General features: G+C 39.0%; 1 protein-coding gene and 1 long non-coding RNA gene across 12 annotated transcripts; both read left to right on the forward strand.

Annotated features, from left to right (window-relative positions):
- Positions 1-10,751: 10,751 nt before the first annotated feature.
- LOC121854484 (G protein pathway suppressor 2-like) lies at positions 10,752-45,937 on the forward strand. Of its 11 annotated transcripts, XM_042349161.1 has the most exons (12): positions 10,837-10,852; positions 10,904-10,951; positions 17,643-17,806; positions 18,991-19,124; positions 24,667-24,842; positions 26,417-26,642; positions 27,087-27,243; positions 27,815-27,947; positions 33,227-33,454; positions 37,614-37,783; positions 41,866-41,988; positions 45,073-45,937. In XM_042349161.1, exons 4-12 carry the CDS (start codon positions 19,096-19,098, stop codon positions 45,115-45,117), a joined length of 1,287 nt encoding a protein of 428 aa, XP_042205095.1. In that variant the 5' UTR covers positions 10,837-10,852; positions 10,904-10,951; positions 17,643-17,806; positions 18,991-19,095; the 3' UTR covers positions 45,118-45,937. The 11 variants fall into 11 exon arrangements, with proteins under 11 accessions (XP_042205093.1, XP_042205098.1, XP_042205094.1 ...); XM_042349159.1 differs by lacking the exon at positions 10,904-10,951 and having other exon boundaries at positions 10,752-10,852; XM_042349160.1 differs by lacking the exon at positions 10,904-10,951 and having other exon boundaries at positions 10,777-10,903.
- Positions 45,938-50,893: 4,956 nt separating this feature from the next.
- LOC121854456 lies at positions 50,894-55,692 on the forward strand. The gene is made up of 3 exons (XR_006086549.1): positions 50,894-51,284; positions 54,259-54,380; positions 54,831-55,692. It is a non-coding gene; the product is annotated as an uncharacterized LOC121854456 (long non-coding RNA).
- The last annotated feature ends 7,360 nt before the right edge of the window (positions 55,693-63,052 follow it).

Consider the following 63,052-nt stretch of genomic DNA (forward strand, 5'->3'; position numbering starts at 1 on the left):
CCCGCACTGTCTAGGTACATTATATACCCGCACTGTCTAGGTACATTATATACCCGCACTGTCTAGGTACATTATATACCCGCACTGTCTAGGTACATTATATACCCGTACTGTCTAGGTACATTATATACCCGCACTGTCTAGGTACATTATATACCCGTACTGAGTACATTATATACCCGCACTGCTGAGTACACTATGTACCCGCACTGAGTACATTATATACCCGCACTGTCTGAGTACATTATATACCCGCACTGAGTACATTATATACCCGCACTGTCTGAGCACATTATATACTCGCACTGAGTACATTATATACCCGCACTGTCTAAGTACATTATATACCTGCATTGAGTACATTATATACCCGCACTGTCTGGTACATTATATACCCGTACCACATTATATACCCGCACTGTCTTACACTATATACCCGTACTGAGTACATTATATACCCGCACTGTCTGAGTACACTATATACCCGCACTGAGTACATTATATACCCGCACTGTCTGAGTACATTATATACCCGCACTGAGCACATTATATACCCGCACTGTCTGAGTACATTATATACCCGCACTGAGTACATTATATACCCGCACTGTCTAAGTACATTATATACCTGCATTAAGTACATTATATACCCGCACTGAGCACATTATATACCCGCACTGAGCACATTATATACCCGCACTGTCTAAGTACATTATATACCTGCATTGAGTACATTATATACCCGCACTGAGCACATTATATACCCACACTGTTTCTCGTTTATTTTTCTAAGCTTTTAACTTCTGACATTTTAACCTGTAAGAATTATTAAAGTAAAATAAACACAATAATGCTAAAGTATGCCCAGATATCTCGATAATATAAGGAGGATTATCGACTATAAATATTACTTGTGTGGACGAGAATAGAACAAAATGCTTCCTCACCTTGTATGTGTGATTCTTGTGTACGAGTGAGCATGCAGTTTGTAGGTCGTGTTAGCGCTACACAGAAATCTTTCCTGGGTTAACATCCACAGAAAGAGGGAGGAACAGTTGCCATTCTTCACTATTGAATTATTTTACACCTAATTTTCGAATTACCAGGAAAATATTATGCCACCATAAATTTAGATAAATGTTATTGTTTTCATTTCTAGTGTTATAATTTATCCAAGTCGTAAATATTTAATAATAATAATAATAATAATAATAATAATAATAATAATAATAATAATAATAATAATAATAATAATAATTAACGGTTTATTGAAAAAATTCTGCAGCCCGAAGGCTGAAAATATACATTGGGCATAAATGACTTATTACATACATTGGTGGTTTAACAAAAGCCTTCATTATAGAAAGGTAAAGGAACATACAGTGAACATACAGATTAATGTAGGTGTTGAACAGCAAACTCGTAGTGTAGTAACTCCCTCCCAGATGGTGTTAGGAGGAACTCACGTGGTGTAGTAGTTCCCTCCCTGGCGTGGTGTAGTAATTCCCTCGCAGATGGTGTTATGAGGGGCCTCACGTGGTGTAGTAATTACCTCACAGATGGTGTTATGAGGGACCTCACGTGGTGTAGTAATTACCTCACAGATGGTGTTATGAGGGGCCTCACGTGGTGTAGTAATTCCCTCACAGATGGTGTTATGAGGGGCCTGACGTGGTGTAGTAATTCCCTCACATATGGTGTTATGAGGGACATGTGGTGTAGTAATTCCCTCACATATGGTGTTATGAGGGACATGTGGTGTAGTAATTACCTCACAGATGGTGTTATGAGGGACATGTGGTGTAGTAATTCCCTCACATATGGTGTTATGAGGGACATGTGGTGTAGTAATTACCTCACAGATGGTGTTATATGAGTGAGGTTTGGTCTTAGGCCTTCCTATCGTAGACGGATTAACACATCGCTGGTTGTTGTTGGGTCTCACGGGCCGATATCACTGGGTACCTGGGACCTCACTGTGTGAAAGTTAACTTGGGTACGACTGTTACTGTTGAGTTGTTCTCACTGACTTAAGCACTGTTCACCTCTGTTTAACACTGGTTCCGTTCCTTTCCTAAATGAAATTGTAACTTCTGGCGAGAACTTGTTGATATTCCGGTGGGGAGCAGGGTTCAGGGGAGAGGGTTGGTATGGGCCAACTTAACAGTTCACCTGGCTGCTCCGAGAGGAGCGCCAGGTACGTCTTGACCTTTCGGTGGTCAAGGATGTAGATATGTGTGCTTAGAAAATATAATGAGAACAGGATCCATGGCCGCCTATCATGACTGTTTGGTTTATTACTGTATATACATTATGTAAACCAAAGTAGATACGTTGATGACTAGTTTATTATTTACTAACCTAAAATACGCGCTTAAAAGTCCTAGTTGTTGTTGTTGTCGTTGTAGCAGAGTAATGCAAGATAAATTCAAACAGGATTGCAAATACATGTCCTCACTTATTTCCTCCCCCCTCTCTCTCTCTCTCTCTCTCTCTCTCTCTCATCGTCATTTTTTTCCTCATCGCAATAGATATTTAATTTGTATTTAATATTTATAAAGGATGTTACTATTGTTAAGAATATACTGGGTGTGTATGGTGACTAAAGAATATACTATGTGAGCGTATGTGACTTAAGAATATACTGGGTGTGAGCGTATGGTGACTTAAGAATATACTGGGTGTGAGCGTATGGTGACTAAAGAACATACTGGGTGTGAGCGTACTGGTGAGCGTATGGTGAAAGAATATACTGGGTGTGAGGGTGGTGGGTGAGCGTATGGTGACTGAGATGGTTTGCGTGTAGTTATGTACCTGTAGTGTGTCTGTGTATATTGTTTATCGGCAAAAAGTCAGTACCTTATACAGTATATTCGTGTTATTAGTAAAATCCTTTATAAATGATAGATACAAATTAAATATCTATTGCAATGAGAAAAAAATATTTATATAAATTTTGATCTTGTTATATTATAGTTTGTTTATGTCCCGTTAATACAGTACAGTGTTAGGTGAGTGAACAATAAAATTAAACGCGTATTTTAGGTTAGTACATAATAAAATAGTCATCAACATCTCTACTTTGGTTTACTGTATATTACAGTATAAACCAGTCATGATTACACACAAAGCACAGCTATTCGGGCGGGCGGTTAGTTTGTGCTTTGTTATGAACCTTCCCGGGTCAGGAGTCGAACCCATGAGAGATATACAGCACTTTACCACATTAATGTTGATCTTAACACAAACAAGGAAAAACTCACTGGTGAGATGAAGAAAATACACACTATAGAACACCCCAAGGCAATTATGGTGTAACGCGGGAGGTTCGTTCACACTAGGAGAACTTGGGCACTGAACTAGTCTTTATTATCCATTTTCACCACATATCAGCTCACTTAACCTTTTTTTTCTTTTTCTTTTTTACTGGAATTAGCTCACCCGGGCACAGGTCAAACGACCCACAACAGGGCCTGGGGGGCAAAAAAAAAAGAACAGAAAGAAATTGAAAATAGAGAACAAAAAGGTTATATTGTGTTAATCTACACCACGAAGATGCCGGAAAACCAGCTTTTTAAAGTGAGACAGATTGTATAAGTATGGAAACACAGAAGAAGGCAGAGCATTCCACAGTTTGGCTGTGTGAGGAAAGGAGGTACTATAACGGGTTATTCTAGTGTGACCGACATCCACAGAGAAACTGTTGGCACCGCGGGCAAGACGTGTGTTACGAGCCCACGGCCTTGCCGGCGGTACACAGGATGCCAAATCCACCGAACATTGCCCGTTAAAGTACCTCTAAAAGAAAGAGAGTGAAGCAACATTGCGGCGAAGAGAAAGGGAAGAGAGATTTTCGACTAAAGGAGGGGAGTTAATAAGACGAAATGCTTTTGATTCCACCCTATCTAATAGTTGGACAGAAGAAGAGCCACCCCAGATATGAGAGCAGTACTCCAAGTTAGGACGAATACTTGGAGCAACTGCTCAGGAGTGAAGTAGCTACGGCATCTGTACAGCATTCCCAACTTTCGGGAGGTAGTTTTAATAATGTTGTGGATGTGATATTTGTTAATATTCTGAAAATTAGCAAGACTTGGTGGACTGAAGGATATTGGAAATCACCTTTACCAAGAGCCACTTCACTAGTCGTCCTTCATCTAGTAACATGATTTTAACGTATTGAGTAATTTCCAGGGGGGGGGGGGGCGAACCCAGAGAAAAAAATAAGGAATGGCTTTAACAGGTGTGTGTGTGTCCTAACTTGGATTTTCGCTCCCCACAGATACTTCAAAAAGTCGTAAGTGGTAACTACGTCAATCAAAATGTAAAATTTCACTAAAAGTGACTGAATTAAGGTAGTAATAATGTCGGGAACTGTACGTCAAGCTGTTCAGATTCCAACGATGTTCGGATCTACGTATCTTTGTGAGGCTGCATTTTCTGCACTGGTTTGCTGTCAAGACCAAATACAGAAACAAGCTGGACGTTGAAGGGGACTTGCGCTGTGATCTCCCTGGCACGCGGCACGTATTCAGGATCTGGTAGCTCAGAAGCAGTGTAAAAAATCTCACTAAATATAAGAACATAAGAATGGAGGAAACTGCAGCGGGCCTATTGGCCCATACTGGGCAGTCCTATTTACACCCAACCCATATTGCTTATATATCCATCCAACTTATGTTTGAAGCTATCCAGCGTATTCGAGTTAATGATGATATTTGGTAACTTGTTCCACTCATCCACTACTCTATTTCCAAACCAATGTTTACCTATTTCGCGTCTAAATCTAAGTTTGTCTAATTTAAAACCATTTTTATGAGTTCGTTCCTGGTTGGATACTTAAAGTACCTTTGTAATGTCCCCTTTGTTCAGCCCTGACTTCCATTTGTACACCTCTATCATATCGCCCCTCACTCTACGTCTCTCGAGGGAGTGCAAATTAAGATGCTTTAACCTGTCTCTGTACTCAAGGTTCCTAATGCCCGGGATTAGTCTTGTCATTCTCCTCTGAATTGTTTCCAAGGATTCTATATCCATTCTGTACTCCGTTGACTAGAATTGAACTGCGTAATCCAAGTGAGGTCTCACAAGCGCAAAATATAGTTTTAGGATGATCTCCCTAGTCTTGTAACTAACACTCCTTTGTATGAACCCAAGTACTTTATTAGCCTTGTTTCGAGCAAATACACATTGTTTACTTGGCTTAAGGTTCCTACTTATCATTACTCCTAAATCTTTCTCACAGTCGGATTTCTCAATAACATCGTTGTTCATCTGGTATCTGGTTTCCCTGTTTACATCTACTATACTGAGTACTTTACATTTGTTCACATTGAATTTCATCTGCCATTTTTCAGACCATTCGAAATTTGTTTTTAGATCTTCCTGTAGTTTTGCGGAGTCCTCGTCAGATTTAATTACGCGTCCTATTTTAGTGTCATCATCAAATTTACTTATGTTGCTGTCTACGCCGATATCTATGTCGTTTATGTATATAATAAATAATAATGGTCCAAGTACTGAGCCTTGGGAAACTCCACTAGTGACTTTGCTCCAATCGGATTTAGTGCCGTTAATGCTTACTCTGTTTCCTGTCCTGTAACCACGCCCTAATAAATTTTAGAATATCTTCTTTAATGCCATGAGCCTACACTTTTCTTCTTAGTCTATGCCAAAGGCTTTGCTAAAGTCGAGTTATACTACATCACAATTGTGCCCCTCGTCCACTGATTCGAAAACAGCTGAAAAGAATGTTAATAGATTAGTTAGACATGAACGCCCGCTTATGAAGCCATGTTGGGAATCATTGATCAACTTGTGCTTCTCCAGGTGATTTCGAATAGAGTTTGAAATGATTGCTTCCACTAATTTGCCTACAATTGACGTTAGACTGATTGGGCGGTAGTTAGAGAATAGTAATCTATCTCCTTTCTTGAAAATCGGTATTACATTCGCTATCCTCCAGGATTCTGGTACTTCACCCGTTTTTAAGGACATGTTAAACAACTTTGCTAAGGGCATGCTCAGCTCTTCCTTACATTCCTTTAATACTTTGGCAAATATCTCATCAGGACCAGGTGACTTATTAGGCTTTAGTTTGTCTATTTGCTTACTAACATCGTTACTAGTCACTACTATCTCGTTTAATTCATTTTCTTCACTATTTCTGTATAGAGTCGGTGCCTCAAGTATTATGTTTAAATTTTCGGTGGTGAAAACTGTTGACAAATATTTATTCAAATTTAATTATCGTCGTTATCAGTTAGCTCGCTGGTATCTGACTGTATTGGTCCAATCTATTCTCGTGTTTTAGTTGGATACATTTGATAGACTCCCTTCTGGTTTGACTTCTCCTCCCTTGCTACCTTCAGTTCATTATTCCTCTTTGCTTTTGTTATCTCGGTCTTAACCCTACTGGCCAATACCTTATAATAATCTCAGAGGTAAACTTCACCACGATTTATTCTCCGACCTTTTGCCTTACTTTGTCCTATAATATTCTTTAAATAATTGTTTATTCATTTAGGGTCATTGTTGTTTGATCTGAGTTTTCTGTATGGTATTTTCTGCCTTTGTGCATTAAGTAAGTCATTATTTAAATTGTTGTGGAACTCGTCATCCTCAGATCTCTTTATCAGGTCATCCTCAACCGTCAGGTCTCCAGTAAGGTGAGGTCGCCCCCTGTGGGTACATTATGTTAGGTCACTTAATGTCAGGTCATGTAATTCACCCCTAAGCGTGATACCCCTTCTCTCAGCTGCCTCTTCAAACTATCAAAGTTTGCCCTTCTGAAATCTGGGAGTTTAGTGGAATTTTTCTTGCGGCTGCCCTGAAATTCTAACTGGAATCTAATTTGTTTGTGATCGCTGTTAGCAAGTTCGTTCCCTACCTCGACATTACTAATGAGGTTTTCTCTGTTTGACAGAACTAAATCGAGTACAGTATATTATTACCCCGGGTGCAAATAGGTTGTGTATTAACGAGTTGCTTATACAGACTCTTTTGAATAATTAAATTATTACAGTAACGAATGAAAAACCAGTTTTACGATTTAATTCAAGAGGAAATTGTTTTAGAATTTTTAGATTTAGGATTTTATATGAAGGAAGGAGGGGGGCGTGGAGATGAGGAGCAACTGCTATAGGGGGCGCGACCCTACTTTTACTTTTTACTTTTATCCTCTTCGCCACTGATTGGCTTGTTAGCCGCTTGGGCGATCGGTCACGTCTCTGATTACTTTTCCTTTTCATATATCTTCTTCACCAAAAGATCGGTTCGCTAGCCGCCCGGGCGATCGGTCACGTCTCTGTTGATCACTGTTGGTAAGTACTGGGCATGCACCGGCTCCTGAATGTACCTGAACACGCTCCAGTGTTGGCCAAGTCTTGTCTTGAAAGAGCTCACACTCGGTGCCGTCACAACACTCTCTGGTAGATTGTTCCAAGAGTTTACAACCCTCACTCCGAAAAAGTTTGCCCTCACGGTTTTCTGGACTTGGGGCTTCTTCAATCTTGAGCTGTGACCCCTTGTGGCCTAGATAAAGCCTGATGATCCCTTTAAAATATAGATTTTATGGATGTGTAAAAATTTGCTCTTTTATAATGATTAAGTCGAGGGAGTTAATCAGTGCTACTGTCTGTACTTTTAAACTTTTACTTGCTCTAATCCTCAGAAATTAGCGTGAATATTGATTAAACTGTACTGCGATTTATCTTTGTCCAATGTTAACAAATCATAATCAAGTGCACGTTTTGTAGAATATATACGTATATAAATATATACATAAAATGAAAATATTATGAAAAAATTCGAGAATATTACAGACTTTAACACTATTTTGCGCTGAAGTGTTTCATAAAGTTTACATGAATGTGACCAGAGTTGCCAACTTAGCGACTTTGTAGCTAGATCTAGAGCTTTTTGTTTTTTTCTAGCGACATTTTAGAGCGAGATATCCACAGAAATCTAGCGACTTTCTGGATACTTTTGGACTGTCCATGAAAACTCAGTTTTCCTAATTTCGAGCCATAATATATAGCAACGGGGTTACAGGGACAATACATTTGAACGGGTTGAACTCATAAAACAACTTCGTCAACGCTTACCTGACAACATTCGTGTGCTGCAGTCTATTTCTTTTCTGAGTGCCGATGAATGCTTGAAGCCTATTAAATCAGATATACTTGGTTTGGCACACTTATTTACAGAAGATTCCAGCACCCTTACCAAGATTGATTTCCAGTGGAAAAAACTGCATCACACAATCTGGACAGAAACATCTAACACCCTAAAATTGTGGTCAGAAGTGGCAAATTACAGAGATGCGACAGGTGAAAACCCTTACCATTGTAGGGTTTCGTGATATAATGTTGTCTAGCACTCAGGATGGATGGAAACTCTAAGGTGGTGGTTTTCTTATATAATATAAGTTATATGGTAGACAGTCTGGTGCTGGAGGTGCCGTGTGGTGAGGAGCTGCTCAGTAGACACGTTCGGTGAGTAGCGTGTTGAAGGAGGTAGATGTGCAGGAGCTTCGTTAGAGAAGATGTTGCCTGTTGCTGGCCTCCAGGTTGAATGAGAACGGGACAGCGAGGAGCTTGCTTGGAGGAGGTGTTGCGTGTTCAGGAACCGAGAGCAGAATGAGAGAGCTGGTTGGTGAGGACGCTCAGAGAAGGACAGCTGGTGGGTCGCCATGCTCGCCGGCGGGAGCGAGGACCGCCAGGCAGGCGGAGGAGAAGCGAGGGCCGCCAGGCAGCGGCGGAGGAGGAGGTGTTGCGTGTTCAAGAAGAGAGGCCAGAATGAATCTCAATGGAGAGACAGAGCTTATATACACAGCCGCCGGAAGTAGACCGTGGGAAGTCGCCGGTCTTTTGACTCCGTTGCTAGGGAACGGTAGCAGCTGGTGGCTGGTTGCTAGGATACTGTGGCATCTGGTGACGCCCCCCCCCCTGGGCCGCTCGTTTGGTTGCTAGGGAAGACGTAGCAGGTGGAATGCGGCTACGCAGTTGTAGGGGAGACGTCCACTACAATACTCCCCCTTCCCTCCAGGCGGTGTAGGAGACTTGTTGTCTGTAGAGTTGCTTAGCACATGTGAGGCAGAACGGGCGGTGCATGCCTCATGTGAGACAACGGCGATGGCGTGGATGAGCCGGTCGCTGGATACAACTGTCTATATACACACTATCTGTGGGAGGAGAGAGGGAGAAAAAGGGTGTGTGGAGGCGATGAATGTTGTGCTTCCCTCACGGCAGGTACAGAGTCGTCAGATGCGCCTGCTGGGGTGTGTGGGCCTGGGTCAGGAGCAGGGGCTGCGTCAGCAGAAGCGGATGAGGGCTCGTGACAGCAGCTGGGTCCACGACAGCAGCAGGGTGCAGGACATTAGCAGGGAGTACCTGAGGGAGAAAAGAGGGGTGTGTGGGTCCGCACTCAGGAACAGAGGCCGCGTCAGGGGCGGCAGGGGTTACTGCTGGGCCGGGGTCGGCGTCTGAGGCAGGACGGGTGTGCTGGGGTCGGTAGGATGTGGTGCTTGGGGCAGGAAGAGGAGCTGGTGTCTGCTTAGAGTAGCAGTACTGCTTCTGTGTGGAAAAGCCAGTCTTCGACGTTGTGGTTGAAAGTCGGTAGAGAGATCCGTCCGTTCTCCATCCTGTGTGAGTGCGTTTTTCCGGGGGTCACCATTTGTAGGGTTTCGTTATATTATGTTGTCTAGCACTCAGGATGGATGGAAACTCTAAGGCGGTTGTTTTCTTATATAATATAAGTTATATGGTAGACAGTCTGGTGCTGGAGATGCCGTGTGGTGAGGAGCTGCTCAGTAGACACGTTCGGTGAGTAGCGTGTTGAAGGAGGTAGATGTGCAGGAGCTTCGTTAGAGAAGATGTTGCCTGTTGCTGGCCTCCTGGTTGAATGAGAACGGGACAGCGAGGAGCTTGCTTGGAGGAGGTGTTGCGTGTTCAGGAACCGAGAGCAGAATGAGAGAGCTGGTTGGTGAGGACGCTCAGAGAAGGACAGCTGGTGGGTCGCCATGCTCGCCGGCGGGAGCGAGGACCGCCAGGCAGGCGGAGAAGCAGGGCGCCAGGCAGCGGCGGAGGAGGAGGTGTTGCGTGTTCAAGAAGAGAGGCCAGAATGAATCTCAATGGAGAGACAGAGCTTATATACACAGCCGCCGGAAGTAGACCGTGGGAAGTCGCCGGTCTTTTGACTCCGTTGCTAGGGAACGGTAGCAGCTGGTGGCTGGTTGCTAGGATACTGTGGCATCTGGTGACGCCCCCCCCTGGGCCGCTCGTTTGGTTGCTAGGGAAGACATAGCAGGTGGAATGCGGCTACGCAGTTGTAGGGGAGACGTCCACTACACCATGATCTGGCTGAAATTGCACTCGCTGCCTTATCTCTTCCGCATTCAAACGCAGATGTAGAGCGCACATTTAGTAATATGAACTTTGTGAAATCAAAATTGCGCAACAAAATGAAACTATCGACATTAAAGGCAATTCTTACAATAAAGTATGGGTTAAAAAGACAGAACACCTGTTATGAACTTCCTATAGTGATATTTTAAGAAAGATATAGGGACTGTGGAGGCATACAGTTACAAGAGAACCTGAACCAAGCACTTCACATGCTTCCAGCTCTACAGTTGTTCACACTACGGAGAGGACTGGGATGCATCAAATTACTGAAGGGGAGGAATAATAACTAGCGACTTTCCATGGAAGATTTAGCGACATTTGCTACTTTTAGGTCCCAGCCTAGCGACATTGGCAACACTGGAGGGCATCAGTTGTTGTTGTTAAGGTGAGGCAGAACACAACAACTGGCTGTGTTGCTTAAAACTCTTGTTACTCTCCTCACACAGGTATAACAACTGGCTGTGTTACTTAAAACTCTTGTTACTCTCCTCACACAGGTATGGTTATAACACCTGACTAACATATTCATTACCCTAAAATTCGAGGTAAATATTTTTATCTTTTTTGTGCACCTGAGAAAGTTAATGTATTTGAGGTTTTTATTTGCTTTTATAATCGTCATAGAAATTCACATTTGTACATTTGTATATAGACAGTGGAGGCTGACAGAGACCCCACACCCACCTCAGGAATTGGGTAAACCTTTAAGTGCTGCCAGAGATTTGGGCAGCAAAAATATTGTTTCCTGCATGAATTTTGCTGTTTTTTTTTATTGGAGATTGTAAGTTCTTTCTGTTTAATATACCGGGGAAGTTAGGTAAGGTTAGGTAGGTTTGTTTGGTTAGGTTAGGTTAGGTAAGGTAGGTAGGTTAGGTTGGTAATGTCTGTTTTTCGTACCCACAAATGTTAAATAACGTTATTTTTTAAATATAATTTTGTTAACATATTTCCACAAACTACAACAGTATCCACTATAATAAAACTGTGATAATATGGCATTTTATAATTGTTTTCAATCAATTTTGTTCGCGGGTTAGTTTTATATAATTACCAAAACAAAAAACTAATGTTTTCCAATAGTGGTCAAACATTGTTTTTTCAGCTTCTCCGAATAAATCAACATCCTCCAGTAATTAAAACCCCCAAATTTATTCAGGAAAAAATGTTTTTGCTGCTTTTATGTACACAAAAGAAGCACTAACCTGACCCCTCCCCCTTCGAGTGGATAAGTAATGTAGTCAGTATTTAACTTATCCTTATTTAACCTAACCGGTAAATTTTTACCTTAGGACATGAGTCCCTAGGGGTTGACAAATATGTTTTTCCAGTGTATTTTGGTGTGTTTTAAGCGAATCAGACCTTCATTTATGTCTGAAATTGCTTGTCCCCCCCCCCAACAATAATGGGGGAGAGCCTGGGAAATCAGGGTTTTTGGGTGAGGGAGAACAAGAAAACGAGTCATCTGACCTAACCTAAATGTGTCAGTTGTTTAAAACTTTGGGCGCTCTATGTCTGAAAGTACAATACCTTAGTTAGAAGTGGAAAGAATGATCGTCTTTCTCGTAAACCGTAGCAATAAACTTAAAATAATCGTAGGAGCACAAATGACAACCAACCTCCATCACGGCCATTATCAGACTGGTCATTGAAATTCAAATCCATACCCAGGCTGCTTCCTTTGAAAAATTCAAATGTGATTGGTCGAAAAAAATTCGCGTGATGATATTGATACATCATTGGTCATGACTGGAAGACGTCAGTTAATATCGCTCATGCTTGATGCGTAATTAACTCGGTTTCACGCAGATAACATCTCTTCACGCAGACGGAAAAGTATGTAAAATCAATTAAATTCAATTGTATCGCTATTTTCTATTTCCGACGAGTATATATTGGGTTCAAAATGCTCAGAATAGGGAAATCTAAATGTTTCAGTAGTTTATAACTTTGGGGCACGTTATGTCCTAAAGTAAAATACTGTAATGGCACCTAACCTGACTTAACTCCCTAGCGGCAAGGGGGCTTCCCCCTTCGACCCCGAGTTGCTATATAATGTCAGTGTTTAACTTATCCTTAATTAACCTAACCCCCTCGCGGGAGTGGGAGTATGTCGCGCGCGGTAACTTTGAATGTGCATGCAGTATTCCCCCTTCCCCAAAACAGAACACTGTCACTAGCAATTAACAACAAAAATTATGGTGGAAAAGTGGTGTGTTCTTGCTAGAATCATTGGCAGCATTAATCTACACATTAACCAGGAATTGTAACATATATATGTATTTTGTCCGTAGTTACGTACAACAGGAAATCTTAATATGCATGGGGTATTGCTCTGGAACAGTATCCCACATTAACCAGGAAATTTTTCAGTAATTCTGGTGCAGATGGCTAACACCAGAATGCGTAGTTCAATTTCGCTAATTTTTTCACAGATGTTCTTTGGATGATAGTAAGAATTAAAATCGTTACAACAATGGGTAAAACTTCAGTTTCGGACAATATGGATCTCAAGTTGAGCAGTGTGTTTTTCTGATGGTTTAGACAATTTTAAGACACTTTTCTTCAATGATGTTTATGTTGCAAATGACCTAAAATTACCTGAGTTAATCCCCTAACAGGGGGGCTCCTCCCCCTGTATATTTAAGTAAATTACAAGGTAAACGTCATGGAAGAAAAGTGTCTTAAAATTGTCTAAACCACCAGAAAAACACATTGCTCAACTTGAGATCCATATTGTCTGAAGCTGCAGTTATTTCCAACAATGCATAGAACCTAATATAACTTGACGTAACCAAAGAAACCTATCTTACCTTACCTCACCTCACCTCACCTCACCTCACCTCACCCCCACCCCCACCCCCACCCCACCCCACCCCACCCCACCCCACCCCACCCCCACTCCCACCCCACCCCCACCATATTAAACAGAAATTACTTACTTTGATATCCGGTACCAATGAAAGCAACTTTGTTTAAGCGGCATGGTGTAATTTTACATTTTTATGGCTGTGAGAGTATGCTGGGGCCAATCACGTCCATCATTACACCACCAATACCCATTCATTCATAAATAGTGATACTACTACAGCGACATTGCTGTTTGAATACATGGGTTACCACAGGGGTTGTAGGAACACATTTTTGCAACTGTACAAGCAGCAACGAGTCATTGGTGTTATCGTTCGCGGCGTTGTGCTCCATGATGCCGCCCAGCCGAATATTCTCAGAAAACGCTCCTGATTTTCAACCTTGGAAACTGGTTCACAGACCCAGAATGGTACTTGGTATCAGACAACCAAGACAGATTCAGTATTTAAATGAAGTAAAGTTTGTGTCACTTGTGGAACAAATTTGGGGAAGCCAAATTTTAGTTGTATCAGAGTTTATCACATTTACTGAAACCATTAGTTACTGTTAAATGGTAATACTTGTGGTATCAGAAGATATTAGTCATGTGACATTAAGACGTAATAGAAATAGTTGATGTTCATATTTGTTTTATTTTTGAGGGGACAGCAGGTTTCAGTACTTGATGAAAGTCTACATTCATGGTTGGTTCACTCATTTTGAAAAGTGCCACTTCTAATGTTAGATCCTTATTTGGCTTCAGAAATAAGTGTGACACTAATGGAAAGCAGAATTTTACAGTTTTGTACTATGAGATTGTGTAGTGCACAGTATGTTTTCTTAAGACTTTTTTTTTTATAGCAATCTCATAGAAAATAATGGCTTGTAAGTGTAGGAACGATGTTTTGTTGTGTTATCATAGTCACAGACCACCACAGTTGACTAAGTTGTGAGTGTGTTGCATTTACTTCAGTGTGGAGTACAGCAAGTTGTGATGTACATGAACAACCCAACCTTATGGATTCAAACCAAAGGCATAATCTTAAAGTGTAAGGTTTCTTGTGGTGCCCTTGGCGGAATCTACTTCATGTTTGCTATTGTTTGTATAGGGAGTCCCCGGGTTACGAATGAGTTCCGTTCCTGAGGTCGTTCGTAAGTCTGAGCATATGCTATATGCATACCGTAATTATAAAACAATGTTTAAAATCCCACTATATCATAGCCTAAGTCCTTACATACATCTAAAATCACTTAATTTAAGACAAAAGAAGAAATGGAATGACAAAATACAGTAAATGAAAGTAAAAAATAAGTCCTCAGGTAAATAAAATATACTGTAAATTTCAAGTTTAACCTCGTTCGTATTGGCGGGCGTTCATAAGTTGGACGCTCGTAAGTCAGGGACCTGTATACCCGCACTGTCTGTCTACTTTATGAAATAATGTGACTGTATATGACGATTTTTTGGAGTGAATATATCTACAGTATGTATCAGTATCATTTCTATATGTTAGGCAAGTCAGCTTAGTCTGGGTGGTTTGTGTCCTCATGAAACATTCTATTTTCTGTAACACATCTGTTGCAGTATTTTTTATATGTTGAACCTCCTGACAGCAGAAGTTGATACAGTAGTGGCAAAATCTCATGGAGTGAAAGTGTTTTATCATTTTAAAATCACTGTTCAGAAGGTATCTTGGCATCATCTTGCCCCTAATTCTACCCATTTGATTTAGTGGAGTGTATGTGTTGACCTAAGTTTGACTCACATTTATGATTACAGTATCCCACTACTGTACAATAGGGATTATACAGTATGGTATTTTTCAGCAAGAGTTGGCTCAGATTTGGATATTTTATACATCTGCAGTAGCTACCTTACTTTTTAACCCAATCTTATCCCTCTACCTCATAGCCCTGCCTGCTGATTAGTTTGAATTAACATTATAGGATAAAGGAGGATATTTGCTTATTCTAAGATGTGCACAGATTGTTTTGGCACAACAGTACAGTACATGATCTCTGGTCTGAAAATCCAAGAACCTCCAAAGGTGAAATATCTAGCACTAGAATTCCTTTCCAAATGGTGTATGAGTTTCTAAAGATGGCTGCTCTGTTTTTTATGTACTGTCATTACCTTTTTGTCACTTTTTAGCATTTTAAAGTTGAGGCGATCGGCTCTGCTTTTCTCATTATGTATACGGTACAGGTATCTGATTTATACCTTCTTTAGCCCTCATTATGGTGTCCAAGTGATAGAGGAATCATGTAATTCTTACCATAATGGAAAAAGTTTTAATTTTACAGAAACATTAGTGCAAGTTGTGTGTAACCTGACGGAGTCTATTGGTGTTATAATTTGACCATGCACTGTACAGTATTGTACTGTATAAGAAGCAGTTTGAAAAGTTGTCAAATTTTATGCTGAGAGAGAATCAAATGAGGTCACTGTGAAGCATGGAACTATCACAGGGCAGGTGTACCTATTGTATTTCTTTGCTATTTTTTATGATAAGATTAGTACCATATTTGTAATACCCTGTATCAAATTATTTGTACTGTACAGTACTGTAGTTTGAACACTGCCTGGGTCCAAGGAACTTGGACTGGAGATTACAGTATTTACACTACACTGTATTGTACAGCAGGCATGGGCAACCTTTCTTCAATCATGGGCCGCATTACGATTTAGGTACTGTACTGTATTTTTTGTGGGCCAACCCACCAAAATTTATATCCTACCTAACCCAAAAGTAATGTAAATATTGTATTAGCATGGACAGTGAAACAGTTTATCATCAAGTTAAAATGTTTATATTGTTGACTATATACAGTTTACTGTATTTATTTCACTGTTACATTTTCGTAGTTACAGTACTTACTCTTAGGTGATGAAACAGTAATGAATTGTGTGTGTGAAGATTATTCTTTTAATAAATATTGCTTTACTCACCATAAACTGGCTGCATCTACCTAAACCGAGGGCCACATTAAATAGAATTTCTCAATCACCCTGTTGGCCGCACAAAGACGTTGTTTGGGCCGCACGTTGGCCGTGTGTTTCCCATGCCTGTTGTACAGTAAACTGTGGGAAGAACTTTCTGGCTGAGTTTCCTTTCAACAAGTGTTGGTCCTTCTACAACTTGACCCCCAAAAATGTACAGTACAATAATATTACTATAATTAAGGGGAGTCATAACACTTGCTTATTAACCCCTGGGCTTCAGGTAATGGTTGCCCCCCATGTGGGCATATTCAGGAACATTTAAAAAAATGAGAAGCAGTTCTAGTCAAACAGTGTGGTCATGCATGATATAAACAGGAAATAATTATATGTCCTTACCACCGGTTGGCAACAGGGGCTAGGAAGAGTTGAGAATTTTCGTAAAGTGACGTATGTATGACACAATAGTACGAGGTAAACAACACTAATTTGGAGGCAGTATGAAGTACAGGACACTTGTTTTACTATGCTATTACTAATTACATTATAACAATCATTATTACTGCTCCAGTAATTGATCACAATACTAGACTTGTACTTGGGTGTTGGGGGGTAGAAACACACGATGAAGTGAGTCAAGTCCAAGGGCAAGATTCCTAAAATCACAAAAGATGAGAAGAGACTGGGAGGCTCTCATGTGTGAATGAGTGAAAGATAAATATCTACTTGGCAACCTAATCCAGCCAGGACCGCCCTTTTATTCAAACAGGCCCGGGAAAGATCAAAACGTTATGTGACGTGACCTGAAGCTCTACAGACACACGTCACAGGACGTGACCCGAATTCTAGGGGTTAACCAAGTGTTTCTCATAAGTTATTAGTTGATAAATGTATAATCTCCCAATGCATCAAAGTAGCTGTATTTATTTTGTAATATCTGTGCTGTATTATTTTACAAGATGGGCACCATTACACTGGCACCTTTTAGGATGTTACTTGGAGATAATTTGTTTCTTGAATGTACTTTTAGTAAATGGATCCTGTGTCAATGGGAAAAAACAACTTTGAATTTATCTCAGAAATGACAATTTGGCCATGGCTTCTGCACCTTTGGCACAGAGGTGAATTTACAAAGAACATCTCCAGAGTATAATTTTAGCAAGAATTAATCACAGAGTACTGTACTGTAGAGTACTGTAATATTTACTGTAGGAACATCAGGAAATAGCTGTGACTCGACCTTAACTTCTGTACAGGTATACACTAAAAATTATTCAGCAACTTCTCAGGAGGAAAACTAATTTTGTCCTGTGATAAAATGGGTGCACTGTACTGTACTGTATCAGAGCTTTGTTTGTAGCTATGGTACTGTACTTTACTGTACTGTATTTGGACTACAAAATGCTCTAGGGCTGTATATGATTTCTGTGCTTTTATTTTTTTGATAGCATTCCCTATTTCACCACTTTGGCAAGTGTTAGTGTTATTGTGGTGAAAATTGATCAGAGTTACAACAAGACTTCAGCCAAAGGAAACGTGTTTACATTAAGACATTGAGCTACTCCAACTGAAGCCACAGCCGCCGCTCGTTACGTTCGGAGGATACAAACAAGTTAGATCTTAGAGTTTTTGTGTGTTCCTGTTATTATGTTCTAAGTTATGTTATGTCGGTATATTAATTTTTTCCTGTATGTGGATGCAACAGTATTGTACAGTGGTATGTGGATAAAACAGTCATATGGCCTGGATATGTACAGTACTTAAAGTGGCTGTCAATTATTTTATATATTATGGTCCTGGGAAAGCCTCAGAAAATCCAGAAATTTGCTCCATCCAAATCCCCTTCCCCTGCCATTTAAATGAGGGTTTACAGTGCTGTTATTATATTTACTTTATTATCCATTATAAAATATATAAGTTTGTTTACCATCTGTCTGAGGGTGAGAGAATGGTGCCACACAACACATTTACCTACAGGTGGAGTTCATGTATTTGATATTTTCTAGCTTATGCATAACTTAATTGCTTGCTTTTCCTTTTCACCACTGGATATAATTTATGAAATTGTGACCTAAATTATTTTAAATTCAAACAAGCATGATTAAATATTAGTGATAAGTGATTGGTGGAGTCAGTCAAGTCACAATTGATATTGACAGGTGGCTGAGGCAAGAACACTGATGATGAAGAATAATGTACACACACACACACACACATGTACACACTGACACTCACACACGCATTTACACACATATACATGCACATACAATACACTAATTTTCAGGTGTGTGTGTGTGTGTGTGTGTATCTCCATTATACTGTACACTAGTAAAAGAAACATTGATCATGATAAAATATATATTGCATGGCTGGTCTTGTCTTATGTCACACTAAACATAACAACCCAGTAGAGAACTTGCCCCAGTAATGTCTGACTCCAGTGTACTGTAGTGCTGTTATAGTATTATGGCATCACATGAAGATTAGCCCCTTAGATTATTTCTCCTTAAGATTAACCGCCCTAATGCAGACCTAACCTAAAGTAACATCGAGACCAAACCTAACCTAACCTAATGTAAACTAACACATCCTAAACTATCTAACTCAACGTAACCTAACCTTACTTAACCGTCCCCACCCTACCCCTTTTCCCCAAGTAACCATTAGGGTGTTAAATCATCACATAATATAAGTCATGGGGTGGGTGGGTAGGGGTTGCTAATCTTCAGTCGATCCACATTATGTAGTTGTGATATGAGAGACATAAATCATTAAAAGATTATAAATACTGTACAGGATATCACACACGCCAAGTCTTGTATCCAGCGGCGTCTTGACCTTCTCCTTACCATCCTGGCCAGGGTCTAGGTGATAGCTTCTACCAGTCTTCTTTTAGAGGAGATGGTAACTCCACCTCGTCTCCTGTCAATGTGAGTGTTGGCAGAAAATAGTCGCTTTCTATGACTGCTTTTTTATTGTTGTTGTTGTTATTGTCCTGTTTTATCGTTGTTTTATGTGTTTTATTTTTGATGGGGTAATTTTATTATTATTATTACAGTAGGGTCGGGATATATCGCGAGATAGGGTCCAACGATGTTCGCTATACAGTATACTAAATCGTGATATATAATTACTTGTAATGAAGGGGAAAATAGGGTTAAGTTCTGGGTGCCAAAAAAGGTGACTAAACATAACAAGTTCATTTTCTTACTAACTAAAGCACCAATGAACACTTGACTCGGGAACAACAGGCTGTTTCAATATCGGTATCAAGGAACACCAGACTCGGCAGCTGACGCACCATCCTGGGAACACCAGACTCGGCAGCAGATGCCACACTGCCACCCTCACTTGACAATCCCACACCTACAAAAATGAACACCAAAAATATTAGTTACAATATTAAATCTTTTCCCTTAAGCTTTCCATTATCTTCACTTCACTTTTCACATCACTAGCAACCCATTTACACTCGCTTTAGAAATTGGAATCTGCACCAGACTCGACAGCTGACGCGCCATCCTGAGAACAACAGATGACACACTGCCACCCTCACTTAACAATCATAAATGAACAAACCAAAAATATTAATTACAGTAGTAAATCTTTTCCATAAACCTTTCCATTATCTTCACTTCACTTTTCATGTCACTAGCAACACATTTACACCCACCTTATAAGTCTTAATCTGCAGCAGAGTCGGCTGCTTTCTCGTCACTCACTCAGAAAGACTGAGCAGGTGAGTGTGAATGCTTGAGTGAGCAGCCACGGTTGTGCCTCTGGTAAGCAAATAATGCATTTGTTTTCCATGGCGGTACATCTGAAATATTTCCTGCCCGATTTCCCTCGCGAAATGAAAAATTTATCGCTATACAGTACTGTATACAGGAAAATTTCGCCGATTTTGGTAGCCGTGATAAAAAAATCTTTATATAAAGTCGCGATATATCCCAAACCTACTTTATTTTATTATTATTATTATTTATTTATTTAAATTTTTTTATGAGTAATATTTTTTAAAGGTAATTTCACAGTGTGCGGAGTCCGTGTTATATAGAATTATCACCATAGAAATCTGAATTACTTGTATAGGAGGATTTTTGTACTGTAGATAATTACTATACCTGTACTGTACTGTACTGTTTACTATAACGCACATGGAAATAGTCCATTAAAGTACTGTACTGTACTGTACTTGGACCATCCAGCTGCTGCCATTAAATATTTCTCTTGACTATATTTATCCAAGACAATAACTGTAATATAAATCTATGACACTAGGTGTAGGAAGTGCATGTTATCAGAGACTTTGTTTGGCTATAGTGAATATAACATGGATTCAATATTGCAGAATGTATAACTAACATTTCTATGGAGCCCTGGGTATACAACTTTTATAACTGTTTATTTCATTTATATAGTATGTCCTCAAATACCTTTATGAACATACTTGCACATATTTCAGCATTACGTGTTAACAGTTCGGTTGAAGGTGTATGAGTGTTCAGAAATTAGAACCAAATCAAGGGAATATATCTTACCAGGTAAACATTTCTGTCTGGAAGATTAATGGATGACTGTGATGTAGCAATGATTACCTCAAGGGATGAACAGAACCCGAAGAAGTAGTCTTCTTAAAAGAAGAGACTAATTATAGGATTTTCCTGTGTATATTTTTGTCTCTATCTCTTTATGTGGCAAATCCATCATGTGGTCTCCAGTTACTGATGGTGTGGCATTGGGTATAAATCTTAAGAATTACTGTACTGTATTGTAATTATCTGTAGTGTATCAATTTAGTTCAAAACTGGTATAAATTTTGACATATACGGGTATACAGGTATTCCAGTTCACACTAGTGATGGCAAGCTTGGTACAGTCTCTCTCCATAACCTTCCTTACTTCCTGTCATTCACTCCTGGAGAAATATTTGATATTCTTTGTACATTCCAGTGGTCCTCCTGAGGGAAGAGGAACAGTGTGTTTTAGTTTATCTTTCGCTTGAGATCTTGATAAGATTTATAATCTGGGTGAGTGGTTAAGAACATCCTCCTGCCTGAATCAGTTCTTATGGTTTCCTTAAGGGAGAAATTAATTTATCAAGAGATAACATTTTATAGCTGAACCTGTAACTAAGCAACTTAAGACAGTACTGTACAATACAGTCTTTACTAATTTTACAAATTGAAATCAGTTAGATTCTTGATAGTAGTACAGTAGTTTGTTAGGCATGTCTCCTTGTTACAGTCATAGCCATTAAAAGGAGGACTTTACTAAAAGCAACAGTCACCATTAAAGGTTGCTCACCTCACCCGTCAGCTGGGTGGCTATCGTGGAAGTCAGAGTATCAGTCCATTCAGTGCTATTTGAGGATCACTGAGAGGAGAGATGGTATCTAAGTCACTTACTGATGGGCTTGTCTTTTAAACTGGATTTGAAGAGTATTTCATCAATGACTCATCAACAGTACTGTGTGTGAGGCAGTTAGATTAAAGAGAGGATGGTGGCATGGGTAAACACCAGTTACTAGTGCTCACAGTCTGCTCACCTTACTGGGATGTTAACCTCTTATAATACACTGGAGTCAATCTGGCTGATGTAAATAGCTGTTGACACTCATGTGGTCTAAGACTTTGTACATAATTTTTTTTTTTTTATAATAGGAATTAGCCCACCCGGGTACAGGTCACTGACCCACATGGGGGTATATGTAATAATAATTCATAGTAAATAAAATTTTTAATAAAAATTACAAATTTGAAAATAAATTAATAATAGCACTGTAATAATAATAACAATAATTATAATAACAATAATAATAATAATAAAGAAATAAAAAAAAAAGATCAAAAGTGAAAAACAATATATGTATGTTGTGTTGTCAATAGTAAGAGAAAAAAATTGAGACCCTGCAATTGTGTGTAAATGAGGCAGAAAGTCAGATCAGTAACCTGGAACTTGGTCACAATTTTCGTGATGCCATATGGTAGCAGGGTCTACCATTAGACAATACTTTATGCTTCCAATATCTTGCCAGGCGGTAGTACAGTACCTCCCAGTTTGGTAGCTGCCTACTATCTTTGGTGAGTTATCAAAGATATAACATGAAGCTCCACGCTTTGACTCTGTGGATGGCTTAAAGGTTATCCCATCAATAAAAGGACCAATTATGATGGAACACATCTCATTTTAGAGCAGTACCAACTCATCCTTCACAAAGTCCCCATTAGAAGCCAGGAACCTAAGGACTGGATGTAGGACTGGTTACAAAAGCTTCTTACAACATGGTAGTCAAGCACAGTATGACCAGCTAAAAGATTTACAGACAAACTTTACTCATATACAAGCAAGGAGACCTTATGATGAATGGTATAATTCAGCTTGAAGGTTGGACTTGCCTCCCGGAAGGCTTGTACAATATTCTGTAAAGAATCCATCTAGAATCCCACTAAGAACTAGCTATTGGGGCATTTTATGAAGCAGAGAATACACACCTTTAAAATTCTGGCTATACAATATATAATCCAATAGAAAACTACAGTAAACATAAAAGTTTTCCCTCTTCCTCATTTCCTGCCAAAATCAGAAAGAACTTTGAAGAAGTTGATAATAACTCTGAAAGTGTAGAAAGTAGTTCCTGCCACACTATAATAGGGCTATTAATGTCGACCAACTTCTGTGCACTATCATATGTTTTAGAAGCTCTAGGAGGAGCCATAAACACAACACTACATCCACGTGTTCCCTTCTGATATAATGGAAACAACTTGAAATCCTCCTCTGAGTGTGGACAAGCTGCAGCTGATCAAAAATCTCATCTGGCAGAGGTTAGGAATCACACTCTTCATTGTTCTCAGGAGAATTTACCATCACTCTTATCCAGGGGTCGTTTCTAACCACCTTAGGAGCACCTTTTGTTGCCCCATCCCTCTCTAGATGACAAAGTACGGGGTCGTGTTAGAGGACGGATGTTTTCTAATGAGTAAATTCCTTATAAGTGGCAGGAACACATACAGTACTTTCTCCAATTGGTCCTCTTACTGAGAGGATCTCTAGAACCTCACTCTGACCTGAGTAAACTGGGGTTGGTCAACATCCTTGCCAGATACTCTCCCTTCTAGTCTCAAGAGGAGGATCTGAACAAATACTGTATGTCCTTGATAAGGGGAAAAATATCTTAACATTCTTTTTATTGTTATTATTATTATTATTATTATTATTATTATTATTATTATTATTATTATGCTATACTGCGATTATGACTATTTTATCATTACTAATTCCGGCTAACGGAGATATTACTGTATTTTCTTCACTATTTGTTTCCGTATTGTGTCCAAATAACAGTTCTCCTAATTTTATTGTTTTCTGAAAAGTGTGTTGTACAACAGTTATTCCCAGGACGCAGTACAATGTCGTATTTTTTAATGACACTCTGGGAGAGCTAACGCGTCGGCTATTCCGTGCATCTTAAAACGCCTTACAATAAACGCCTTTAATCCTCAGGCAGGCGAAGAATGGGTAAGATGCTTAATTCTGTTGATCAGGTTGTTATAAAACATTTCACTTATGATATATTTAGCATTATAAACTGCCAGGGTAGTTATACCTCTCTCACTTAACATGGTATTTTTTAAACTGGCAGCACCCTGGTCCCTTAGGTGCTGGATATGAAAGAGTTAACTGCACTGTGATTGTTGTTGTTACATAAAGTCCCACATGAAAAGTGTAGCCCCTATAGACAATAGAAAATGGCTTGTGCAGCTCATATAGAATCCTTGGCATTAAGACTTAAATTCAGTTTTCAATTAATATGATAAAAGGAACCCAAGAAGAGAATACGGGGAACCTGAAGAGTGCCAGCCAGGCCAGGGAGAGGTGGGAAGGCTGGGCAACACTCCTGTGGTCACCAGCTAGGTATACTGTACCGGCCTTTTCCAAATAAATTAAGTACTTTGCTGTACACTATACTCACCCCATTTGGCAGAGGACTTGAACATTTATTCCGTCACAAAAGGATCCCTCAAAGATGAAGCACTGTGTGGCCCTTAGACCAACAGAAAATCTGCCTTTCAAAAAAAAATTGAAATAATCTATAAGAAGAAATTGACCTCACAAGTGCTCCTACAACAAAACCCCATCTCTGAACAGTGAGCGGTGTAGCCCCTTACAGTGTTCTAATAGTGTTTTCCACTTATCAGGAATGCTCTCTTAAGAGGATGGGAAGATGAATGTTCGTTGGAATAATTTAGAAGGTTTATCCTCCTCTTCAAGTATTTTGGTATTCCACCTCCTTGAACCTTCCATCCTATAGTAACACCTGTGGAAAGGAGATGGCCAAGAGCTGTAACCCACAGAACAGCCCTGTCTATGCCAATTAACCTGGTGATAAAGACATGTGCCTATTTATTTCAGTATGTAGTAATTTTTAGTGTTGGATTTAAATGACTATACTTCTCATTTGTTTTTCAGGGGCTTGAAAGATAAAATGGTGAAGTTTGCGGAGGCTGAAAAGCGCGGCCGTGGGGGTGAGGGTAGCGACCGGAGGTACACGCCTGTTGTGATGGTCGAGAGAGCGAAGATGAGTCGGGCCATGTGGGAGTCCCTTAAGGCCCACATTATCAGAGACCGCAAGAGAAAAAAGGAAGGTTGGTTCATGAAACACTGTAATTACTTTGTTTGCTTATAGTATTATGTCACTTCCTTCATTTTTCTTGAGCTACGTACTTTCCCCCTCCCTGAAGTTTTTTATTTCTTGTATTATCCCCCACACTAAGTGGATAGATGGATTCATTGAAAAGCAGCTACTTGTATTGTAATTTATCTCTCACTAAACCTAAACATCAGATTTATATGTCAGCCACAGTTGATGTTGGGGTCGAGTTCTTGTATACATTGTGATTTTAAGAGAAACAACTTCAAGTGAATCCATACCTCTTCTGAGGAACCCCAGTTATGTTCCTTAGGACATAATTCAGGAATATTTTTATGATAAAAGACAAAAATAAGTTGATGCATTGTATCTATAATTGTTGAAATCTTGTCTCCATTATCTTAGTCATGGAACGTGAGCCAAGTACCTCCCAATGTCCACTGCTTGTTTCATCAACATTTAAATACTTCAAAACATTTAATTTCACTTCAAGAGAGATCTTATAATCAGAATTGAATAAACTCAGTAGGAGAGATCTTGTGATTAAGTTGCAGCTGAGTATCAATAACCTTGTACAGTAGATCCTAATTATCTCACAATAGTGGGACCAAGAATTACTGTGAAATAGTGATTTGTGATATATTAGTATGTTCTATATTTCTGTGTGGAATATATTAGACAGGATTGGCACCCTTAAATTCCTTTTAAGACATTTCACCTGACCCGACCCGACCCAACCCACCAACCCAACTCACCACACCTCACATTGTTAGCAGACATTGAGACTACCACTTACCTCAGGAACTGAAACAAAAAAAATCACTTGAATATATTCTTCAAATATTTAATGCTATTCCAAGAAATAAAACATTAAAAAACATATTTAATGGTCTTCCTGGTTCCTATACTATACCAATACAAAATTATTATGCAGTTCATAACAGAGAAAAGATTAACTGCCCTAGCAGGTAGCCAGCCAATCACTGGTAAGAGGGTAAATGAGGAGTATTTGTACTCATCACTTAGTTTTAGTTTCTTCTTGAATATTTAATCTAAAAACACTATTTTAAACTCACTTGGAGAAATTGGCATGGTGGAGATGGTGATCTTCTGGTTCTGGACATGGGTCATCTCACCATATCCAGGAGTCATATGTGAGAGTGGTTGTGCTTCCATCTAGTTAAATGTGGAGGAAATTTTTCTTGTTGTGTGTTACCTGACACAGTGCTTGTTGTACCTCTGACTTCTTGGTGGTTGGAGAGGTATAAGAAGCACTTGAAGGATTTTTAGATATTTTGAGGTATTGATGAGAACTGGCTAGCCTTGGGTGAGAAGTTGAACTGCACAATAATGAAAAATGGGAGTAATTCAGGAGATTGCAAAATAAAAAACAAGAAAGTATTGAACCACAGAATAATGAAGATCTACTGTGTGACTACTTGAATGACCACAAAATTGAAAATGCCAGAATGACTGTGACAAAAACCATATACAGTTGTTGTTAGTAGCTGATGATTTTGCCTTCTACTACAAGTCTTGGAGTAAAAAAAGAGAGAGATTTATCACCAGAGCAAGAAGCGGATGCAGAGGAGGAGCGACTACGGAAGGAACGTGAGAACCGGAAGAAGCAACACGCCATGACCCTGGAAGAGACGAGGGAGAAGCTCTCTCAGATGGAGCAGGACCTTAATGATCTGAAGAATCAAAAGCATCAACTCTTTCAAGACTTAAAGGTTGTTCTTAATGAGGACGCCACACGAAAACGTGCCCAGCAGCAAAGTTATCTCAAGGAAAGGTAGGTGTTCTTGTTTTGTTTTTTTATCTGTGCAGTACATTAGTAAAGCTTAATATGATTTGTTAGTCTCTTTAGTCCATTTATAACTTGTGTGAGCGAAAGGAAGAATGAGTTGAAGGAGTGTAAGAATATTTTTATATCATGGCCAAAGGAAGAGAGAATTCTTATTATCATTTTAATATCTCCTGTTCAACAAGTTAGAAGTGGGTTCTGCCAGTTCCTTTCTCCTTGTCTTGACCTTAGTTGTGTGTCCAGAGTGTGTATAAAACTCAGAAATTGTTACAAATATCTACAAAACTCTTTGTATATAATGTACCAGTAACTGATTAATAATTTTTTTTTTGTTAAGTTGGGTGCTTTAGTATGGGAAATAGATGACTGTGTTCTCTTCTGTCATTTACAAAAAGAAACTAATTCCTATCGGTTTGTTATTGACATCCCCAGTGAACTGATGGCTGTCCATTCGTACCCACATGGCACAATCCCACTGGGCAGTCATCCACAGATGCTCTTCCAGTCAAACCTGATTCCGGGCCGAGGGTCTCTACCCATCCATGGGTACAAAGTTCCCCCAGCCCAGCCACAGCCACTTGTCCCTCAGGTAAGTGTATTGCTCAACATGGAAGCAGAAGATGACTACACTTGAGGGAGGTGTCAGCTAACTCAATCTGGTGCTGGCCTCAAAGTTCTGACCTTGGTGTTTTGACCTCAGAAATATAATAGCTTTAGGGCTTGTCATGGGGATGATATAGGACAATTATGAACATTGTAGGTCTTACTGGTCCATTTGTATTGCCAACATAGAGTTAGACTGTTGGCACTGACTGACTACCCTACTCACACAGTCTACTTGGAATGAGTATTAAAAGAGGAGGTGGTGAGGATAAAGGTTTCACGAGAAGAAGCTTATAGAAAAGTGTGTGAGACTACTGTATACAGAAGTGAATAAAAGAAATAAAATGTTGAAGATATGAGAAGAAAGTTTTTATATTTTCATTTAATTTTATGGACTTTTTTCAGATTTCTGAAACAAGCTCATAGTGTATGGAGAAAACTGTTTGGATTGTCACTTTTTTTCTTTTTTTTCCCCAATGCAAATTAATATATGAAAGCTACTGACTCCAAAAGTACCACATAGAATATTGATATTTTTTTCAAAATTCCCCTCCCAGGGTTCTCTGAAGAGGACACGCACACCATCACCACAGCCACCACCTCAGACAGGCTACCAACAGATTCCATACAACTTTAAGAATTTGCAAGGACATCCACCACCCAGCGTACCGGTCACACTTCCCACCACCAGTGAGTCGTGTTCTGGTTATTGTAGACTTGATACAGTACCTGATTCCCCCTTCCACCCACCCCATCCCATGCCTTCCATCCCATGTGCTTTTGTTTTTTATTTGTATTTGTTGAAGCTTTTTTTTTTCTCCATAGCAGCATCTTAGTTATTTATGAAGACAAGGTGAAGGGCAGGGTTCTTTTCCCCTCGCAACGTATATTCATTTATTCACTGGAGGTGTATGTGGTGCTATCCCAGTCTGTCATGTGTGTATGAAATATTTCCCTCATTAATAACTCCAGGAAAGGTTTACTGGGTTAGTGGACAACAATAATAATCAGAATTCTACAAACAGCACAGCACATGTTTCCCACTTATGGCTATACCTCTTTTTGTTTTTTCATTGAATATTTAGCCAGATGGAATATTGCCCCTTCAGTGATTGTCAAGTTATTTATTTATTTATTTATTTTTAATTTGGTTCATTAGTAGAGACTAATGATGTAGTACCTGTCGGGGAGGGGGGCTGGTGCTAATCATCAGGTGACCAATGAGGGTTAAAATGACAGATGGCCTCGTTTGTGGTCGCAGCCTCGGGTTTCGACTATATGACCGGTAGAGTAAAAATTTAGATCCTATTGAGTACAGTATGCCCCCCAAGTTCACGGATTTTTACTTCGCGGTTCTCGGTTATTCGTGAATGACACCCTGGATGTACCCAAGAATGTCTGTGGGTAGTTTTAAAGTTGTCTGCATTTTCGCGGCTGGGACAGGGAGCCATTCGTTCTAGAGACAGTAATTTCCTTTACCTGTATTGTAAATATGTGTGTGTGTGTGTCACACACACAAAACACATACTGTACAAATAAATAATAAATTGGAAAATCCTCTCACAAATAATCAGAAAAAAGTTATTAAAAATGTAACAGTCTACCCTCAAGTCCGTGCTCTATTACGGTACTTTATTAATAGAGAACGGACTTGAGGGTAGACCATCACATTTTGAATAAATTTGTGTCTGATTATTTGTGAGAGGACTTTCCAATTATTATTTAATTTGTATGTGTTTTGTGTGTGTATGAGTCTACACACACACATACACAATACTACAGGTAAAAGAAATAATTGTCCTGAGGGCAAACACATAAAGGGAATATACATTTCTTTGTACACAAGTATAAAAATGTTATTTGGGGATTTGGCGATTCGCGGCCATTTTGAGAACCTAATCCCAGCAAATTTGGGGGGCCCCATGTATAAATAAACCTAAGCCCTCAGTGACAAGGAAGACATTTTGAGAAAGAAGAATAAACAAAACAAAAGTAGGTACAGTATTTGGGTGTGACGGAAGTAATGAGACAGAGGTTGGAATAATTGTCAGTGAGGCAGCAGAGAGGAATGTTAAGCATACAGTATATTAGTAGTGTGAGAAGAAGTCTGAGAATCAATAGAGTTAGTGTCAGTTACATTTCAAGGAATGAACTTAAGATTGTGAGTGCATGTGAGGATGAATGATGGGTGTTGGCTGGGAATAAGGTGACTGAAGCCCAGGGTTATTTTAGGCTCTAAATTGTGTATGTAGAGGATCTTTGAGCATCATGTACTTAAGTAGTTTGCTCAGTTTAAACCAGTCAAGCTACAAATGGACATGTACTTATGGGTGAAAATACAGGATTTCTTGCAATACTTATGGGTGAAAATACAGGATTTCTTGCAATACTTATGGGTGAAAATTAAGGATCTCTTGCAATACTTATGAGTGAATATACAGGATCTCATATATTATGCTAAGAATGGGCTGGGAACAGAATGACAGAATTGTTGATCATATGAAACTGAAACTGTCCAACTCTTTGATGGGTGAAACATTAGCTAAGCCCAGAGGAGGATAGATGGAGGATGGATTGCTTAGAGAGTAAGTGACAAAGTACGAACAAGTGCTTTAGTGGCCACCCTGTACTGTACTGTAGTGGTAAGGGGCTCTTAAGAGTGGGAAAAATAAAATGTGGGGTGGAGTAGGGAAGATCAAGGTAGGGTTGAAGGATGGACTTACAGGAAATAGTGGAGTACAGTATGTGAATAACTGGAGAACAAAGAACATTGCATCAAGAGTGAATGGACTAAGAGAGAGAGCATGTGGTACAGTAGTTCTGGTAAAGTGGCCTGAAACACTGATTGAAAATATAGATTTTTTTTTTTTAATGTGAAATGCGCTAAAGTAAAATTAGATATTACAATTAGAATAAAAAAGCGTATATTGATTTGAGGTTAGAGAATAAAAATTTTGAGAGAGAGATTAAATGAGGGAGAAATGAACACTCACTTAAACTTTTTACTTCCTGTCAGGTTGAAATTCGTGTTCAGAAGATATCACTGTTCAGAAGCTCATGTTAGTGCTCTTTAATCTCTTCACTACAGGGACCTCCTTGTTTAATATTTTATTAGGTTAATGCCAGATGATTTTATTCAGCTCAGAGGGAACCCCATACACAAGGAGCTAGAATCATGACTAATACTCATGTTAGTATTAGAGGTGCATGACTAATTTATTCTGCATTTAATTAATTAATAATCAGAAGCAGGGATTTACACTTTACTTATTTAATATACAATGGATATACAGTATAGACAAAAATGGGAAGTATATGATTCAGAGGGGGATGACAGGAGGGAGAGGGGAAGAAAATTAAATTGGGTGAACCTCTCACTTACTGATATCATGACCGTGTATAAGATGCTGTGCGGCAGGAATATAGGTATCTCTCGCTTAATAAATGTTTGAGGTACGAAAATTTGCTTATATAAATTTTCTAAATGAATGCCTCTTTTTGTCTAACGAAAGCTTCCCCGCTTATATTAATTTGGGTTCCAACAAAAACTCAAATCGCATGCCTCCACAAGTCAGCTGAGGCGGCCTTCTATGAGAGATGGGCAGAGACGTATTTTGCTCAGTGATCATAACAAACTCACTCCCTTCCCTCCCACATATCTCCCCTAGCACTAGTCTTTCATTCCACCATTCTCCAACCCTTGTGGTGAGCCCTGTCATTTGGTTCGTTTATTTGAATTCACAGCTGAGGATGGTGGTGTGCTTATCTAAGTGTTGCACTTAACATCACTTGAGACTTTTTGCCAAGTTAGAATTGTCACTGTAGTCACACCCAAGCCCCCCCCCCACCCTCTTGCTACTAGGCCGAGCTGTAAGCTATGTTATGGTTATTATTCAACTTATAATTTAGGGTAGAAAATCTTAACTTTCTTCATACTGTATTTCTTTTGTTATTCATTTATATGCACACACAATCCTTCATACAGAATGTGTCCCCCAAAAAACATAAAGGGAATAAACATTTCTTCATGTGGCAGTGAGAGTTAGCAGGTTTTGTAGGAAAGCTATGTTATGGTTATTTTTCATCTCTTAATTTTGGGTAGATAAAGTTAACTTTCCTCACTTTTTTTATTTTTATTTATTTATTTTTCATGCACAGCTGCACACACTCAGCTGGGTTGAGATGCTATGACGAGCTTTGAGACCATGCGGCAACGTTTTATGCAAATGGTGATTGTGTTAAACTTTCATTTAGCTTTTCCTTAATGTATTTAGCTGCATATTTTAATCTAGACATTATTTTATTAATTTTTTTAATGTGTTGGGTAGTAAATTACAGTAGACAGGTACTATTTATCATTAGTTAGGTAGTTTTTTTAATGTACATGAATCGATTTGATATTTTTTTGGTACAATATTGGGGTTTTCTTGTCGTTGGGAAGTGAACCCTATTTTTCCATTTGTTCTCGTTAAGCGAGGGATACCTGTACTGTATAGGTATAAAACAAAATTTAATACAACAGAAAATGAAGGAAGGAAGGAAGGAGAAAGGGAGGTATTGTATATTTCATGACCTCATCTTTCAAAACACACACACACACACACTTTCTTCATGGTTTTGGTGGATGCATCATATAAATTTGAAAAGTTTCATGGACTAGCCAGGAAATATTCATCCTGAGATTATATCATTAGGTTATGGAAGCATGTTTGAAGGACTGAAGCTCGTGACTGTACACAGGCTGGCTTCCTAAACAGTTAAGGGAGACTGTAGTGTAAAGAGGAGAATGTGTGGAGTACTGTAAGCTATGTGGATGATGACTGAAGTACTGGAAGCTATGTGGATGATGTCTGAAGTACTGGAAGCTATGTGGATGATGACTGAAGTACTGGAAGCTATGTGGATGATGTCTGGAGTACTGTAAGCTATGTGGATGATGTCTAGAGTACTGGAAGCTATGTGGATGATAATTAACTAATGAAAGCCATATGAACTTGCAATTAACGAAAGAACAAGAAGCAAAATTTTATGCAAATACTGGTATATCTCTTCCTTCTGCCTTAATGCTTTAATTGTTGACATTTAGAATTAATTGTCATGGATCACTTCTGTAGTCAGCATTTAAGGACAGTTAGCTCCCCAAATGTTTCTCTAGTTGGCATTTAAGGATAGTTAGCTCCCCAAATGCTTCTGTAGTTGGCATTTAAGGATCGTTAGCTCCAACCAAATGCTTCTGTAGTTGGCATTTAAGGATCGTTAGCTCCCCAAATGCTTCAGTAGTTGGCATTTAAGGACAGTTAGCTCCCCAAATGTTTCTGTATTTGGCATTTAAGGACAGTTAGCTCCTCAAATGTTTCTGTAGTTGGCATTTAAGGACACCTGGTCTAATACCTTTTAATGTATAGGGCTAAGAATTTTAATGACAACTTCCAAACATAATTTAACAGAAGGACTTGATCTGAAATATTTAGAACCTGAGAGTTTGGCAAAGTAAAGTTAGTTATGGTTTGAGGAGAAAAAATGCAGTGAAGATGTTATTAATTTCATTGTAGGAAGAATTAGGTTTGGTTTATTGGTTTAGGGTTCTGGTTAGGGCAGCTTGACATCAGTATACAGCAATGGGTGAGATGGGGAGGAAAGGATAATTTAGCATCAACAAATTTTTTTTTTTCCTTTTTTTATGATTTGAGATAAATTATAGAAGGGAAAAGTTATTACTATTATTCATTTTATTCCTTCGATCACGAATTTTACAGTTATTTGAAATGTAATTTATTCTGTGTCATTGTTCATTTAGAAGTAAACAGTTGTGTTGGTGCGTCAGTACTGTATGTTGAAGTACTGTGCTGTACTCCCATGTTGTTGTGGAGGTGAGTGTTCCCTTATTTGCTTCAGATGTGCCATATTGTCTCTTCTTATTGTGTGCCTTACTAACACACCCTCTTGTGCAACCCCCTTCACTTGTACAGAGGCCGGGAGTGCGAGCAGTGTGTACGTGGCGGGTCAGGCACCTTACTACCATGGGTCTAACCAGGCTCATGGCAGCTCCAGCCAGTACCAGGCCTCCTCCCAGGCTGTGGCCTACCTCCCGCCTGCAGCACCAACCCACACAAACCCTCCCGCTCCCTCCCAACCCCCACAACCCCCTCCCCGAGATGATAAACACCTACAGCCTGTTTATATGCAGAGCAGTCGAGGTGAGTGTCAGCGGTCGAGGTAAGTGTAAATATGAAAGTGGATCTTGTCTATTTATGTTACTCTTGTGTATTACTAGACACAGGCATACTGCAAGTCTGTCTGTCCTCATCTTCATCCAGTCGTGGAACATAATTGGTACAGGAAACCTCTATTAAACGGACTATATGGAGAGGAAAGTCCATTATATCGAGGCTCCGTTATATGTGGAACCCCCAGCCAACAGATTACTATATAGAAAGAGAAGTCTGTTATATGGAGGTTTCACTGTACTTTTCTCTCATTATTTTTGCATTCTAAATTTGCTTTCTTTGTGTTAGTTTTATAATTGTTAGTTTGATGTCACAGTTTAGTGTCAGGATATGTTTTCTTGTACAGGTAACTCCCGAGATGTGATACTTCACATTAATGATGGTTATAAATTAACACCATCTCTCTATACTGTGTACGATCAAAACAACTCACTTTAATGATATCCATCAAATAACCATTAATATCCATTGGTTGGAAAGTTTTTTCTGCAGTGCAAATTATAGGTTATTTATACTCAAATTAATCGCCTTGTAAGGATTCCAGTTATGCAAATTATATTTTTCTCTGTCATGTCAGTGGCATTTTATAAGGAAACTATTTAACCCAATGCACCACACATCTCACCCTTCACTTGTCAGCCCACCCGTGTGTCGCCACACGGTCAACCCACCCACTACAGCCCTGTGTCGGGTTCATTGTCGAAAGTAAACCCGCCCTCGCATGGCTCCACTATCATCGACCAGCATCGTACATTGTACTTTTCATCAGTGGGTTGTTCTTATATATAGACTGAACTGTGTTATGGTGACTGAGGTGATATTTTCTGTATATTTTAGGAATTGTAAGGTACGTCAACTCTGTTTTGACAGTGTGAGCAGTGTCGACCGCTATCATTGTTTTTGTTATTATTGTCTGCTCTGTTTTAGACAAGTGCTTTTGCACTGTTTTTGTGACTATGAAGCGAGCAGTGTTACTTTGAAAATGTCTGGGAAGGCCAAGGCATCCAAGACAACCATGTCTGAGGTGAAGCTTGACATTGTTAAGCAGCATTAGGCTGTGTGTGGGAGTCAGAGTGACGTCTCCACTCCACCTACAAGAGTCCCTTTTAGACTCGTAGGGACATGCGATGATGAACAGAGTTGTTCAATATGGTGTGGTGAGTGTTATTTATTGTTTTCTACTGGCAGTAGTATTGTAGGAATTTTTTGTCAGTGATACTGGTGTGTTTGGGGACTGGCTGGGAAAGTGTTCCATTGAACCCCAAGTTATAATGCTCCATATTTATGATATTTCACCTAGCGATGGGTTTTTCCAGGAATTTAACCCCATTGTATCTCGGGGGTTACCTGTGAGTTAGTGGCTGTAAGACTTAGTTATTTTTTAGACTAAATGCAGCGCCACACTTACACTTTTTCTGTCATTCTATTACATAAATTTTCTAAAAAAAAAAAAAAAAATCTGAGCGCGCCGTCACACGCTTAGAGAACTCGCGCACCAGTCTTTCCGCGTTCGTCAATTGTAAACAAAGAAGATGGCTTTGTGTGTCTTCCTCTTCATTTTTTACTGTATCTATCATCCCTTGGGTCTCACAGGCAACGATACGATCTAATATTGTCTATCATGTGTTCTTTGGACAGGCGTCTCCACACAGGCCGTGAAGTTGAACATACGGCTCAATGTAAACGAATGTATCAAATGTATTTACGAATATCAACATCATTGAAAAAATGCACTTAAGCAGTTTGTTAAAAATGCGACATAATGCGAATAATTTTAAAACTAAGTATAGTTATTTTGTTATTTGATATTTATTTTATATAAATATCCTCATTGTCAAGTATAAATCTTGACTTGACCACAAAAATTGGCACAAGCCAGTCAGGCGGAAATGATACGTTTTGTCTGAGTGACACAGGCTATAAAAATTGACAATTCGTGGAAAAACCGATGAAAACCGGGAAAGTTGACAGAAAAATTGGCATTTATTACAGTATTTAACTACTCACCCGTTGGCAGATTCTTTAGCTGATACTGTCTGGACATCCAACACCCACTCAACTCCTAATCCTAGCAGTTGCTAAGGAAACCAAAAGTCGTCAGACCTTAGTTGATGTTATCCAAAGCATGAATACAATACAGACATTTACAGTGCTGGTAACCTGTCATCTGCCCTGTGTGGTGTGCTTCTGGGTAAACCTCTTCATGTATCTCACGGAGACTCTGTTATAGACTACAGTATTGTGGATTGAAATGCACTTCATATTCATTTAATTCCTTCTCCAGTACTTGTGTTTTGTGTAGTGAAAGGACCCGCTCGCTCGGTAGGTGAGTTCCAGGCTAACCTCCTAGGGTGTACAAATTAACTGATTAAGCCACATCCCATTCCTCTGAACTGCACAAGCGGCCATAACATCTTCTTATCCCATGTTTATTTTCGACAGATTAAAATTAGTGAAAGTGTGCAGTTGATTTTAGTGTTTGTACTTTCATTCACAATTAGTGGTTTCAAAAGTAACTCAAAGTACAGTGGATGTGGTTGTCTTTGAGGTGGGTTTTACAAATGAACCATCAGTATCTATTTTTGACGTAAACGTGACATTTTTGCTGGAAGGGATAAATTTGATAACGTATTTTATGATTTAAATTATTATCCTATACTGTTCACCCTGTCCATTTTTTCTAACTCAGGTGACAGTCAAATGTTTCAGAGGTTGTTGATACAGAGTTTCTAGTGCACGAGTGTTAAGTTTTGTCAGTGGCTGTAATGTATTGTGAGAATGCTGTGTATGGCCTGATAAGAGTACTCAGAGGTAGTGAGATACAGTATAAAATGATGTTCCTGTACCTGTAGTAGTTTTCCTGGTCAAGAATCGGAGTTTGTCGTCCACGGAACTTCTTATTTCTGTTTATTGTATATAGGGAGAAAGAGAAAAAATATATATATTGTGTTCTATTATGTTTCTATTGCAAATGAGCTGTTATGGAGATATAACCTTCCAGTTACCAACAATATTAAATGTTCGATGTGTGCAGGGCATTGAAATAGAGGGAAATGTGGGGGTAAAACAATAATATAAAAAAAACACCAAACAAACCTTTGAAAAACTTACCTAACTTTTCCTAACCTATAAAAATCTCAAAACTGAAAAAAAAATTACCTTATTTCTGTTTTTGGTGTTTAGTATGTGATGGTGTTGTGTTCAAATGAGGAGTGGCCCATTATCTTGAAAGCGATTGTTAACCTTTTTATAGGTTATATAAGGTTTTCAAAGGGTTGTTTGGTGTTCTCAGTATTTTACCCCACATTTTCTCTCTACTTCAAAGCCCTGTCCACTTTGAGCAACCAATATTGTTGGTAATTGGGGAGGGGGGGGGGGTCATATCTCCATAATGGCTAATTTTTTCTCCCTATATAAACAGAAGTATGAAGTTTTGTGGTCAACAAACTCTGAATCTTGACCGTTTTCCTGAACCACGTGTATGGAATGCTTTAATAAGTCAAGATATGAAGAGTTAATTTCCAGAACACGTGTTGTACCCTAAGCAACTCGTGTAAACTTTTGTCTGAGGTTTGCAATAAAGTGAAGATGGTAAAAAGTATATCCTGCCTGTAGTTTACCATAAAAGTAAACCAGATTATATTGTCAGGTGGCATGTAGTTGATATTCACTTTATATTTGTCATTACATAGGTGACTTTTTACCACAAGACAACATACTCTATGTGGGAAATGTTCCTACCTGTAGGATAAGATGAACTCTTCATATCACTACATTTTCTGGAACGTGGCAATATTGTAATTATTTCGAAAAAAGATGAGAAATACTCTTGTGTATAATCAGCTCATAATAATAATGCAGTAAATTGAAAGCATTCAGAATTGTGGTCAGGTGTTAAAACTGTTTTGAGTTCCTCTACTTAGATCTGCTCTCAACAACTGTAGTAGTAAACCCTTAGATTATATACTGTACATGTATTAAAATCATACTTTGTGTCACTGTATCCCCTCATTAATACATTGGTTCTGACAGCATATATGTTTGTGTTCTAAAAGGAGAAAATTTAGTCTTAGGGCCTTTGTTGAGTGTTCGTTTATATGTCCTTAATACCTTAATGCTCTCATCGCAGCGACTCACGTGCCTACTCTTCACCAATCAATTGACCATAAAGGCAAGCCTGGAGGGAGTAGTTTCCTGCCACCTGGGGAGGGGGGACAGGAGAAATACTTCCAGCCCACCGTAAGGTCACACTTGACTCTCCACTCGGGAGTGTTGCCGGTACAACAGCCACATCCGGGGGTGGGTATCAAGAGGCACACAGTCTTTGAGTGTATGTTGAGTAAAGTTACAGGAGGTTACCGAGTTGTGGTTAGTTCTTGTATGTCTTCCCTCTTGTAGTCGTTCATTACACACCATTGATATCACTCATTCTTTTAATTTCCTGTATATTTTTCTTCTTGATATTAGTATGTTTTTTATTTCTTTTTTTTTCTCTTTTTTTTTTATTCAATTCAGTAAGGTATCCACTACAGTATGGCATTTCAAATGTGATTAGGTGTTCTTGGCTGTACATGATGATATAAAGTTCTTTTTTATTTACCATTAAGTCAAAATATTATGTCCAAAGGGCATATTCAGGAAAACAGGTACAGGGCATCCTCGCTTAACGTCAGGGTTATGTTCCTGAAAATGCGACGTTAAGCGGATCAATAGATAAAATACGGGAGTTATGTTCCTGAGCCTCCCTTTGCCCCATGAAAAAAGTTTCATATACAGTACAGTAAATCATTGCAATTTCTATAGAGAATAGTATATATAACTACAGTACTAAGTTTGTATTGGTACTCACTAATGGGCGGAGGTGGTAGAGCGAGTGTGTGGTGGGTAGTGGAGCGAAGGAGGAGGATGGCGGGAGCGGAGGAGGAGGGTGGGAGCGGAGGAGGAGAGTGGTAGCGGAGGAGGGTGGGAGCGGAGGAGGAGAGTGGTAGCGGAGGAGGGTGGTGAGTCACTGAGACTGCGGCTGCCTCCTCCTCCTCTGACTGGGGTTCCTCCACCGCTGCTTGCTCGAATGGTTAGAGTACAGTTTTAGAGCAAAAGCACTTCAGCATGCAATAATGATGTGAAATAACAGAGACTGGCTTGGCGTTGCTTGACGCTGTGATGTTCCGGGAGTGAGGGCAGCGCTCCGAGCCGAGAGCGTAGCGGTGCCAGACAAGAGAGGGTGCTGCGCCGTAGAAAGTAATCCGTGACAACGCAAAGCATCGTAGTACCGAAACAACGTTAAGCAAGGACTTACTGTATAAGTACACTTTTAAAGTACAGTACATACAGGTTACACCTCCCTCCCCCGGTGTTGCCTTCATGTAGCCTTCTTTCATAGATTCATATTTTCAATTTGTTAGTTTTTTCCCTGATTTGTTACCCTTTACCAAATATAATACATACTGTATTGAGTACCCAGACAATGTAGCAATACCGGGTGTATTTCATTCACTCGGGCAGTTTTACCATACCAGTAAATACTCTTATCATTTGTGTTTCTCACAAAATACCCGTTGACTCATTCCTCTTACCTGTCATTCTGTGTTACTGTATATAGTTTAGTGCAAGAAACTACTGATTGTACAACTGTATGTGATGTCTTAGTGTAAATGGCGACTGCTCGTTCCTCTTCCTCCTATTTTATAATCAAACCAGTATGTAAACTTCTTCAGCAAATTGTTTTGGTATCGATACCTAAGTCTGGACACTAATTAAGATGGTAACTGGGAGAAATGTTTGAGGGTAGACGTTCATGTACTATTCTGATTTGAAAGACAAGGTACAGGTATTGTAGTTAAGACACTGACAGTAGGTTGAAGATACCCCTGTACTTTGATAGTACTGTACAGATATCCTCCACTTAACAAATGGGTTAGGTTCCTGGAAAACCATCCGTGAGGTGAATTTTCGTATATTGAATAACAGAGCAATGAGGAAAATGGGGATTTGTTCCCAACAACAAGAAAACCCCAATATTATACCTCAAAACATGATATTGCTTCACAAACAACAACAACAACAACAACAAAAAAACCCTACCTAACTTATGATAAATGGTACCCAAGTACCCTGTACTGTAATTTACTACTAACACATTAAAAACATTAATAAAATAATGTCTAGATGAAAATATGAAATTAACAAAATTAAAGAAAAGTTAAATGAAATTTTAACACAAACACTATTTGCATAAGATGCTGCCTGCATGGCTTCAATGCTTGCCATAGCAATGCATCCCAGTTGGGACGCTGCCTCTGCCAACCCACGCTCTGTTCCCCCACTCAGTGTGCTAACTCTTGCACACAAAGAAATGTTCAGTCCCTTATGCTCTTGACCTTATGATAGTTATACTTTTTTTGCACATTCTATGTGAAGGATTGTGTGTCACATAACTAAGTAAAATAAAGCGAAGAAAATTAAGTTTATCTACCCAAAATTATGAGCTGAATATTAAACATAACATAGCTTACAGCTCAGCCTGCTAGCAAGAGGGTTAGGGGGATACAATAACAGTGACAAGTCTAACTTGGCAACAATGTCATTAGTAATATTAAGTGTAACTTTTAGATAAGTGCACCACCATCCTCAGCTGTGAATTCAAACAAACTGACTGACTGACAGGAATGATTACCTTAGGGAGGGCAGTCAGGGCTCACCACAAGGGTTGGAGAATGGTGGAACAAAAGACTCGGGCTGGGGGAGTGAGTTTGTTTTGATGACTGGGCCAAAATATATTTCTGTCTCTCTCCAAGATGGCCGCTCCCGCTGACTCCCGGGGACGTGCAATTTGAGTTTTTTTAAATTGGGAAACTCAAATAAGCGAATTTTCGTATCTCGAACTCTCATAAAGTGAGGGACACCCGTAGTTTGACATTAATGGTAGGGTGAAGATACTATGATAATTTTATTCCAATATTAAATCACAGGTACGTTGTATCTTAACAGGGTGTTACTGTCACCTCAATTCAAGAGACTTACAGGATAGGTTCACCAGGTAGAGTTGTAGTGTTGATCACTTATCATGGTTAGTGCAGAGGCCAGTGAAGTGTCAAAGGTCAAGGAAGGTATAAGGGAGACATGTATTATGACTGAATTATTATACGGTGTCCATGAATTTGTCAAGTACAGTAAAGCCGTCATGTTCTTTCTGTAATACTTTTGTGATTATTCAGCTTTAAAATGAGTTGGATAATTTATGGACGCTACTGTATACATGGCTTATCTTCATCCCCCTCCCTCTAGTGTAGGATGGACAAAGAGGAACAGAAATCTCAAAGGAGTCAGTGGTAGGTGAGGGTGATGCAAGACGAGTATAGTTGGTGACAGGAAAGGGGTGAAACGAGCCGTTAACAATCCAACTGCATTTCCTTATAATCTTCAATTATTTTGGCAAACAAGTGAATTTTTGCTCTCCACAGTGATCACAACACCTTATTAATTCCTTATACATATTAAGTTGAATTGTCAGAGCATATAGTTCTATTTTTAGTTAATATTTCCCTCTGTGGTCAGTTATATTATTGGTCACATACACAAAAGTTTTATCTTGCTGGTCAGCCTAATGTCCACACTCCTCTCATTTACCTACAATTTTTAATTTATTTAACTCATTATGTCACGATTTATCACAACTATTTGGGCAGTTTGTTTATTCTTTGTTGTGACCTTCATTGCCTAGTGTCAGTGCAGGAGGAAATTGGAGTACAGTGGCCGGAGAAAACCTACCACGTCTGGTAGCCTAACACCGGCTAAACACCCTTCTCTCATCCGACCCAGGCCAGGGATTGAGCCCAAGACACGGTAGTGAGAGAAACGTACCGCCAACACCCCCCTCCCCTCCAATTTGATATATTTACTTAGGCAGCTAAATTACTGTATGTATTGTAAGTTACCATTGTTGTTGGCTGAAGGCTGTAAGTGTTGGTGTAGGTAATATCAAGTGTTTCAGTAAGACTGTTGGTTCTGTCTGTCTGCTCTGCTTAGAAGAAAAAGAAACTTTAAATACTGATGGATAGACATTGTTGATAAATGCAGAAAGATAGATATTGTTGATAGATAAGACAGATTTTGATGATAGATAAATAGATACAGTATTGGTGATAGATGGATTGATAAATACATTATAGATAGATAGATAGATATTGGTGATGAACAGACAAATAAGTAGACATATTGGTGAAATCCAACTGCTTTTGTGTATATCAAATATTATTGGTGTTTCACATTCACTCTGAAGCTTTTAATATATATTTATACTAAACAATGTGAAAACCTGTGTGTTTAAGAATAAAATTTTGAGTTTCATGCACGTTAATGTAAATATGAACCCGTTTGTCTAGGGTGGTAAGAGTGGAAGCATCACCTCTGGGTTTCCGGTTCGCAATGCGCCGCCCTCCTCCCAGCAGCCGCCCCCTGTTGTGAGCTCCGCAGCCCACGTGAGTAAGCCTGAAGCTCAGCCAAGGGTTAGTGTCTCTTCTTTCTGTTGTGAAGTTGTTCGACTGATACTAATGCACGAGACTGATATTCTTTTTCAGTACAGAATTTCTCCCGTGTACTGTACGCAGATATTCATGAGGATGTTACAGAACTTGTACAAGGTATTTAGTGTAAACCCAGATACAGTATTCAACTTGCTTGCCATTATTAGCTGCATGTACTTAAAAATTTATGAAAAGGCTGTATTACTGTATGTTCACTGATGATTCTGGTGATATAGGGAATTATATATGTTGTTTCTTCATGGAGTCAGTCCTTCAACAGCCCTACTCTAGTATATTATTTATGTAGAGTCCCTGTACTGTATATTTTACTTTACAGTTCTTCAAATTTTATATAGAGTATTTGATGTTCTTTTGGATGATCTTTGTTTTCTTCTCGAGTATATTTATGTTGTGTTCTCATTGTGAGGGAAGTGAGGCAGGACAGAGAAGCCTCCACTTGGGCCTTGTCTAAACCTGCCTCCCAAACCTGTACTGCTGTTGTTGTCCTATAGTGCCACAACTCATTACTGTTCTCTTCCATATTTCTGAATTTGTCTTCTTGTCTTCTCACCTCTCAAGCCCAGTTACCATACCTCTGTAGGGGTCGGCAGCCCTCATCAGTGGAAGTTACTGGGAGCTGTATGGACAGTGGCCATAAACAGTGGAAGTTAGCTGTAGATATGGCAGCCATCATCAGTGGAAGTTAGCTGTAGGGATGGTGGCCATCATTAGTGGAAGTTAGCTGTAGGAGCTGCAGCCATCATCAGTAAAAGTTAGCTGTAGGGATGGCAGCCATCATCAGTGTAATTTTCTGGTAACTATGGGGACAATGGCTATCATCAGTGAAAGTTTCTGGTATCTGTGGATGGTGGCCATCATCAGTGGAACATATTTCATTTGAATGGGATTCTTCTATACCTTTACTTCATATTAAAACACACTTACCTTATTGTGTTTTAAGGCAATACTGCTCCCTCTTGTCTGTTTCATTAGTTATCTGTCGGTAATTATCTCTAGGTTATAGAGGTACAGGGTGTCCTCAAATTATCTGACTTATTAACTTTAGAAATACAGTATTACACGTGATCATTTATGGACACCTTTTAGTGCTTCAGTAAAGAACCTAATCTATTTCTCTCTCAGTTTGTTACATGTGTTGTTTTTGTGTACAGTACTGTGTGGTGCTATAATGTTGATGATGGTATCTCTTGCCTGGTGACAGCATTGTGCTCATCAGTAATTGTAATTATTCCGAATTGATGTCATTACTACTGGCTTCTGATATCAGTCCTGTTTGTAGGAGTTGTCCTGTGAGTTGGCTTTATTTTGAGAGGATCTTTAACCATAAAGTAGGTGACTCTCCCTTGTGTCACCTCCCAATGCCAAGTCTGTGTGTGTGTGTGTGTGACTGTTCACCTTTTTTAAACCACCGTACTTGGGCCATTTCTCCAGATATAGAACATAGTTACTGTACTGTATATACCTGTTGCTCTTATGTGCTGTACCTTCACTATGATGTTATGGCTTGTGTTTTGTTCCCTATTCATATAAACTTCACAGTGAACCCTCTGTCAAACCAAGACATTATTTGTAGAGGGAAACCCATTTTCTCGGGATCATCATTGCTGTGTGGCATTTTCACATTATAGTATAGGTTAGGTTAGGTTAAGGTACATGGTTGGCAGTGATGTAGTGAAAACAAGACCATTTGTTGCAATTTTCACCTTTTTGCATCAACCGAACCTTAGTGAATCCCCCTTCCCCTCCCTCCTCCCCCGATAGTTAGATTTTTTTTTTTAAAGGGGGGGGGGGGTGGTAGAGGGTACCATTCTTCAGGTGATCCATAAAGTTTAAAGTTGCAAATGATCCTGTTCTCGGTCACAACTCCAACATCACTGATAGTCGTAGATCAGAAGTGTAAAGTATAGTACTACTGTATTGTCTTAGGGTGATGTACTCGGATAGCCATTTTGTTTATCGTTTTCAAGCTTCTGATATTTAAAAATTTTTCATTCAGTTTGTCATACTTTTATTTTGTTTTCACATATACCAGCCTTTCCTCTACTATGGTGCTGAGTGGTTGGTCAGGTGCTGGATGTCTTTTTAGCATACATTGGCTAGTGGGTCAACTAACTCACATGATAGGATGCCATTCCACCCAGGGTTCGTTTCAATATCAGCAATTAAACTTCATAGTGCACTCATTAACTGCCGAGTGTATAAAGAATAGCTTAAAGGTCATGTATAGGTCATGCATTGTGGAAAATTAATATTTTTCTCTTTCTCTCTTAAATGAGGAAGTCATAACAAATCAGGGCAAGCATGCCGTGGATTGACATGACACAAGGAGAGTAACTGCATTAATCCCTTAATTTATGGTCCTGACTGAACAAGACAGCACCTGTCAGCCACATACTTCAGTCCTTGATACCTGGATTAAATAAAATTCAAATAATTATATAAATACCATGTAACCATTGCAAGACCCAAGTGACTCCAGCAACCCTATGAGCTCTATGCAACCCCATTTGGGGTCACTGGGCCCTGTGTTTGGGAACCACCAATGTAGGCCATAGATGAGTGTTTCTGAATACATACCTGTACTGTACTGTTTATGCTCCATAAGCCAAATATGTACTCATAAACAAATTCAAACTAATGTATATTGTTTGCATGCACACAATGCAGTCAAACAGTTGAGAAAAGTATGCTCAAGGATATTAATACAATTCATTTAGAAATGAGGAAACTTTTCTAGTACATAATAGAGTAGAACTGGTTTCCCTTCTGCTACATTAACCTTACACACACACACACACACACACACACACTGTAGTACAGTGAGACCATAACTGAATGCACTTGCCTGTGATGGAACAAGCAGTAGTTAGAAAAGCATCCTGGCAAGAGGTGGGATAACAAACCGGATGCCGACTGCTAAGAATCGGTAACTGCACCTGTCTGGCTATCCTGCATCATAGCAGTAAAAGGCTTGTAGTAATGTTGAAAACAGCATACTAAGCAAGTATTATATACCCACTCATATCTTATATTCTTTCTTTTCAGTCTTACAATAACCAGCCAACAAGTTACTCTCGTTACAGCTACTGAACGTCCTCCGTGCCGGCCTAAGTTGAACATTTCTTTTGAGGCCGAGCATAGAGTTGTAAGTCGTGAGAATATTGAACCATTCTAATTCAGATAATTTTGGTGGTTATGAAAAGAGTTAACAACTGTTATTCATGTAAAACTTTCTTTGAGTAAAAGTATAAGAGATGCTGAAAGCCAGGAGCATCATGAGAACAGTTTGTAACATAGATCCCAATTTCTATGATGTCTCATTATTATTCTGTGGTGCTCACACAGATGAAGATGCTGAACGATGTGTGTGCACACAGCATACGTCTTTGTGATCACCATAAATGACTTTTAACCAAACTTAGGTATGTACAGTCTAAAACAACTATCTGGACATACTTTGTGGGAAACAATATGAGACCATGGACGATAAATTTTGGTATACGAGGGCTGTCACTAGTCAAGTTTCGGAGCATGTCGACCCCCACCTGCCCAGATAGTTGTTTTTAGCTACTGTACATATTATGTATATATAGTAACAAGATCTCAGATGAGTTCCATCATCAGTATTTGTGTCATTAGTGTTTAGTTACTCTAGAGTTATGGCCACTAGGACTTTGCTGCAGTGTGTTGAGGGATTTGATAATTTTCACTGATGAACATGTAAGTACCTGGATATTATATCAGTAGTTTTGTATTTGTGGGAATTTATTTGCCATTAATAGTTTTAACATGTAGTAGTGGGTGGAGAGGTAAGGTGAGATGGTAGGGAAAGCTTGTTATAATTGTACAGATTGTGCATGAGGTGGTTATTTGCATCAGAATAAAATTGTTTTTAGCAGATTTAAATATCTATAAACCTTTGATTTACTCAAGAGAACTAGAATTTGTCAGAAAAAAAAAAACAGGAAGTTATTGTCGAAGAAAACATTTTTTCATAGAAAATGGGACAGTGGGTCACTGCTGACTCCTGTCTCTGCCTGTGGATTATCATCATCTTTGACTGCTGGCTGTGGTTTTGGGGTAAAGAACTTGTCCAATGTGGTTTGTCATTGACAGGGCACTTTTTCAGCGTACAGCTCCTTATATCCCCTCATGGTATTCTCCAATTCTCTTGTAAACTTGAGGCTGCGTTCATGGGTCTCAAAGGTTTGCATCACGTGTTGCAGTTGACCAATACCTTTGGACAAAACCTTTGTTGTCATTTCACGGGATGTAGATACAACTTCTGTACAGGTGTCCTGTTCTTCAGCAGCAGCTTGCTCCTCTTCCATTAATATTAGATCCTCATTGGACAGATCCTCTGTGTGACTAACAGCTCAACTAAACAAATCTGATCTACTCTTCGAACCCTGCACCATTTGCCAGAGTCACAATTTCCTGCTGCACCTGATCCACAGTCTGTCCCAGGGGAAAACCTTGGAAATCGTGGACACATTCTGGCCAGATGTTCTTCCACACACCATTCATAGTTCTACATTTGACCTTATCAAATGACTCCTCAATGTTATTTACAACATTCATATGTTAAACTTCTATAAAAAATCTTGGACTGATTGCTGATCCTCACCATCAATTGCAGCTATAAGTTGTCTTAAAAGTCCAAGATAAATAGTATGCCTTATATTTGGCAATCACACCTTGATCCATAGGCTGTAGTAAGAAAGTCGTGTTCTTGGGCAGGTATTCAACCCTGGTACTAGGTCAAAAGTCATTAAGGGTGGCTGGGAGCATTATCAATTAGTAACAAGACTTCGTTGGTTGCTGTACCTTTCTACTACAGGAGAGAAATAGGTTGTAAACCAGTCTTGGAAGAGGCTGCCAGTCATCCATTCTTTTCTATTGGAGTGCCATATTATAGGAACATAGATTTGCCATATTCTTTGAAAGCCCTGGGATAATCTGAGTGGTACACAATCATGGGCATTAGTTTGAAATCTCCTGCTGCATTACCCCATGACAGGAGCATTACACGATCTTTGGAAGCCTGAAACCAAGGAGCTGTTTTCTCCTGTTGAAATAAATGTTCCCGCAGGTATACACTTCCAAAAGATGCCCGTTTTATCAACATTGTACACTTGCTGTGGTGTGCATCCATCAGCCTTAATTATAGCTTTTAGTTCAGGAGGATAATTTTTAGCAGCCTCAGTATCAGCACTGGTTACTTCACCTACCATTTTAATGTTGTGTAGGCCTGAACATTTTTGTTTTTTTTACACCCAAACTACCATTTGCTGGCATTAAAGAGTTTTTCATCAGAACTAGTGCATTGTTCCTGGTTTAAATTTGCAAACAGACTCTTAGCCTTCTCTTGGTCCTCAATCCATGCACCAAGTAAGCATTCCACATTTATTAAAAATACCACAACGAAAATATGCTTATCCCTCCGTATTCACGTGGGTTTCGTTCTTGGAAACTGCGGCGAACCGTGAAATTGCAAATATTGAATTTAATACCTTATGGACAAATTTGGGTATGGTACCCCAATTATCATTTTTGTCACGATACAATAATCTCTCCCTTAGCCGGAACTCTCCGATAGCCGGAATTGGTTTTTTCTCAAAATTGTTCCCAAAACCGGAATTTTCTGTAAAAATCCGGTTTTGGGAAAAATTTTTTGAGGGGCACATTTTCCTGAAAAATCAGATTTTAATTTTTTTTCCAATACCCGTTAAATTCCGGGGATGGGGGATTTTTTTCCTGATACGAGATGAAAATCTGGCACATTTTCTGGAACTTTCGAGAACATTTTTCCTTTACCCGGAAAGTTCCGGGGAAGAAACATTTTCTGGCTTCGAGTCTTCTCGTTTCCCAGAAATATCTCATTCCCAGAAAAGTTCTGCATCGATTTTTCTGGCTAACGGGAATATCACTATTTTAGTTTAGAAGTGATAAATGTTTCGGAGATGGTCTTGATATTTTAACAAATAATTGTTCTCTTCAAATAATTCAAGTTTGATTATGTAAATACACGTAAATCAATCGGGATATTACTCTAGTCTACCCAAGTAAAACGGTTTTATATAATACAGAGCAAAAATTACAACTGTACAGTACTCTAAACTGGCTTAGAAATAAAGTATATATAAAACTATAAAATAAGAAAACTGGAGTGCATGGGTGTGAATATGTGAACATACGTGTGGAGGCAGTAACTATTGCATACTCCCGTCACCCCATCTGGTCCTAGTACTTGCCAACAGTGCGTAACAAATCGCCCAATCGGCTAACGAGCCGATCAGTGGACATTTACATGGTTGATGTGCGAGGTTGTAATAAATGCATTTTTTGAACCTATGTTCCTCGTTTATTCTCTCAAGTCCGGTCAGTGGTAGCAGGGAACGGGTGCATAAAAAATAAATAAAAAGCATACCAACCTTGTGTATTCCGCCAGTGAAACAGACATTAGGAAAGTTAACCTGTATAAGGACTTAATTGGGAAGGGAAACATGGGATTCAAAATGCCTGTCTATTTGGAGTTAAACTAGGGAAACTTGAAAAGCTCTTTAAAAGGTGCAGGAAATTCGACAAACATAAGATTTAGTGAAACAATTATAACTGTTGGAGAATTTGGATCACGACCAGTGCTCTGTCATGTAGTAAACTTTCAATTCGGTTACTCGAGCTTCCAGGTTTTGAATGCAGCTACTGAACCAGACGTGTGCAGGTTTGACCAAGTGGCCAAGGATGCCTAGTGGAATAAGGATACCTGGCTCATTACCCTCCCTGCACATGTTAGGATGGCACGAGCTGGAGCTCTTAAACCAGTGACCAACACTGGAGTAGGTCAAGACACATTCAGGAGCCAGGGCATGCCCAGTACTTAACCGTTTAACAGACGTGACCGACCGAGTTGCTGACAAGCATATCACTGGCAATTAAGGTTTTATGTAATGGCAATGCCTTTAATTACTGCCAAGGCTGAGGACCACTTACGATTAGTACCAGTTAAAAAAAAAAAATTACACCAGCTAACAATGTACGTAGATAAGGGTGGTGGAAAGTTACGGGAGGATTAATGTTGGTTATAGTTTACAAATCTCTTAGCTACAGAGTAGGTGTATTGAGCTGGAGGTTGGGGGGATTATTTTAACCTTACCTGGTTTATTTTAGGATGGCTAGTATTGAGTAGTCAACCCACACGTTCCTTAAATAAAGTAACTGGTTTTGTTTAGGGGAGCGCAAGTGATCCAAAATTATTTAGAGGGAATTTCATAAATTCAAACGAGAGTCTACCTACGTATCCTTACCTCACGAGCCGCCTTTTTTCCTTACCTCACGAGCCGCCTTTTTTCCTTACCTCACGAGCCGCCTTTTTTCCTTACCTCACGAGCCGCCTTTTTTCCTTACCTCACGAGCCGCCTTTTTTCCTTACCTCACGAGCCGCCTTATATCAAGGGAAATTCACATTCAACCATAGCTTAGTGTGTGGTTTAAACCAAGAGTTTACTCAATAGATAAAGGGCAAGAAATAAAGTTTCTGTTTCAATTAAAATTTATTTTATAAACAAGCAGATCAATTATTCCTTAAATAAAAATCTCCACAAAATCATCCCAACTACACCAGGTTCGTCATTAGTTGACCACATTACCAAGGCAAGTTATCTTATTCTGGTTAAAGCTGAATTAGACCAAGTTCACCGGGAGCCAGACGATAACCATCTTCTTAAAACAAAATCAATAATCACCCGAAGCTGGAGCCCTGAAATAAAAGAATTAGAATTAAATACAGTAAATAAGAGCAAAAACAACATCAATCATACATAATAATAAAACCCAAATAACACTAAAATAGCCAAGTAAAATAAATCCAAAACAACACAAAAATAACAACAAAAAATTACTCACAAGAACTGAAGAGTTGTATATCCTTAAATCACCTTGAAAAAACTCAGCTGGGGTAGTGATCAGAACTGCCCTCTTGCCTCGGCCCCCAGAGTATTTAAGGACCGTGGCTGGGTGGGGGTTGGGGGGAGGCTCTGGATTTTGGCGGGAATCCCCTAACTAGGTTAATTACTGAATCACCGTGCAATTCTTTAAGCCCTTTCATTTTTATTTAATTTTTCTAAAAACCAAAAAAAAAACAACACTTGATTATCTCCTTTCTATTGCTAATTTTATAATTTTTCTATTTATCGTTTTTTTTAACTTTTCACTATAGAGATTAATGAATGGTTTTACCGGGAGTCAAACAAGTGTACCTACCATTAGCTGCTTTACAGAGTCGGGAGGTAGTTTGTGGATATATCAAAACTTCAAAAGTCAGATAACACTTGATTTTCCTTTGAAAGATTATGAGAATTGGAAGTTTCTCTAAACTTGTCATTTCTTTCACACAAATACACATCTGAATCTGTAGGTAATGTTCACTCATTAGCTCATGTAAATATTCAAAAGTGTTTAAGGTTCGTAATAAAATAAACGTATTCAACAAGTGTCCGCCTGGGTTCCTTTTATGCATTCCTAAATATAATATAGAATTAATTGGCCTCTTAGAAATGGGGCGGCTTTTATCCTTTGAAGCAAACTACAGATTATGAGACGCTTTATCTAAGATCATGACAAGTATCTGCTCCAGAAAAGGAACAAAAAATACTTCAATTTCACACAGAATCTAAATAAGTTTCACACTCTTTAAGTAAACCAGGCAGTATTTAAGTCCTCCAGGTCGTATATAAGTACCACCAACATACAGTATAAGCTTTACTAACGTACAGTATTGTTAGTGAATATAGTTAAAATACTTCATAGTTTGTAGCTCTGTATTAGATCCATAATTCGCTTTAATTATCCCAATATATGTAATTTTCTTTAGTTCCCCAAGAACGAAGTAACATTTTCCTTCTTGTTGAAATCGTGAATTCTTTACGTTTTTCAGTTATTTCACACCAAAAACTCCTTTTATGTTGACAGATTATCTTAAATACTAATATAGTTTTATTTAAATGGTAGTAAATGATTATTCAAATGGCGATTTTACATTTTCAACGTAAAAAAGTAATAAGGAATGTTGTGGAGGTAAGCGCCATCTATGAGTTAGCAGCGCAACTAAACCTTCATCACGGGGTACAGGGGAGAGTTTCTCATCTGGTGGTTCAGGGATCCATCACCAGAAGAGCCACTAGACAGAGAACCAAGATAGAGGACGGATCAAGTGTACAACGACCCGAGAGCCCTGAAAATATCCTCCTAAAGCATCGGTAAGATATATAACTTTAATAATTCAGAGTAGTTGTTGGTGTGTTATTACGGTAGGACAAAGTTTATTTAATGGTTAATTTAGTCCATTATGTAGGGTTGTCGAGTGGTGGTGGTGACAAACTGTATCAGTAAATTTTAACTTGTTTCCACTATGTGACATCAAAGTTGAAAGTATGTTTTACTGATGGTTTCTGATGTTATGAACGAATTTGACCTTCATTTCTGGTGCAAACCAATAATTTTTGAGGTAGGGCACGGATGTTTTGTTGAAGAATGTGTTGTTCCGATGATTTAGATAATGTTAAGAAACTTGTAGGTAAATATTTGTCCATTGGCTCTCCTCAGGTTTTGTACGAGAATAGGTTTTTTTCGACCTTTTCAATGTATTACCCAAATCTGATAAACTCTCTTGCAAAGTAGCGGTTTTTGCAAAATAAAAACATTTTAATTTTTAACAAACTGCGGTAAATTTTTACTTTAAGACACGAGTCCGTTGGGGTTGACCAATATGTTTTTCTATTGTATTTTGGTGTGTTTTAAAAATTACTAGTTTTTGCCGCCCCCCCAAAAAAATTAATGGGGGAGAGTCTGGGAAATCAAGGTTTTTGGGTGGGGGAGAAAACGAGTCATCTGACCTAACAAAACCCAACCTAATGCCTACCCGGGGACTCTGCCCCTGGACCCCCGGGAGACCTAACCTGACCCCTAACTGGGGGCAGACCCTGGGTAGGCCTAGCTTAAACTAACCTAAATGTTTCAGTAGTTTAAAATTTTGGGGCGTGCCGAGTGGATGATTTCAGTCAACATTGTGCATGCACGATGTGCAGATAACATCTCAAAGACTGAAAACTACTTAAAATCAATTATCCATTTCACCCAGATTAGCAAGATCGAATTGATTCAGTTGGTTACAACTTTGGGGGGCGCTATGTCTGAAAGTAAAATAATACCGAAACTGCTAATTGCAAAAAAAAAAAAAAAAATGGAGGTCAAATTTGAAAAAAATGCAAAAATAAATTTTCTCATTCTAAAGGAAGCAATCAACCTACCTAACCTAAGAGGAGGAGGTAAGGAGGAGACAACTAAGCGAGGAGTATAACCTCAGGTAAACATGGCGGGAACCTGCAAACAGCCAATGGACGAATATTAACCCAATTTTCATCTATGATGTTTCCCTCGCAAATGACTTAAATAAACCAGGGAGGTTAGGTAATTTTAAGCACCGGAAAAACACATTGCTCAAAAAAAAAATTCATTGTTGTTCACTTGTAAAAAATCCCCCCCTCCCACCCCCCTCACATCTCAGGAACTAGAGCTATAAGAATTAAGGTAAAAAGTGTTCAAAACACAAAAACCCATCGGAAAAATAGTTTTGGATTTCACCTAACCAACCTAAACTAACCTAACCTAACCTAACCTAACCTAACCTAACCTGACCTGGGTGTGTACCGGCTTGTACGAACATGGTACGTAATACAGTAAAATGTTAAATATCTCGCTTATATATAGTTTGCACCATAAATGCCATTGAAGATTGTAACTATAAAATTCCCGAGATTCGTTTAGTGGCAACAAGTGAAATAACAAATATTAGTTTTCCTATTGTATACTGTATTGTGTTTGGAGCAAATCTGACCTTCATTTCCTTTATAATTGAGCCGTTATGGATATACGGCCACTCAGTTACCGGGATGAGTTTGATTTTCTTTGTTTTTTCCACAGGTGTTCATATTATAAGGTATTTTAAAAGAGGCTCCATTTAGTAGAAGCTAATACAGTACAGTACTGTATAACTTGACCTATTATAACCAAGCAAAGAGACCTACCTAACCTTACCTAACTTCCTAGCCAGGGGGTGGACCTGCCATATTAAACAGAACATACTTATTTTGATATGTGGTTCCAATGAAAGTAATTTTGTCATGGTATAATTTGTAATTTTGTGGATACGAGAGTATGCTCGGACTCAACGGCTCAGTTATAAACAAACACGACGCGGCGAATAGGCAGATTTTTCGGAGGGGTATTTACGGCAAATAGGTAATTATTCGCATAAAGCACGGCGATACGTCATTTTAGTGTCGTGTGATCATTTTTCCCGTGCTTTCCCCCAATTTCCCTCATTCTTCATGCACCTGCCCACTACAAGTGATTTATGATCATAGCTAGAGAAAAAAGAATAATAAGTAAAGTACAGTCGGCCCTTAACATACGCGGGGTTAGGTAACAGAGATACCTGTGAATGTTAAAAATCCGTGTACTTTTGGTAGTGAAATAAAAATCTGTCAATATTGTCGAAGCTTTGTCCTGTGTTGGTCCCATCCACGAAATGCAAACACTATTGGATGCGTATGAAACCGGGTTTAACCGAATCAGTTTTTGCACGTCCACCACAAAAGGTTAGGTTAGGTTTTCAATTTTTATTTATTTTTTTTAACCCCATATGTTCAAAGGCTAACTCACTTTGGAATATTCATAGCTGTTGGTAGTGTAAATGGAAATGAAGGTCATATCTATTTATTAGAAAAAATACAAAATAAAAATAGGTAAAATTATCGTTTCGATGAAGCACTTATTTTCCGAAGGTCAGAATAATGTCAACCTAACTTAACCTAACCTAAATTCGCTGTATTAGCAAAATGATAATAATACCGAAAAACCTATTCGAGTAATTAATTTCTCCACGTATACGAAGTAATTTGACCCGGATTCCAGGCCAAATAACCATCGGCTATTTGACCGGGACCTGCGGGAATTGTATGCGATTTTAATGGGATTGTAGTCGGGATGGTTGTGGGCATAAACTAGTCATTACACTACAGTATTAATTAATTGTAGAATTTTCTCTGGCCAAAAGTATATACTGCAGTTTGATTTTAGATCCCGGTCAAATATCCAGTGGTTATTCTGGCAGATACTGATGTAATAACCCCTACCTATAATATAATACAGTAGTTTTACTGTGTTTTCCAGGATGCTTCAAGGACCAACAACACATATCTGTGTAACTAGTTCAGACTTAACTGTACAGACCGTCCGGGCTCGTATATGACACCGTTAACGTCAACCGGCGAAACACTGCTGACGTGTGGGAGGTAAGACTCACTTTCTGCTACTTGACATCATGTTGTTGTCATTAGGTGTACAAGCTGAGTGTAGTACATAAAAATGTGTGTCCATATTTATGTAAATGTTTGTGTGTCTAAAGTCATGTCCCATTGTGTCGGAGGTACGTGACATCTCAAAATATGGCCCAGATTCACGTTTTCCATCCCATACAAAATTTTGAATGTGACTTTATTTTGTGTTTTTTCTAAAGTACAGTATATAGTATATTAATAATATTTAGCTTCGTTTTCAAAGCATAATTTCATTGTTTATCAATTACTGTGCTACTTTTTATACTTTTATCTACTTGTATGTTATGTTTCACTTCAGTTAATTGAACTTTTATTTGCATAGTTGTGAAGAAGACTACTTAGTACAAGTTTGAATTTTTACACAGTAACAGTGGTACAGTACTTTATCGTACGTAATATTTTCAGGCACTTTCTCCGTCACTGCCTAAAATGGACCTGACCCTTTGGACCTGATGTGAATTAGAATGAAGTTGGCTGGACATAAAGTTAACTGTACCTGAAGTTAAGTGGACCTTAAGTGAACTGGACCTGAAGTTAAGTGGACCTAAAGTACTGTATGGTATTTTATTTAATATTGTTCTGGTACTTTGAATATTAGGAAGGTTTTACAGACATTCCCCAGTTTTTAAGAGTACTGTGCCTTAAAAATCTATTGTAAATCAAATAAATTTTCCTGTAGACTCACATTATAAAAGCCAAAATACTTTTCTACAATAAAAAAACCTTCCCTCAAATTATGTTCAGTCCCCCAAAAAAGTATTGATAGATTTTCTATTGGTAAAATTTGAAATGGTAGATGAAATACTTTGATATGAGCCCCAGTGCATCAGCATAAGTTGGTACACTGCTCACCATATCAGCAACAACTAGAGATTGGGGGAGGGAGTCGTCCTTGTATGGCATACTAGATACTTCAATATAACAAGAAATCCATTAAGCTATACTAATACTGTACAGTATATTTATTGTGCTGGTTAGAAGCAAGGCATATGTAAACAGGCCACTGACTGTCGATTACAATAACACCGAAATGTACATAGAATGGAAGAGTTTCGGAATATCATAACCGAGACATACCTCAAGGCGGACATTTCACCACTATGTCGTAGTAACAGAGTTTCATTCATACCGAGTTGCATAATATACTTACTCGTGTTGTTGACGATACGTCTGATTTATGAAGAGTGACTAAACAAATAGTACTCAATATTAGAGTGAACAGTTACAGCAATAGACAATACTTTACTATATATTGGTCTAAATGGGATCTACCAAATATTACTAATATGTAAATGGTATTGGTTTAACACCAAAAAATAAGATTTGAAAGGAGTGTGTCACCAGTTGTTTCATGGAGCCTAACCCATCGCGATACTGTGTGGGTTCGCTCGCTCCAGTCGGCCGAGCTATCTCCGCGTTACTTATACCCTCGTCGTGAAGGCCAATAATAGCACATCTCATCTTGTTATGTCTCCCTGATAATTCCTCGCTCCATTCGATGTAAGATCCTGTCGATGACTGGCACGGCGTCGGTGTCCATTTACAACACGTACTCTTAATTCGCGTAATATACGATCGGAAGCATCGGAGGATTCACGTCATTGGAAAACGTATCTATACTCATTCGTGTTCAAAGGTCGTGGATGTTAGCTACCAACATTTCAAAAACGGTTTGTGTAACATTGCTCGGAAAGCCCCGAATCACATCGACCCTTTGGCTACTGATATTTTTGGGGGCGACCGTACACAACGATTATAAAGCAATATGGGAGCTCCTCTACCGACAAACGAGTCACGTTCTAGAGGGTTGTTCGCGAGTCCAAGTTTAATCCTGTAGATAAAGGATGTACAGTACAGTAGAGCTATATATACCCAGCATATTGCATTATAGCTCACCAGCCTTTAACGGTACGTATTTTAATGTACGGGTTTATTCGTATCTCGGAGAGTCAGGCGTCTGACACACGGACGTCATTCGTCTCGGGTTGTCGACGTCAGTCCAGTACCCATAGTTAGAAATGTAGCTTTTATGTTTACAGTAATTAATTTGCTACAATTAATTGAAGAAATAAAAAAAAATCTTGTGAGCAGTAACGTATTATTAATTCTGAAGTTGGCCCAGGTAGAATTTTGCCTACTGGAGACTGCAACTTCACATATAGGTTGTAGGATGAATATCTAACTATTTTTCAGAAAAAAAGGTGCCTCTTATATGCCATAAAATAGGGTAATTGTGTGTTTTATACTAGTTGAGGATAATTGCTGATTAAGCTTTAAAAGGCAAAAACCAATTTTGTTAGGAATAACTTTTCAATTTTGGTGCCCTAACTAGATGGGAACTACTTCTTGTATGACAGAATTTGCTCTGGTTCATTTAAGAGTTTGTTCATCTTCTTAAAGGGAAATTGTACCTAAAGTAGGTCAGGTTAGGTTAGGTTTTGAATAATGTTATTGATTAAATGTATTTTTATGATCTGTTTATAGCCAGTCAAAAGTTAGCAAAAGAGTCACAGTACATGGAAGTTATCGCTGAATGGCAGTTATCTCTATACTGTACAAGGAATTATTTCAGAAAATTTATCTCGATTCGGCTTGTGAACGATTTTCCGAGTTTGAAATTCGGCATTTTCTGGAAAATATAGAGAAAATTCGCGAAACTCCTCAAATCACTCCGTCCCGTCCGGAATAAATTATTGGGGCATTCCGAAATTGCATCTGTTCCGAAGTCATCCCCACGTGCCAGGCGTGTGGGCAGCCTAGTTCGATCCGTTGGTTCATATTCTGCTGCCATTCTAGAAGGTTGTTCCTCACTAGCTGGTGTTTTTTCATACAATTTGTGTTGTGCAGTGCTGTATCAGAACAAAATCGGCAAGAATACAGTGTTCAGCGGTGTTAAAAATGTAAAAAGTTGTTACAGTAACGTATATACTGTACAGGTAGTTCTGCTATAACGATAATTGTGTTCTTGTAAAATATCGTGTTATAGAAAATCGTAATAGAAATAACAGGTATTGGCGGGGTTGTGGCGTGATAAATGGGTAGACCGTCACAAAGCCTCCGCGAGGCTCCGCTCTGAGTCGATTTCGGTTTCGGACCGGCAGCGACGGGGTTTACGTTGCAGAGAATTAGAAAGCGGCATATCGGTTCAACCACAGACCGATTAAAGGGACACTTAGGCGAGCTAAGATTCCGTGCCCACTGACTTAGTATGTGGTTCCTCTGCTGTACATTCGGATAACAAGACTACTTAGTTCCAGTCACGTCTTTGGCGTGGTGGATGTTCCTGCTAACTGTTTTAGGCAACTGAATGCTTGGTACAGCAGATTTGGGGACTCATTGTAGGGTAGACTTGTCATACAGTCCACAGTGTTTGCATTTGGATTATATAGTGGTCAGTAGTTAGCACTGTAGACTCGGATGTGGGATTTGGTTTAAGGCTACTTGCAGTTGTCTTTGAGGGTATAGTCTGAAAGACTATTTGAAATCTCTTGTTGGAATTGATCACTAGTTGTCCTGTTTTAGGGTGTGTTGGGCTTGACATAATGATGTTCCTCAATAGATTATTATTAGGTATTTGACGTTATTATTAGGTATTTGACGTCCGTTCATAAGGGCCACTAGGCCCTCTCCGCGCGTCGAGGGCATGCTTCGTAGCAGTAACCGTTAAAATACACAGGAAATACTTTTATATAGATAATGGTAGAGTAATTTCAAATATTCTGCTCAGATGTGGGAGGGAGGCTTGAACCTGTATGTAGTTTTTGTTAATTTTGTTTTAACTTGTACATATAGAAAGTGCCAAATAAATCAAAATAAATAATTATTGTTATATATATTGTTTTAAAATGATTTTCCAATGGAAAGTGTGTGTGTGGCAAATGTATACTGTACATAGAAAGTACACAGATATTTTAGTTAGTTCCCAAGGGATCATCTACATGCCTAACTGACTTTGTATAATTTTTAACAACAATTTGTTCCTTCCAGTTATGGGTCAGAGTCACCATATACAAGATAGAAACATCATTTTTGTGTGGACCAGTGACACGATAGACCCGGTTAGGACATCACTTGAACTATGGGAGGTATGTTTAGAATCTTTGATAACTCTGTATTGTAATATGTTTGTGAGGTTTTTGTCGATTGTCTGGTATATACGTAATGGTTCTTTGAAGATTAGGAATGTCTATGGGGTGTGCCTTAGTGTCTTTGTATGAAGTTTGTGAGGAAGTTGAAAGTTTTAAAGGGAGATTGGAGATTATTAAGCGGTAAATCGTTTCCGAGCAGTGGGACTCGTGTCGTTTACGTAGCCATTCGTCGATATTGATGAAATATTAAAGGAAGTGTCGATTGGTTAAAAGAGGAATAAGACAGGAATTGACGAGTAAACGAGTAGAACGTAAAGATAACGAGGAGAATTAAAGGCTACTCATAATAAGATTTTTGGTGGTGTTGCTTGTTGAAATGGAGGTGTGTGAGAACTGAAGAGGGATTGATATTACAAGTGTTATATTGAGAGTACTTCTCTTAACATGGAGATATAAAAGTGAAAGTGTGATATATCTGGTATACTGTACAAGGGTTGGATACAATATGAAAAGTAGTATTAAAATGGGAGTTAAAGAATGTAGTAGTTTGTAATGGAGGATAAAGTCTATATATTTATCTCATATTTTTCTGCATTGAAAGTAGGTGTTAGAGTATCTTGACTATAGGTCAATTTTGTGTTATAAAGGGTGAAGATTCTCCCTGTTGTGGGGCTGTTTATGATCATATTGTGTTGTGTGGGTCATTGGTGTAAACTAGCTACTGCCCTACAGACTCCGGATGCAACGGTCGGGGTTGCACGGCCATTCCCGCCAGTTTGTCGTGGACAAGGTGTTCGGGCATAACACATCTCTGCGGCGAGAACCGAGCTCGGGCATCTTGCAGTCGTTTGCCATAATTGTACATATTTGTCGGCGGTCATTGTGGAAATGCAGGCGAGCTGTTTTGGGGAAAAGAAAGGGCAGTTGTCAGTGATGTTTGCTCTCTGCACATTGTAACGTCGCGGTTCTTTGATTTGGACCATTAGGAATCTCGGTCAGAACGGCCGTCGACTGCATCGCCTTCGCCGTGCCGTCGTCCCCCTCGGTCGATTCGGGCACGACGGAATGAGGCAGATCGATGGTATTGAATTCTGACAGAGGGCTTTTATGGCGGGTAGCACCGACGTGAAGCATAGGTGTCGTGCCAGCAGCTGTCCCATTGATTACTGTATTACAAATGGCACTTTACACATAGCGCAGTCACGAAATAATACACTCGTTTTTGAGCGCAGCAAAAATGAGTTCGAGTTACCCATCGTGGAGTGGTGACGGCGGCGGGAGGCGCACATTGGAGCGCATCTTAATTTGTTGCAAAGCTATTGGGAGAATAGGTGTGTTAGGTGGGTTTTTATAGGATCTTGTGAATATCATTAAACATGGTAAGTGATATTTATTTGGCTTCAGTTGCTATAAGATGAACAACAACTGCCAAATGAACTCCAATTTAGTTGTCACTGTTTATAATTTTAATGATTTGGCTAGTTATTTTCAAAGTTATCACCGGGTAGTATTTGGCGGCGCAATTATCCGGGAGAATAAGCGGCTTCATTTGACTCGAAGAAACACTAAGCTCATCTTTGATATGATGTATGAGATTTATGTGTAGAGTGGTTATTTTGAGGCCTGCAGTCTCTTTTCAGTATTTTACCTGTTGTCAGTAAAGTGGCAATAACAGTTGCAGTTTGATACAGTTAATCCAGCATATTTAGTGTTTATTATATTTCCCAAGGTTTTATCAGTTCCCGTTGTTGACACAAGCAGCTCTGTTGTCACATTCGAGCATTCTCGACATAATGGCCCTCGGTCTCCCGGCTCTTGCACGTCATCGATGCACTTATTGTTTTTATGTCAGAAAATACAGTGCGTGCTTTAAACTAATCACTGGGTTCATGTTTTATATTAGTTTGGAAATAAGACGAAAAGTGTTTGTAAATGAAATATTTAGTATGTGTGCGAGATTATTGGCAGCAATAGTAAATGATTCATTTATCCTTATGTGCAGTACTGATATTTTAAGACTAATTGTAAGCCTGTACATACATTCTGCATACAAATAATCAGTTAAAAGTGAGGCTAAAATGGGGTTTGGCTGGTATTTGTTTTTAATTTGTTTATTCTATAGTTAAATGTTATATATACACCTTGGTAACAGTCATATTCAGTTTAAATATGATCAATTTGTATAAAAAATGGTTGTGAAGGTGATCAGTCTATAATGGGATGGAAAATTTAACTAGCATTTTATACCTTAGACTGTTGAGTGATTTGTTGTCATCCCATAGGACTTGGTTTACATTTTTATTGGGAGGAGGTTTGTTTCTTGGTATGCGTGAGGCGATAATAGCAAGGCTTCGATTCGCTGTACCCTTCGTGAAGCTGTTTTATGTGTGGCTTATATGTTTAGTGTGTTGGTAGTGTTTTTGCATTTATCGACGAACGTCCAGAGATATCTTGCCGAGCACTTGGTTGAATATTTTGGTTTTGATGCAGTTGTTTTAGTGAGAGTAGTGTACCTATCAGGTTTTATGTATTGTTGGTAAATGCAGGCGTGTTTTGTCTGTATTGGACACAGTGGCTCACGTTCGGTTATTGGTTGTATGGAGTTAAGCGGTAAAGAGTTGTCGTGCGTTTCGTTCTTGCCATTTCTCGGCATTCTGAAGTGTAGGCGGCCTCTGTCAAATAAATACTTTTCTCGTCCTCAATCTGAAGAGCATCTTCCATTCTTTTGTTTAGGTTGCTTCTTTGTCTTCATCATTGTAGAGTTTAATGTCATTGTGGGTTTGTTTGTTATTTTGGTGTGGTTTATTATTAGCTAAAAGTCTGCTTAAGTGTTTGCAGAATTGTTTAGTATTTTAGGTGGCAAGGAAGTTCTGCATCGGTTAGACCATCACAGGTGGAGGATCATTTTTCTTCTAGTTTAGTTTGATTTGCTATAAGGTCATTTATAGGCGATACAGTCGGTGGGTATTTCATAGATACTGTATACTGTCACGTCGGTACCTGTGTGCAGCAGAAGTAATTTGTGTGACATTTTATTGTGTGATAGTTTGTTGATTGTAGTGGTTATGCTTGTGTGTGTTTTGGATGGCAAGAGTTTATGGATATGTTCCTGTGTGTGCAGGTATACAAAGAATGAAGATAGATATTTTAGTTGGTTTCCAAGGGATTTTCTATAATTTGTTATATATTTTTACAGTAATTTGTTTGTTTCAGTTATGGGTCAGAGACATCAATGGAGACATTCTACAGCTGGTGTTTAACAACCTTTTTGACTTCTTTTGGATGAAGATACTCGTCAACATGGGACGAAGATACTCCTCAACGCGGGACGAATATACTTCTCAACACTGGACGAAGATCTTCTTAATACGGGACGAAGATACTATTCAACACTGGACGAAGATATTTCTCAAGACGGGACGAAGATACTACTCAAGGCGGGACGAAGATACGACTCAACACTGGGCGAAGATACTCCTCAGCAGCGGGACGAAGATACTCCTCCACACGGGACAGAGTGCTCCTCCACCGCAGAGCGAAGATACTTCTCAAGACAGGACGAAGATAGATAGTTGTTAACATATGTTGGTGAGGTTGTAGAAGATCTCTATCATTATTGTATTGTGACTGGTTTGTGATGCACATGTCATCCGTGTAGAGTTAGAATGTTGTAATGATGATGTTAATTTGTTTAGGTCTAAAATTTATCCATGTTTTGTTTGTATTAGTTTTAGTGTAGATAATTGTAAATATAATTTTAGCACTATTGTTTTTCCATACTGACGAAGTGAAGATGGAGGATGATTTGAAGTTGATACATATTGACAGTGAATTTATCCAAGACGATGTCTGCGATCACTAGGCGTTTGCAACATTTTGCTGGCAAGATTAGAGTATGGTATGTTGGAAATAGATTGTAGCATTTTCAATTATATTCGATTGGAACTTTGGCATTCACGTCATTTGTGCGGGTTAAAATGTTTTGCAAAAGTGGAAATATCGATCGGAGGATAAACCGTAAAAGTACTATAGGTGGCAAATTGTTCATACGGCTTCGATATCCGTTCATAGTTTTGTAGTGTGTGCAAACTCAAAAGCACGAAGTCGCTCTACGTAATGTCGGACGAAAGGTCAGCGAAGTGGGGGTTAAGGGGACGGCCGTTTACGGGCGTCTTGGATATCGGGCAAGTCGGTCGCGTTTGATAATTTGACGTGTTATTTAGAAAGTGTCGGAGTTTAAGAATAAGTATCATTGTTTACTTTATCAATTGTACAAAATATTGGGAAATGATCAGCTATACTGCAGAGTGAAGTTTATTGTTAGTTTGGTGTTTATGCGGTATAGTGCACGAATTGAAACAGTTTATTTAGTCAGAAAAACACAGATGCCAGTGAATAATAATAACAATATTAACATGGCTGAGCCAGTTGAGAACCTGAGCTCTCTTTTAGGCACATGATATATACTATACATTTATCTCGAGGAAGTATTATGTAACATTTAGTATCATCTGGAATAGTACAATAGCTTGGTGGCAA

The sequence above is a fragment of the Homarus americanus genome, unplaced genomic scaffold (assembly GCF_018991925.1).
Source record: "Homarus americanus isolate GMGI-L3 unplaced genomic scaffold, GMGI_Hamer_2.0 scaffold53225, whole genome shotgun sequence".
Classification (NCBI taxonomy): domain Eukaryota; kingdom Metazoa; phylum Arthropoda; class Malacostraca; order Decapoda; family Nephropidae; genus Homarus; species Homarus americanus.

Excerpts from the sequence above, each read along its gene's own strand:
- LOC121854484 (XM_042349159.1), top strand. The coding sequence starts at position 19,096 with ATGGTAACTCCACCTCGTCTCCTGTCAAT. Across the intron at positions 24,843-26,416 it reads CCGCAAGAGAAAAAAGGAAG|AGCAAGAAGCGGATGCAGAG; the intron begins GTTGGTTCATGA and ends ATTTATCACCAG. Across the intron at positions 27,244-27,814 it reads CACAGCCACTTGTCCCTCAG|GGTTCTCTGAAGAGGACACG; the intron begins GTAAGTGTATTG and ends TTCCCCTCCCAG.